We start from the raw sequence: 72,089 nt of genomic DNA on the forward strand, positions 1-72,089 counted from the left end.
TGGGCAAATAAGAAGCGACTTTGGGGCTCCAGGGTGTCAGGTGAAGAAGCGCAGCTGCCATTCTCCTCAATCCATCGCATCTAGGCTTAATCAGGGACATCTTCAGGTGGTGCCATTGCAAAGAGTTCTGCTTCAATGGGTCATGATTGAGGAAAAAAGTGTTGTGCTTAGATTCGGGTACAATGTGCAATGGTTCTAAAGGATATTTTTAATATCATCTTGGCAAGATAGGAAAAAACACATATAACATCTGCAAAAAATATGAAGTATGAATTACATATGCTAACTTGATTGCGTTGCGTTGGAACCATTGACGTCGTCAAAGGTTCAGAATATGAATTTGTTAACTTTGTAATGCTTTCCCACAAAAGTTGTTTTCTGGCTCATAATGTAAAATGATGCTTTACAAAATTCTTCACTCATGGTCTGCATTCAACAGTCCAAAGTCACATGTTCCTGGACTGCAGGGGGTTGGACTAGATTACCCTTGGGGTTCCTTCCAACTCTCCAATTCTTTTGCTCTGAAAGAAACTGTATTTGACTACTGTACCTGACCAGATCATCCTAACAGACAGTTTTATTTAGTGATCTTTTTCTCTATTTGTTGATTACCTTGATTTCCCCCCCCCCATGTATACTGTATATGACTGCTTTCCCCTTTGTTACCATGCTTGCTTGGAACATGTGTGACTAGTACATGTTTGAACCAACTTCCATGATGTCAGTCCAGAGCATTGTTTGTGAACTATAGGACCTGAAAAAAGGGAATGGTTTAGGTTTCATTATGAACAAATACTGTCACCCAACATTTCAGATAAATGTCTTCTTATGGGCAGTTAAATTACTTAATTCTCCCTTCTACACACTATAAGATAAGGCACCTTGGAGAGGTAGGGAGAGGATGTAGAAAAAAGAAACAGCTTACTAACATATATAACATAGCCCTGTTATATCTATAATTGTAGAATGGGCATGAAATGGTGGAGAAAAGGTCAGGTACTGGCAAATTAGTAGTGGAGGTACATCAGTAGCAGTACATCGCAATATTTCAGGCTTTGTTTTTTAAACAGTTGTCTTCATGTGTTCATTGAATATAGTGCAACCCTATACATGTCTACTCAAGAGCAGGTGTGGAGGAAAATTTCAGTTCAGTTTCACATTTAAAGGCAAGCTTACTTAATTTCACTTTCCTAAATAATATGCAAACTGACACAGCCATCCTCAGAAATCATAAATCTTTGAATTTTGCAATGCAGTTTTTCAGCTACAGAATGTGTGCAAAAATGCATATACCAGGGTAAAATATCATATAAATGCATATATTAGAGCACTCACATAAAAATGCATTATAGCAGGGGAAAATACCTTGTAAAAATGTGCCTATTGGGCAAAATAACATGCAAAAATGTGGATCTTGGGAGACATTAGCACTAAAAGGCTGATGAATTTTCATGAAAGCTTTTATTAAAATGCAAACTGATGTGGAAATATGGAGAACTGGAAAAAAAGAAACTGAGAGAAACTGAAATTGTCAGATTTTTCCCATCCCTACTCAGAAGTAAGTTCCATTGAGTTCAATGGAGATTACACCTTGGTGTGTCTGTATAGGATTGCAGTCTGTCTTGCAGTATTGCACTCTAGCACAAAGAGCTTTCCTGAGAACACCCTCTGGTATTATAAATTAAAGCTTTAATTGCAGTGTCATCATCTTCCCTTATTGTGTGTTGATGGATTTATAGTTCCCCCCATGAATTTGAAGCAAACCATGCAGAGCTAATACTACCAGGTGGAATAACATTCTGGTGCAGGACAAATGAAAGACACCTAAGTTAAGCAGTTTCCCTATGCTTCTTATCAACTAAGCAAGATGTACTTTAGAAATGAGAGTACAACATAAGGCGCTGAACAGATAAACCAGATAAAATCATACCTTTATATAAAAAGATGGGGGGGGAACCCTGCATACTCTGAAACAGTGTATATAAATATCACAAAGCTAAAAATGAAAATATGTGAATTGACTTCAGGTAAGTAATTAGATTTATATTTGTTCATCTCAGTTACTTTCAAAGCGTGTATTAGTCTAAGGTAGCAATCACACCACCTTAGTTTTCAAAATGATGATACACATTTATACCAAACCTTTCTGTACAATAGACTACAAGTTGCTTTCCAGCCTAATTTACAAATTCCATGGAAATTACCACTGCAATGCTGCATCAAAACCTTTTTAACTACAGTTTTAAACTACAGAAATCTTAAGCAAGGGGAGGGATAATAATTTATTTTCTGCTGCTACCTGCTTGTTTAGATTGAGATAGAAGGGCTATTGATAGACAACTGAAAATGTTGATAGAAAAGGAGAAATCACATCAACCACTGAAGTCTACGAAATGTATGAGAGTACAAATATAAAACAGGATTCCTAAGAATGCAGCCCTGTGCCAAAGATTGTGCTGCAACTGAGACACCTGTTAGCCAGGGCCAGACTAGATGAGGAACCAGTTGGCCTTAGCAGTTGCATGGATGACTTTTTCAAAGTAAATTGTTGGCACTGGGAATCCAATCTGGATCAGGTATGCAATGGGGGCAAGGGCTTAAAGGCTCCCTACACGCACACCAGAGACCTAATCCAAAGCACACGGTCCATGCCTGCAACTGCGAATGTATGAGTGACATTGTGTGGTTCAAATTCTACCTAAGCTATGTCCAGATTGCAGGGACACCCAGGTTATGGGTGCCCAGTATGCACACCATGACATCATGATGCCACGTGCCATGTGCTCTTGGAACCTGACTTCTGGTGGTACCAAAAGTCAGGTTCTGAGGTTTTGAAAGGCTTCGGACAGCATCTCTGAGGTCTCACAAGGCTCCGGACGTGACTTTCCAGTGCTTTGCGTCTCTATAGTTGGCGCCCCTGTCAGATTGCATTGTGACGGATAGGAAGGTTGTGCATGCTATAAAAGCATTTATATACTGCTATATCTTAAAGTAGAAGGATGGTATAAACAATATAACACAAAACACTACTAAATACAGTACAAAATAATCATTAATCAAGGAAGTTCTATAAAGATGCATAGGCCTGTTGACATAAAAAGACACCTGAAAACAAATAGTGAAGATGCCTGGTGAATCTTTGCTGGGAAAGTGTTTCCTAGCATGGGGCCAGTGATATGAAAGGCCCAGCTTCTAGCTGACACCAGTATGAGGGCGAGGGCAACTGACAGCCTTCCTCCAGATGATGTCAGTGATTGGGCTAGGATATAAGGGCTCGGGCAGTCTTTAAGATATCTGAAGGCAGCCCTGTTTGGGGAAGTTTTTAATGTTTGATATTTTATTGCTTTTTTGTTTTGTCGGGAGCCACGCAGAGTGTCTGGGGAAACCCAGCCAGATGAGTGGGGTATAAATATAATAATAATAATAATAATAATAATAATAATAATAATAATAATAATACAGTCATACCTTGGGTTGAATACGCTTCAGATTGAGCGCTTTCAGGTTGTGCTCCGCGGTGACCCGGGTTTTGCCGCTCGTGCATGCGCAGATGGTCAAAATGACGTCACGCATGCGCAGAAGCGGCGAATTGTGACCCGCACACACGCAGGCATGCAGTCGCGGGTTGCGTTCGCTTCAGGATGCAAACCACTGTAATATATCCTGGATCAAAATTGTGCACCAATGGGCACTATTTTAACATTATTATTGTTGTTGTTTATTAAATTTATATACTACCCATCATCAGAGGATCACAGAGTTGTTTACAATATAAAACACAAAATCTCATACCATAGTAACAAACAAAAACAATACTCCCCTACAAACACATACACAGAGGCTATAGATTGTTTAATTAGCCAATGGACTGGGAGAAGAGGAATGCTTTTGCCTGCCTCCTAAAGATATGCAATGAAGGCACCAGGCAAGACTCCAGAGCATTCCACAAGCAGGAAGCCACCACAGAAAAGGCCCATTCTCATGTTGTTGTCCTCTGGATCTCTCATAGATGAGGCACATAAAAAGGGGCTTCAGATGATTATTGCATGGTCTGGGTAATCATAGAATCCTAAAATTTGAAGGGCCCATGATGATCATTCTAATCCAACCCCCTGCAATGCAGGAATCTTTTGCCCCAAGTGGGGCTTGAATCCATGACCCTGAAATTAAGAGACTCATATGGGAAGAGGTGGTCCTTGAGGTTTTGCAGATGAAGTTACCAACATCCAGGACATTCATATGTAAAGCAGCTCTTTCCATCTAGAAATACCATTCTGAATAATTTCAAGAACTATTTTTGTATACACCTGGAAGAAGACTGGAAAGAGGTAACTTTTCATTTAAAGTTATATTTTGCAGCAGCCAGATATCCTGTCTGTAAAAGTGCAGGTGGAATCTGTGTAAGCAAAGTGAGGCAAACCCTTATTGTCATCTTTGGCAAACCACAATAGCTAAATTTCACTGCACTAGAGGGATGGGAGACATTTCCCCTCCCCAGACTGGAGGTGGTGCACCACACCTCTGCTGTCCAAAATTCAACAGATACAGCAGACACAGACTATGCCCAAAGAGCACCAACCCAAAGACCTGCTAAGTTGGTCATAAATGGAAAGTGGCTGGAGCTGTGCCTTCACCCAAGAATGGGTGGAAGTTACCATAGGTTTTCCTCAAAATCCATTAAATTGGCCTGCACCAAATGCCAATCAAAGCAGCCCCAACCACAAAAGGCCAATCACAATTTAGGACAGTATGGAACAGGTGAAAAATGTGTCCAAAGGCTAACTGAGGAGACTGCATGCACCAAAAAAAATCCTACTCAGCAGCACAACCAGCAACATCCACACACTAGATACAAATTGTGAACAATTAAGTGGCAGGGGAGGTTCTAGCTTCATAAGGCCAAGCACCAGTCCTGTCCCGATTGGCCTAATCAGGCTAATAAAAGATTGCTCTTCACCCAACCCTGTTTTCTCTGCGGGGTTGGGTGGAAATTCTCCCCTCATACATTCTTTCAAACCCCATTAGATGGGTGGTGTGTGTGTGTGTGTGTTTGCGTGTGTGTATTCCCATGTTGTTTCTATTTCATCCACGTAACTCACATGATGTGAGGAATTACTTATCACTTTGATGTGAGCTCCTGTAAAGTAAATTGAGACTAATAAGTTGCTCTGACTGAACTCACATTTGCAACACAGCTTGTGGGAGGAAGCATGAATAAGTTTTCTGGCAAACTGGTTACAGTTCCTGTCTGATATTCTATGGCTGATAGAGTTCTTCCTGTACCTGACTGATCGTTTCTCCTCTCTTAATTTCCTGAATATTATTCCTTTTTGTTTCTCATCTCTTAATTTCCTGACTATTATTCATCCCTCTACTCCTGGAATCATTTCCTGAAAGTTTTTAGATTGCTAGATATGCAAATTGTTTATAACCATTGCACCATGTTATAAAGAGCAACATAATGAGGAAAATGAGTGTTCTAAATAAGTATGACAAATTAAATTAAAGCCACCTTAGACAGTACAGGAGACTGAAGCTGATCAGTTGGTCCATCCTCACCTTTCTATCCCCATCATCTATAAATTGCATGGCCCAGACATGAGCAAATTAAACCTGCAAAGTATTTTAAAGTCAGTAACAGAAGACAGATCTTGATTATTCCCTCTGTTAAGCCATATAATTGAACCATACAGACTAAAAAAAATTTTTTTATTTAAAAAAACACAGAACAGTGATGTATTGAAAATGTTTTAATGTAACTCCAACCACTGACCTTGCAACTATTTTGCTGCTGTTGCATTGAGTGCCTGGCTATGCTTTCCACTAAATAATCAATTGCTGCTGCTGGAAAATTAAAATATTTGGCTTAAATCATGGTGTCCTTTTGGGAAATGGTGCAGTGGTAATTGTAAGAAAAAGTTTGAGGGAGGTATCACAGTGGGTGATATCCAAATAAGGCTGCAATTCTAGTTATATATACTTGGAATGAAGTCCTTTTCAGTACAATAGGGCTTGGTACCACATAAGTGGGGATAGGTTTGAAACATAGGTCATACTCAGAGTAGACTTACTGAAATCAATGGGTTCTATCCAATCAAATCATTGTACATGCAGTATGACAAGGGCAATTAAATTTCCCCTGGGCACCCCAAATATCACTTTGGAGAGTTGGGAGAATCTTCAGAGCACATCTGCAGTCTGTGTGAGGGGAAGAGCAGGAGGGAATGTTCAATTGCACTTATGGAAGTAATTCTGTGAATGCAATGATTTTGCATATAACCAAGAGAGTCCAGTGGAGGCATACTCAGCACTCTGTGTTTCAGCTGTAGTAAGGGTAAAGGTGCCCCTGACCAGTAGGTTCAGTCATGGACGACTCTGGGGTTGCGCGCTCATCTCACTCTATAGGCCAAGGGAGCTGGTGTTTGTCTGCAGACAGCTTCCAGGTCATGTGGCCAGCATGACTAAGCCACTTCTGGTGAACCAGAGCAGCGCATGGAAACGCCGTTTATCTTCCCGCCAGAGCAGTACCTATTTGTCTACTTGCACTTTGACGTGCTTTCGAATTGCTAGGTTGGCAGGAGCTGGGACCGAACAATGGGAGCTCACCCTGTTGCGGGGATTCAAACCGCCAACCTTCTGATCGGCAAGCCCTAGGCTCTGTGATTTAGACCACAGCTCCACCTGCTGTACTGGACCAGTATTGACTATTACAGTCTGAGGATATGTACAAGTTGTTTGAAGTGCAGCTACCTACCTGCCCCCTTGATATTTACACATTCTGGTTTCTAAGAGCTAGCCATAGTGGGTTGGCTGGATGGGTCCAGGGAGTGATCAATGCTTCACTGAGGGAGAGGGAAGTACCAGTTCACTGGCTAGGGTCTCATTTACATCACATATAAGCCCAGTTTTAAAACAGCTGCATTGGGAGCCAGTTGGTTTCCAGCCTCAAGATGTTCATGTTAGTGTTTAGAACTGTAAACAACTTTGGTCCCAAATATTTGAAAGCCTGCCTCCTTCCCTACAGACCATCTTGGGTGCTGAAATGGGCAAAGGTGGCCCCCATAGTGGGTTCCACTGCCCCCAGAAGCTCATGGTGGAGATTTCCTGGGAAAGAAGATTCTCCATGATAGCCCCTAAATTATAGAACTTCTTCCCCACAGAGGTGCATCTATACATGATACAGTTTTCAACTAATACATTTTCAGGACACGCCCTATTTTTTGTGATTGTCAGAGAAGATAAGGAGCTGTCTGTCTCTTGCTGAACCCAATAAATCAAACACTGGCATGCAATTATTTCTGTCCATGTGAGATATCAAGCTTCTGAAATCCAGTAATGGGAACTGGACTATAGGATAATGCAGTTCTAATATTTTCTCTGCTGCACATCACAGAAGACTGAGCCATCTTTATAACACAAACAAATTGGAGCACATTTTACAGTATATTGCATAGGGAATCAACACCATTTTTTGCACATAAATAACTGGAGTAGTTTACCTTGCTCCCTATGCACAATGCACTAAAGCATAAATCTTTAATTTGCTTTCTTGTCTCCATCAATGGGAATAATGTGGCACACACAAAAAATGGTGCTTCTCCTATGCGAGAGAAAACGAAGATATGCTCGTGCTTTCAGAGAGAGTTTCTAATGGATCCCTTGTTTGATAGAGAAAGCAAGAATAAGGATAAGGGGCCTGCTGCTAATGAAAAAGAATTTGCATTCAGTATATATTTTATTAGCACTCTGTGAAGGAAAATTCACTCTTTGTGTGGCTTCATAATCATTCTCTGTTCCAGTGGCTCTGCTCAGACTTCAGGCTGACACTGTGAAGCAGGGCAAGAAATCCTCTAATGAAATGAATCCCTTCATGAGGGAGAAAGCCATAAAGAAAGGGGGAAATAACAGTAGGAGTTTTCATTTTCTTGTGGGCTCAAGAGAAAAAGCTCCAGAAATTGCTGTTCACTGTGCACATGTTGTATAGAAACACAAGCAAGACTACATTCATGGATTCTGCATATGCATGAACACATTTAAAATTATGATCACATACAATTCTGTAGACTTTGGCATCCTTTGATTAAACAAATGATTGCCTATTCTTTTTATTTTATTTTATTTATTAGTTCTACATTTGTAACCCACTATATCCCCTTTGGCGCAGAGTGGTACGTATTTCTGAAGAACTTTTACACACACACACACACACACACACACACACACACCACAGACTCTTCTTTCTCCATTTATGTTTTATAATGTTTGTATTGTGCAGCTTATAGCTGCTATGAAAACCATTTGGTGGAAATAAAGAATACAAATTTAAGAAATGAAAAAAAAATATGGACACCCATGCTTGCCTTTCACATCTGCTCCTAACATTTAAACCACTGATATATCACTTTAACAGTCACAGCTACCCTCAAAGAATCATGGGAACTGTAGTTTGTTAAGGATGATGAGAGTTGTTAGGAGACCCCTATTCCCCCCACAGAGTTACAGAGGTTTAACAGTAATTCCATCTTCTCAGGGAACGCTGGGAGTCATAGGTTTGTGAGGAATTGATTTGTGTTAACAGGCTTTATGGCCAGTAATAATAATAAACTTTTGTGTGCCTACTTGAATGTAAACTATTAGGTTGAATAAGCAGAAAAAATGAATATATAATAAACCAGAAAGGGAAGTTGGGGGAAGTTGTTGGGGAGGGGAGGAATTGAAGATGTAATATGTAATTTGTGTTTTTTATTTAGAAGGAGGATGTTAACATTTTGTTGGGAAATCTTAATAAAAATATTTTTTAAAAAAAGAAAGAATGTAAACAATTAGGTTGTATCCAATGTTATACCAACAGGGTTCTACTGGCACAATGGGACTTGTATTCTCTCTTCTCACCATCCCCCCATCTCCTCTGGAGGGTTCCCCAACCTTCCAAAGGTTTCAGGAAGCACACAGGGGGCTAAAGGAGCCAGAAGAAGAAGACATTATGTTGCATGCATGGAAGGCCCTTGTACCAATGGAACTGCAGTATTTGATGTGGCTCACTGAGTTCTATTGGATTTATTTGCACGTAAGCAGAGATGGGGAACCTATGACTCTGGAAAGTTGCTGGGCTACCTAAAATGCCCATGATTCCTGATCGTTGGCTTATCATTTATTATCACACCCAGTGCTTTTTTTCTTAAAAAATGTTTAGGGGTACTCTTATTTTGGCTCACGAAAACCACTATTTTATATTTCAAATCGGAGGAAAATAAATGCAGTAAATACAATAAAACTGACCAATCACCGTGCTAGATTCCAATTCCTACTTCACATCTTAAATGCTTGCTTCCATCTGAGACTCAGGAAACACCATGAGAGGAAATGAGGCCGCCATCAGGGGTAGCAATGGAACTGGCGATTTACTGTGCTAGAGAATAAACTAAAAATTATTTTTAAAAAAAAATTCTTTTGCATGTTCAGACCCAGAAACCTCCCCCCTAAATAAATTCACACTTGACTCAAATTTTAGTTTTGGTTTTTGGCAGAATTTAGGCCACAACTTTATTGATTACAGAAAGTGAATGGTTGCATAGGCTCTGCTTTGACTAGCTCCCTGCCATGCAGGTAGCGCTGACCCAGGGTTCCAGCATAGGTCAGCCAGGGTGAACACCTGGATAAGTGGGAAGCAGGGAACGAGCTATCTCCACCACCCAAATGCCCCCTGGATTCAGGCACGGGCACAACCCCCTCAGGGGTTGACCAAACCATCGAGTCTCTGGATTCCTTTAATGGAATACCCTTCACATAGGGATGGCAAGAGTGTTCTCTCATCCCTATCACCTGAATCAGAGCCTATCCGCAACCTTACAAGTCGTGACAATTTGCTATGCGGCAGGTGGAACCCAAATGGCACCAGCCAATCAGCCAAGTGGGGAAATTCCTGCCGTGCCCCTGTCCCAATGACAGACAGACGACAGCATAGCAAGGTCAAGCACAAAGCCCTAAAAGTAGGGAGAAGTGGGCGGGTGTTAAAAATGCATGCGCCGAAAGATGAAGCTCTGGATCAAGTGCATGGGTATAAATAGGTTCCTCGAACCATTCGGACTGTGTCCCATTGGCCAGATTGCACCCAGCTACGAGGGACCTACCAATCAGGTGTTGTGGCTGACCAATCGTACCCACCCACAACACAGGGTGTTTCCAGGTCTCACCACAATACGTTCCCTTTTTAAGGGAGGACCCAATCTCCTGTTAGATTCACAAAATGTTTAGGGGTATGCGTACCCCTGCATATCCTCAGAAAAAAAGCACTGATCGTACCTGATCATTTGCTGTGCTACCTGGGATTGAAGGGAGCTGAATTCTAACAACATCCATGGGGCCATAGGATTCCCACACTTAGTGTACAGGATCACAGTCTAAATCTATCAAGCTTCATAAATAACCAGGATATGAGCCCAGGCTTTTCTGATCCCAGAAAATCTGTAAGCACCATTCCACATTGGCCCTCAGACTGTTTCTCATGGGGAAGAGTAGTCTGACTGGCTTCTATGAGTCTGATAGAGGGAACTCTACATTTTGCATCTCTATCTTTCTTTTTAATACAATCAACTGTTCTCCTCCAGACTATATCGCTTAACTTGAAATTTTTAAAAAGTCATGCCTCTTCAAAATACCTGAAAGCCGTAAGCAAAAGGACTTATAGGAACAGGCCAACTCTCAGCATACCAATGTGTTTTGTGGCAGCATCCTCATAACAGATGCATGACTGGCAGCTCTGTGCAGCAGAAGGAAAACAAAATCTACCCTGTTCATGAGAGCATCATTCCCGTAGCAGGCTTCTCAAGATGTGCAGAAGTGCACCCTGCACACGTACACCGCAACCTACTCTGGAGGCTAGAATAGTCCTACCGTCTGTTTATACCTTAAATGTAACACTCACATATGGAGAGAATTTCAGAGTTGTCTATTTCACCTGTTCCATTATAACAAATAAGGAAAAAAAGAGAAAGCAGCAGCTTGTCAGCACTTGACGTACAGAGTGTCTTCGTGTTCACATTCTTGCAAAACCAGGCGTGAATTTGATGCATACATTAAGTATAGCTTGTGCACCAACTGTTTCCCTGCACTCTACACCTTGAAAGTATGGCACAGAATAACTGTACAGATAGTATCAAAGGTGATAGACTGAGGCAGTGTTCTTTCATGTGCTTACGACTTCTGGAGGTAGTAGCTGACAGAATGAATCATTCCTGTCTGGATGAGTTAATGCTGTAAGTTGGTTTCTTTTTTGTAGCGACAGTGAGTTTGCCTGTTACTCTTAATAGTGATGAGCCAGAGTTATAGTTCCTGTTGAGCGGTTCACTTGCAAGCATTGCACTACAGCGGCCTAAGTGCTCTGTGAATTGCTCTGTATTTTTCAAGGTGTTATGAGGCAGGGGTACCTAAATATTGAACAGTGGGCACAAACTGCCACTGAAATTTTGCTTTTCTTCAAGAGAGCTCTTAGTTCAATCTATAGGGCATACATTTATTACATCAATCCTACCAATATCTAGGAGATCCGCTGAAAAGATTATGCCTCATTTGGGGATCAACAACTCTTTGGCAGCTAATCATTTAGGATGGGAGTCTCTCTGTCTCTCTCGTGTGTGTCTATGTGTGTGCCATAATGGTTGGTTTGTGCCTGTTTTATTATTGTGCAATAATTTAATTGATTAGTAATTTATTAGAAGACTCAAAAACATAGAATGTAATCTTATAGCATTCATGCAGAACAAAGTGTTTTGGTTTTTACACATTGCAATATTGAGCAGGGAAAAGCAGTATCAGTTCATCCCATTACATTTGCTTTAATTTTTCCCCCCTCAAAAAACACAACCTCAGACTTCTTAATGATGTATTTGTGATTGAGTTTAAAATGAGGATATAATCAATAACACAGGTAGGGATAATTTATGACATTGATGTGATTATCTGCTATAATCAAATTATTTGTCTCACAACGTGAGCTAGCTTTTCAACTGTCATCTTTTGTATAACTGTTCTGTATGGGTCTGAATTTATAGGTGAATGCCCATATTCCAAAACTCAGTGGTTCTGTATACCCCATCACACCCCATTGTACCCCACTCTTGCCCCAGCACAACTACATATACCTCTCCCCTCCAAAATAAGAACAATCTGTGCCTCTCAAAACTGATTTCATGTCCCTTCTCAGCAAAGTCTAGCATGGCATTTAGAAAGGAGAACGGGATCAACAGCCTGATAAACCCCAATGGGAAATTGTACACATATATTTGCTCACTTGGGATCCTAATGTCTAGTGACCAATGCAATTAATTTTACAGCTCACTCACTTCTGTGAGTGACTTCCAAGTTTAGGGAAATCATTGCCATGCAATGCATCTGCAATGACACACAAACCAAAGACAGTGGATTAGTTTCTCTCTTTCATTTCTGCCTCTCACCGTAAACATCATTAATAAACATATTTCCTTATTGTCAGTGCCAGAAGTTATGCATGCCCTGTACAGCACCGTTTTTTTTGGTTTTTTACCTTAGATGAAAAAGAACATGTTTATAGGTGATAGACAAATATGCATTCCTCTGAGGAATCAGAACTCCTTGAATATTCAGTAGTTTATCATGCAACTCAGATAGCAACTTATGAGGATAGGGAACTTGTAGCTTTCCAAACATTCCTGGACTACAAGTCCAACCATCCCTGATTATTGACCAGGCTTGCTCAGACTAATGTGAGTTCTAGGCTAATAACATCTAGAGAGCCACAGCTTTCCTGCCCCTGGGCTATCCCAGGCTCCAGCCACCCATATTTATTTTAGGAAATATTCCCTTTCCTTGCAGCAGGGCCAAGGGGGCAGTCAACACCTGGCCACCTCCTTAAAAAGGCTAAGGCTGGGCTGGTTGCAGCCCTCAAGCCCCTTCCTCCAATTGGCTAAGGGGAAACTGCCTGCCCTTACCTGAGGGCCCAATGTGGTTGGAGGTGGGCAGTGCCAGCCAACACCTCCTCCAGCCATGCATGGAAGATGGAGGCCTCCCTTGCCTCACCACAGCTGTGCCATGCAGCAACAGCCACTCACCTGGAGTCCCAGGTGAGTGGATATTTTCCAGATGTTGCTAGACATCTACCACCCTCATAACCCTTGGCCATTGGCCATACTGGCTGGGGCTGAAGAGACCTGGAGTCTAACACCATATGGAGGGCTATACAGGTTTCCCACCCCTGTCCTACAGAAGCCTTCCATGTGGAATACTCTGGTCACACCAGAAGTTATTAGCATTAGGAGAGCATTCTTGCCTCTGATCAAAGGACCTTACCCACTGCCCCTACCCCCATTCTTTAGGGTGGAGGCATTAGAAACTTCTACAGCTAGAAACAAGATATTGGGTACTTCTGAGTTGCACCCAATAGAACTTCCTTTGAATATTTTGACTGAAGAGTTCTGCTTGTGCACAGAACCATAGTGGTTTATTGCAAAGTTTTGGTACATGGGTATTGTATTCTCCTAAAGTGTGTGGCATGCCTTCCTTATATGAAGAACCAAGCTTTGTAAACACAATATTGAAAATACCAACTAGAAGTAATTAGTAAATCTTCTCCACGGCATTTTAAGGATTTTCTTATGCAATCTGTTTTTCCTTCCTTTCTACCTTTCCATAGGATTATATGAAAAAGGATGCATCCTTTTCTTTGAAATGGTCTGGATGCAATTCCCTCTGAGGCAGCGCTCTGCAAATGCTATTCTGTCAAGTCAAACAAAGGGAGTCACCTAGAGTTTGAGAAGAAACCTGTGTCCCAGGAGAAGAGCCACACAATATACGTAGTTCTGCTGCCTGGGGAGCACAGTGCATTTAGAGGAAGGTGTAAGATATTTTTATCACCAGTTCCAGTCACCTTAAAATGCAAATTACAGCTTGCATATTGAGCATTCCTCTGTGCAAGAAATTGCTTTGGCATATACTGGGAAAGGGTTCTTCATTGTTGTTGCATGTGTGTGTGTGTGTGTGTGTGTGTGTGTGTGTTTACTCTTATGCAAAGCTTCACAAGAATATATTTCCCCGGGAGTGAGGGGGACCTGTCACAGACCAAACACAGTATAGAAGGATGCCTGGATCAAAGAAAAACATTTGACAGATGGTTGCTTTTTAAAAATAAAATAAAAATAAAACCATATAGATTGTGCATTTCATTTCTGTAGCTCACACTGGCGCCTATAGATAAAGGCATACTATACAAAAGCTATGACAATGGCTTCTTTCCAATGGTGTCTGCATGCAGTTGGATGGAAGGGGGGTAAATCCACAAGAAAACTCAGAAAGCATGAAGGAACAGGCAAACCTAGGAGGCACCTGATTCATGAAGCAACTCTTTGCTTCTCTTCCACCACTGGAATGATGGCACAATGCAGTAAGGACAAAGGTGCTCTTTAAATTGTTTGCAGCAAGGCAATAGCAAACGAGGATAAAGTGTAGCCACTTTATCCTGGGTACTGGAGTACTGGAGACTTTGAAAAGTGTTTCTTTTTGTTTCCATTTGGGTCACACCACCTTGGCTCAAGGCAGAGCTAGTCAGCACCTATCAGAGGCAGCTTTAGGTTGGTGTGATCGGTATGGCTGCACTGGGTACCATGCTGCAGGGTGTGCCACAACAGTGATGTAGGATGACGCACTAGAGATGGGAAGGTGCCAAATTTTAGCGTTGCACAGGGCGTCACTGAAATTTGAGAGCCCCAAATCCACCACTGGCACCTATCATAGTCATCTTACCTAAATTTAGGGAGAGGGCCTGTGATTACCTCCTTTATCATCTCTGGTCAGCATCTGGAGGCCCAACCAGACCACAGAGCCTCAAGACAAAGGTAGATTGGGTTAGCATTGTTTCATTTCCTAGGTGCTTTAAGATCTCCACCAAATTATCCACATCTACTTATCAGCTACCCCCCTGCCTTAAAGTGGTCAGTAAAGGCAGGCAGTCAAAAGCAGCATCCCCTCTTCAAAGGAAGCAGCAACAGTGAAGAGTAGATGACAATGATGGGCCCAGCTTCTAATTCAGGATGCACCAAAAAGATCCAGCTTGACCTCAATGGACAGCAAGCATTAACTCAGTATTGACCATGGAAGGCTGAATGGGCAGCTTTCCCAAGGGAACGAATACAGGGAAAGGACAGGGAAACCTTGGCAGAAGAAGACCCCATCCCTGATCCAGCACCAGCACCTTACACATGTCTCCAAACAGAAGACATGCGGAGGGGCAAATTCACCCCCAGTAAATGCCTGGGGAATAGCATTTTTGCAACTCTATAAAGCTAAAATACTGTGTTTGCAAGATGTTACCAAACATGGATGCGCTCTCTCTCTCTCTCTCTCTCTCTCTCTCTTTAGGATCAACCCAGCTGAACAGCCACACCTTAGAGATGAAAGCCCTGTCTCTAACCCTCGACATGTGTGTAGGAGAGGGGGTAAAGCAAGTAGCTGTATTATTCAGAGTGGTGAGAAAGGTACCCTGCACATACTCTGGAACTTCCTTCCATTTTGTGTCTTCATAGTGTTCTGGTTTGCTATTTGATTACTGTGAATATGCCTGTCACTATGGATTTGTCCTTAAGCAAATTCCTTGATCGGCGCCTGGGATTTGACAAAATAATTCTGCCTTTAAAAAAAGCATGACCAGAAAGGGCTATATCTTTATGGGAGCTAGTCATTAGAAGATAGTTTCTTGATACAGAAAAAAGCCATCAGAGCTTGAGAAGGGCTCACAGCTACCTAAGGGGGAGGAATCTAATATAAGGTGTGCTGGGCATGCTGAGAGCTTGGACAAGGTGCATTTAAAGGAACAAAAGAAGCAACAGCAGAGAGATGGAGTGATTAATTGGTCAACAAACTGTGAATGGAGGAAGGGGAAAGCATAAAGGTTCCACTCCAAATGACAGAGGGTTTCTACTCAAATTTGTGAGAATGCATTAATAATCTCTCTCTCTTGCTCTCTCTTGCAATACAGTTACATATTGCAAAAAAGAAAGCCATTACACAATCAGAAGATAATAATACAGATAAATAAGCTACAAAAAACTCCACCACATTCCTTACACAGATAAGCAGGTTCCCCACACTACAATTCAAGGTGCCATATCAATTATGACAATGCAATTGATATAAACTTAATAGGCTATCAACAGCAGTATTTGAATATTATTGGGGTTGTATTCCCCTTACATTGCCTTTTTACAAAGTTGAGAATTTCCGACTGGTTAAACATGGGAAAACACATTAAAATTAAAGATTTCTCCATAGAATTCAGGAAATCCACATCTATTTATGCAATGTTGGGACCATCCTAGCATGCTCATGTTTATTCCATAAAGGAAAACAAAATGGCCACAAATTGTAGTCTTTTCCAATGTCACCACCTGTAGTTTGAGGGAAATACCTCATGTAATTGGAAGCTCTCCTTTAACAGAATCTCCAGTTATGCAGGGTGTCCCACTAATGTTCAATAGACTGCAAGTAGAAGCCATACTCAGTCCTTCCCTCTGCAACACACAGAAGGTTAGGAGCTGAGCTGTGGCGGAACATGAACATTCAAATGAATGTTCTAAAAAAGAATTGCTGCAGAAAGCTGGAAGCAGAGAGCTTGGTAGCCAATACCTGATATCTCCCTTTGGTGTGATCTGATGTGAGGTAGCACATGCTGCTTGCTTATGCTCTATTTGCACATTAGTATATAATACTAAAAACACCATAAGCCCCAACTCCTCTCGCTTCCAAAAGATGCCCAAACTGGGTAGCTCTACCACAGATCCACTTAGGAAAGCATCAGGTATTTCATTTACTGACTTGGAAATAAGCCCTGCTGAACACGTGTACGGTTGCTACTGCTGTAGGTTTTTGTTATGTAAATTGCTAAAGCACCTATTCCAATTAAACAAAAAAATCCATTCATATAATATCTTTGCACTGAACATTTGTAGTGACTATTTCAGGCTTTATCATGCAGATTAATCCAGAATGTCTCCTGTGATGCCAAAGGTCTTTTTTTTTTTTACCCCTTTGCTTTATTGCTTATCACAGAAAATGAGTTTAAAACTTCCTTTACCCAAAAGTAGGGAGAGAAGCCAGAGCACAATTTACTGTTCCTGATTTAAGAGCAGATCTGTATTCCAGTCAACTCCATTTGCCTAGAAGGGATATATAGCTGATATAAAAACAGTCAGTAGAGTTCTCTGTGGATTAGCTGTGTATTGTGATGAAGAGATTAGTATGTGCTTTGCATGCCTAATGTGAAAAGGTAAGAGAGACAATCATGACTTGAAAAGCAATGGGTTTTATAGAATGCCTGAAGCATCTGTCCTGGGAAGTGTACTAGATAAGGTCAGCTAATGATAAAGGGTCCAGGAATCCTATGATATAGGACTTTTCAGTCTTATGCAACCCAATTAGATTCCCCCCATCGGTCCATTGGGTGTTTAAGCAATCATGCTTCTCTTCCTTCCTTTCTTGGGGGAGGATAGGGCTGTTATTTTAAAACTTGTCAAAAATCCTGTCTGTTTTAAATGACTACTTTGGCACCAGCTAAAGGCATTTCTCTTCCACCTGGCATTTCAATGATAATTTTTATTGGGCCAATGCTGAGACAGATGGTTAGACATACTGTACTGTATTATAGCTTTATTATTTTAATTTGATGTTTTCTTCCCTTGCTTTCATTGTATTCTGACTTGTTGCTCCCTGCCCTAAGATCATTTATGGTGAAGGGTGAGATAGAAAGTTTGAGTGATATCAAACATTAGTCGCATTCACAGTAGGCCCATGGAAATCCTAATCCTTACATTCATTAATTTCAGTAGGTCTACCCTGAATATGACTTAGATAAATTCAATAAATAAAATTTGATATTGAATTATAAATCCAAAGCAACACACCATTCCCTGCCTTTATCCCATAAGTTTTTGTGCGTCTTGCAAATGAGACACCTGACATTAAGGGAAAGGGGCAAACAGCTTTATTTAACAGACCTAAAAACAATTGTTTTAGAATGAACAATTGGGGGAAATATAGAAGTTGAGGAGCAGCCAGCACACCAGCTACCTAGAAGACTACTGTGTGACTTGGGGAAGGAGGAACATACTGTGAGCATCTCACTGATGCAGCCATGGGGATGAGATATTTCTGAGTAGGAGTGAAGAGGATGGAGGAAGATGGCTATAGGAAGAAGATGCAGATTAAGGCAGGGCATAGATGAAGGGAAAGGTCCAAAGATGCCAAATGGAAAGAAAAAGGGATCAAGTGAAATGAAAGTGAGGCTGTGTCTTCTGAGAAGCAAAGACACAGCTGGCACTACCTTCCTACAGTCTTCATTTTTATCCTATGGTGGACACCTCACTAAAAATGATGACAATAAGCCACAGTCTTCAGTTGCGACTGGTTTAACACTCCATCTTGTAGTATCCCAATTTCCCAAGACTGTGATTCTTCGGGAGATATTTCCCATAATGAAAGTTTGTGAACATTCCCCACCACTTTACAAGAATATCTGACTCATGAAATAAAATAAAAACTCAAGTATTAAAATGCTATATATGTTAGTACTACCTGGATGGTGCACAGAGTAAGCAATGCATCATTATAACTCTATTTCTGTGTGATACATTACCTTTTGCCATTACTGTGACAGAAATACATTAAAGATGCTTCATCTTAAACTGGAAAAAATGAGAATCTCCATTATACTTTAAAAACCAGAATGAACTGATCTGAATAGACCTGGGAGGCAGGAAGTTAAAATGGGTTTCATACAAGTATCTTCAAGCTATGTGGGGTGATCAATGTTATTGAAATTCATGGTGATCTGAATCTGTGAAACATCACGTAGCCCGCAGGAAAGGGGAAATGCAGTATTTGTTATGTATCATTGGCTAGTATAAACAGTACTCAGAAGCACTTATTTGTGTGCTGTCCCTTATAACACAATTTATTTCATTGTTTTTGTTACTAGCAATTTTATTTATTTATTTAGATTTCTAACCCATAGGTTTGTGCTTCTCCCCTAGTTGCTGCCCTGGATTCAGAAGGACACCCGCCATCATGTTCTTTGTATCTCTGCAGCCATCATGTTCTCTGTCTCTCTCCAACATCTACATTCAATCACTCCTAACTCTGCACTAGGCAGCTGCCTATATTGCTTCTCGATTGCATTGCTGCTTACAGACTCAAACAGCCCTCTGCATCTGGCAAAAAAATCTGGCTTTCTTTGTTTGTTTGCTTAACAATTCAGCCAATATCAGGCAGGCATGGACTTGGGAAGCTCAGTCCAGTTATTAATAGTGTGCCTCCCAATTTAACTCTCTAAATTTTAGATTACATTCTAAAACTTACTAAATATAGAAATTATGGGTTTCTGGCACCCACAAACTCTGGCATTTCAAACTTATAATAATATTATTGATGGATGTTCTATGTTATTTTATTAATACTACTGCCTCACACAAGTTTGTCATGACCTGTGGCTAAAACAATAAACGTATGAACTGAAACTGAAATGAAGCATCTCATATAATTGCTACATTATTTAATCTTTTTATTACTCACCTTGTACGTGTGTGTCAATCTCTACTGCAGAATACAGTGAATTGTTGGGTATATAAGGCATTAAGCAATCTCTATACCTACCTTGACTTGACCTGTAAAGGGCCTTACATGTTAGGACCAAAACCTTGAACTTGGTCTGGTCACAGATTGGCACCTAGTGGAAATCACACAAAAAAGTGTTATATGCTGGTGGTAGTTTCCTTCCCACAAGCAATCTAACCACAACATTTTGCCCTAACTGTAGCAACTGGCTCAATTTCAAGGGTAGCCCCACATAGGACACATTGCAGTAATTCAAATTCACAAAGAAGAAAAGTTTTCTGATGTATTTTTTAAGAAGCTTCTTTATAATTTTCAGAAAAAAGTTATACCACAGCAGCAGAGAAGGAAAGTAGCTATTTATAGCATATTTCCTCATTTCTTTCAGACTTTGTTTTCCTTATTCTTCAAATATAACAACTGTAGAGCTATTTGGGAAATTGAGATTTCAGGCATAAATCGATTCCACCCAAACTTATTTCCTATCCATCAACATGTGACTACAACCCACATAACAATTTATTAGAAAGAGAAACTCAGTGCCTTCTGCAATAAAATGTCAGCTCCATATTCCTTAAAATAAAGAAGGTAAAAGAAAACAAAGAACTCCTATTGCTCACTTACTTCTAAGGAGTTCTTGTTTCTTTTCCTCAGAGTTTTCAAGTGTAGTAAAATCTCAGTGTCAAAGGGTGTTCAATAACATACATAAACATATCTTCAATTCAAAAGAGGGGGAAAGTAGAATCCAATTACTGCAGTGGACAAATGCATCAACAATTCCTTTTGATTTTATTGGAACAGCAAGTGCACCATATCTCAACATATTATTCATTTTGAATCCTTTCAAATACTTTCTGTGTTTCCATAGTTGAGATATAGAAGCATTAACTATATGTCACAAGAAGGAGTTTTTTTCAAGGAGTTCTTAGAGTTTTTATTAAGGAATGTGCTTTTTAACAGTATCTTTCTTAAATTAAAAGTATCTATAAGCAACAAAATATTTTTAAAAATCACTATGCAATGTATGAAATGAAAATTATATCATTAAAATAAAAAATACAACATAAAACCAGCAAAACAGTAGCATAGAAACAAAGAAAAACAGGAATTTGGGGTATTCAAACAATTAAAAAGAGGATTGGATCTTATGGGTCAGGGAAAGCCTGGGCAAAAAAATAGTTATGTACAAGTTGTCTGAGTCAATGGGTATTTGCTGCTTTGCATCTTTTCACATCTTCAACTCTGCTGTTAATCCTAAATTTAACAATTTATAGGAAAACAAGATGGTTAAATATGGTTTATGAAGTGAAATGCCGAACTGGTAGTCTAGGTAAAACATTTATGTCAGCTCTTCAGAAAAATGAAAGGTGCAACTGTATGGTCCCATGAATGGCATCCCAAGGCCCATAGGATAATATGGGTCTGCATGTCTGCTGACCAAGCAGGAGGTTCACTATGGAGATTCTTCATTGATCAGTGGAAAGAAAGCTGGCTATATAATCTATGTGAATCTTAAAGCATATAGTTATTTCCTCTAGTGGGTGGATGGGGAGAGCAGGGAGGTATGGTTAAAAAAGCTATGTCTGCCTTTGATCCTGGCTGATGTTACCCCAGCAAGGCTTAGAAAGTGGCAGGTTCTCTAGAACTGAGTTCTTTCAGATTGCCCTGTAAGGCTTCAACAGTATGCCAGATTACGTAGGAATGAATTGCATTAAAATCAACGGGCTTCCTTCTGCCGAGACATAAATAGAATTACCGGTACGCTGCAAATAGGCATGCTTGAATAATTTGTTCTTTGAAGCTTCTGATAGGAACTGACCTGATCTGTACCGCCCAGGCTTATGTGCATAATGTAGTTAACCATTATGTTATTCTGCCGTTTGCCATCTAGATGATGATGTACTATCCCAGGTAATCTTCGGGGTGCTTTGTGTTGCATAGATGCCACATTAGCAGTGCGCACACTAGGTTTGCTTGCCTCACTTCAGTACGTTTAATTACTGACATGCCAGATTTTCAGTGTTACTGCTAAGCCTGGTTTTCCAGCATGAACATTTTATCCTAATAAAAGAAACGGTGCTGAAGATAGATGTTGCAATCTATCTCATATTGACACATTAAAGCTATCCCAATTAGCCATCAAATTTATCCTACCAGAAATTAAATGTTCCACCAACTCTACAGAAAAGTAGCTACAAGGTTATTTATGGCCCAAATAGGATGTAAGTTTCCCTCAATATTTTCAAATGATACAAGCAATTCATCACTGATATTAAACAAGACAGGTTACATTCCAAATACTTATAAAGGCTGGTACAATGCCCACATTGTTAAACTGTTCACAACTGACTGCATAGTATGGCTTGGGTCTTAACTGTACTATCTCTTTATATGCAGTGGGTTGATTTACTAGGGAATCTAAATGAAAACTCTGTCTTTTACTATACATGCACACCTTCAATGGAGATGTGCCAGAGGTGGCCAGATGTTAAACACTCTCCTTCACTGGAAAAGCCAGGGTGAAGTACAGATAATTGGGAGGCCTGTAGTTTCATATATAATCCTGAGGCAGATATCCCATGATTGCTATCAACCCAGAGTTGTCCAACATTTATCATGGAGGAAACATTACAAAACAACTTTTTAGAGGGTATGTTTCCCTCACCAGCAAATTGAATTTTAGCTTTTTCCATTCAAAATAATGTATTGATTGTGGTACTGTGAAGTTTGTATGTGATATAGCTGGGTAAATACACGTGACCTGACAATGGAATACAGTGGTACCTCTAGTTGTGGACATGATCCGTTCCGGGGTGCCGTTCGCACCCTAAAAAGTCCGCAACTAGAATGACGCTTCTGCGCAAGTGTGGAGCATGATAGAGCGCTTCTGCGCTTGTGTGAAGCACGTAGAACACTTCTGCATGTGTGTACGTGGCGAAACCCAAAAGTATACACTTCCGGGTTTGCCGCGTTCGCAAGCCGAAAAGGCGCAACATGAACCTAACGCAACACTAGGTATGACTGTATTGTAAATCATATTATTGTTGGCCACCTGGCTCCTCAACTACAATTGGTATTTTAAAATGTGGTAACTGATCCAATAGTACTTTGATGTAAACATTTTTTTTAATCATGATCCAACTGCATGTTACTTTAATGTTACGATTAACAATCAAATTGTGGGGTTTTAAAATTTAAATCCCAGGAATGAGGGCTCAATGGTCCTCAGGAAACCTGCATGCAGAAAATGTCCCCCATCAGCCATAATATTGCTGAAAATCCACCGCCCCCACCCCCCAAAATGTGGCAATTAGGGGGAATTGCCTCTTATTGGCACCATTGGACTTTTTGCTAATGCTAATTCTTGCACAGCAGTAGGCTGATTTTTACTGATATTGCAACTGGGGAGGTACGTATGAAACAATCCCTTCCTCTGCATTTCATTCCTGAGGACAGCCATCCATCTTCCCATGCCCAGGGTGGTTTTACTCCGCTGAATTTGGCCCCTGTCAGGATAGCAAACCTTTGCTCAGAGATTTACAGTTGATGGTTACGCAATTAGAGTCATGCAATTAGATCCTTAGGCATTTTTTTTCATAGCTTTTTATGAAACACACCCAGCACAGGCATCCTTGAATCAGTGTGGATAGTTTGTCCAGTTGGTCCCTGCGGTGATGCTGAGAGATATTTAGTACAGAGTTCTCCAGCAACCAAATCCTCCGCATGGTACTTCAGAAGAAGTTCCCACTATATTTGATTAGCTTTGCAATCTAGTAAATGTGCATAGGATTGCAGCCTAAACATTTTACCGAGCTCTTACTTTTGTTTTTCCACCCCCACTCCATGTAAGCAGTATTGCAAAGCAAAATCTCAGTTTGTCAATTGACCTTCAGTTGTCTCCCCACAATTTTACACCTGATCACAATTCAGAAGAAATTCCGAGCTCTCTGGATGAGGTAGAACTGCTGGGAGATCATCTCTCAGGCTATTGAATTATCAGTGATTTGAGAGCAAATAAACAGTTCCCTTCATCAGATTTTATTAGCTTGCAAACTTTTCTTGGCTAAAACCAGTAACTATATTGCTGCTGTTGAGATAAAAATACATATGGATAACACTAGTCAATATTAAATTGTTCTTCACCTGTACATATTATTTAATAATACCCTGTTTTATTTATATGTTGTGCATATTTCCCCTCTCTTTTATTACTCTATAGATTTCCTTGCTTGAGGCTAACCATTGGAAAGTTCCGGGATATAAAATGTGCAGTTTCTTAATACAATACAATACAATACAATACAATACAATACAATACAATACAATACAATACAATACAATACAATACATAATGTTGAGTGGGATCAACATTATGCTGAGTGGGAAAAACATAGTTTTCTGATAATTCTATCCCTTTCTTATACCTTTATTTCCATATAAATCCAAACATTGTTTTTTCTTTTCACAAATATAAGTGTTGTTGTTGTTGTTGTTGTTGTTGTTGTTGTTGTTGTTGTGCCACCCAACTGACTTAGTTTCCCCCAGCCACTCTGGGCAGCTTCCAACAAATTAAAACAAAATACTGTAATACTGTACAACATCCAACATTAAAAACTTTCTTTAACACCCAAAAGGTGAATCCATAGCATAGTTTCTGTAAAGATAAATATATTCTGAACTGGCTATATCTGTAAACTGAGCACAGAATTAATTTAATGACAGAAAATTACTGTTTTTAACAAGTTATACAAGGCATGGAAGCATATAATTGGTCTGTACTTGAAATATGCTCTCTTTCAAATAAAAGTAATGAAGTTGGGTGAAGATGCTATACATGACAAAGAAGAAAATTGCTCATGTCTTATCTGTTCAATGACTTGTTCTTTACAGGTGGCTGGCTGGGAAACTAGCAGCTATTATTTTCAATGGTAATAAATCCTAATATTTGAAGAATGCAAGAACAGATGGATTGCCAGATCATTGCTATTTGCCACAGTACAATTAATATTAATATTAATGATGAGCAATTCAGTCTTTATGCAACTACTCCTATGGCAATTTAATGTTGTTTCATCATTTTATTTTTTAAGTGGATTGTATGTAGGTTTGAAGCAAAATGCAAACACAATTCACAGATAGCTCTCCATTAACATTTCATTTAAAAAAAAATAAAGTTGGCATCATAAGTATTAATTTCATTAAGTTTGCATAGTTCATTAAGTAAATTAGTTATATCTTTTCAAGTTCAAGGATCCAGTTTCTTAAAATTTGGTTATGTAATCAATAATATCCAGTGTCTGTGGTTTACTACAATACCTTGTTAATTAATTACAAATATTGAATGTCAAATCAATAAAAATTGTCAGCAATCACATCAGTTGATGCATTTATGTATTTACTTTAAATATATGTGTGCTGTTTTCTTCAATATGTGTTCAAAGTGGCTTACAATAACAAAGAGAAACAGATGAAAATAAAATAACAAGATGGAGGAGAATTAAAATGTGAAACTATGATTGCTTATTCATTACATTTGACCCCTTTTTTGTTACTTCTGGGTTTTATGAAAACAGATTTACAGATTTACAGCCATTTCAGTATGGAATTTGTTAATACTCGCAGAAATGTCATTAGCTGCAAAATGGTGTGCATCTGCAATTTCTAGAGTACAAGAATAACTCAGTAAATAATGGAGTGTTACAATAATAAATAACATAAATTGTATAAGGGGAGGGGGAGGGGGAAAAGGATCAGTGAAAAATCCTGGTCCCTTTTTACAAATTTAGGAAACAAAAAAATTAAATTACACAATTTGCTTCTTTCTTACTGTTGAAGTGATGAGGGAAGTTACAATGTTTTAGGAGGTGGTACAGGGAAATAGCAGTAAATAATGAAATCAAATATTAAAAATTATTATGGAATCTTACATTGTGTAAGGCGGTGAAGGTCCTGTGTGAGTGTCTGGAGGTGGTTGGAGGATGGATAGCGGCTAACAGATTGAGGTTGAATCCTGGCAAGACAGAAGTACTGTTTTGGGGGGACAGAACTCCCTGGTCCTGAATTGGGTAACTCTGCCTTTGAAGGACCAGGTGTGCAGCCTGAGAGTCATTTTGGACTCACAGCTGTCCATGGAGGTGCAGGTCAATTCTGTGTCCAGGGCAGCTGTTTACCAGCTCCATCTGGTACGCAGGCTGAGACCCTATCTGCCAGCAGACTGTCTCACCAGAGTGGTGCATGCTCTGGTGATCTCTCGCTTGGACTACTGCAATGCACTCTGTGGGGCTACCTTTGAAGGTGACCCAGAAACTACAACTTATTCAGAATGCGGCAGCTAGACTGGTGACTGGGAGCAGCTGCCGAGACCACATAACACCGGTCTTGAAAGACCTACATTGTCTTCCAGTACGTTTCTGGGCACAATTCAAAGTGTTGCTGCTGACCTTTAAACGGCCTCGGGCCAGTATACCTGAAGGAGCATCTCCACTCCCCATCTTTCTGCCTGGAAACTGAGGTCCAGCACCGAGGGCCTTCTGGCGGTTCCCTCACTGTGAGAATCCAAGTTATAGGGAACCAGGCAGAGGACCTTCTCAGTAGTGGCACCCACCCTGTGGAACACCCTCACATCAGATGTCAAAGAGAACAACAACTACCAGACTTTTAGAAGACATCTGAAGGCAGCCCTGTTTAGGGAAGCTTTTAATGTTTGACAGACTACTGTATTTTAATATCTTGTTGGAAGCTGCTCAGAGTGGCTGGGGAAACCCAGCCAGATGGGCGGAGTATAAATAATAAATTATTATTATTATTATTATTATTATTATTATTATTATTATTAGTAGTAGTAGTAGTAGTAGTAGTAGGATGTGTCCAGTGCTAATCCTCATTGGAGAAGACCTGTTACAATTAATTGACCTAAATTAGTCATTTTCATTCATTTCAGTAGGTTTCCTTTGAGAAGGATTAGCACTGGACACAATACATTAGTCCTGTATACATTTGTATTATAAGGTGTTTTGCATGTCTGATAAATTAATTTTTTAATTAATGTTCTATCAGAGGTGTTTGCAAGTCCCCTGTCATGAAACAATATCATTCAGATGTGATATCAACCAGTAGCTATCAACCTAACCCAATCTACACTACAGCATTGTCAATCAGATATCAGACAACTACTGTTCTTCAAATCTTTGAACACACTCCCTGCCAACTGGGGAAATTTGCTTTGGATCTGCTGGTATGGGAATCCATACCTCTCTTGTATCTATCCTATAGTTTATTATGGGATTCTGCATTTTGATGCATCCCCCCCCCAAAAAAAAAACCTCAGCTAAGATTTGAATTGAGAAAAAGAATGACCTAGCTATATTTCGAGCTGGTAATGTGTACACAGCCTGAGAGAGCCTGGTCTTGTGAAACAAGCTGGAAAGCAATAGGGAATGAAAGCTCCTAAAGGCTTCAGTGAGATCAGCGTCTGCAATGACTCATCTTTTGTTTTTATTTCCCATCACTGGCGTCCTTCTAGTGGAAATTTCTTGACATTCAGGGTGTGATATTAAAAAATGGTTTGAAGTTCTCTTGGGTCCACTCTACCAGCTTTCTAATTTCAGTATGCATGAGAATACAAGCAGTTCCTAGGACAAGGCAGATGAAAGAAAGTGGAAAACAAAAAGATTAAAAATCAGATTAATCTGGAAAAGTCAGATCAAAGCAGTGTTAACAAAATACTTCGACGAAAGAAACTCATCAATTTTAAGCACCTCAAGCAAACTAATTTTAACACGGAGAGGGTGGGATGCAAGCTTTTCTTTTATTTGAAAACTGGGATCCTTAGTATAGAAGAAAGCATTTACTGAATTGAGTGAAAACAATAAGGGGAGGGGGAGGACAACAAAACCAACAACATTAATGGAATTAATGGAGCTACTGTTTGAATATAAAACATTTTTAAAATTACATTCTGAGGAATTCTCAATGCATGCAATCTTACTGCACTGCTACCCTGATCCAAATATTTGTTCTAGGCTTGCAGAGAAATCCCCTCCTGTACTAGAGATAGGCTAGCATGCATACATTCCATTACACAGAGAGAAAACCTGAAATTCTGTTAAAGAGAAGAGGTTTGCTGTAGTCACGTGCCTCTGTTTATCTAATCCAAGATGCTTCTGCAGGCTGTGATGATAGGAATGTTAGTTTCAGGCCATTTTATGCATAAACCTGAGATTGCCACTCAAGTCCAAGCAACAAGAGGAGTGTGCTTGTACGATAAGCATGTTTCAGAACTAGCTTACATTTTTATAAATCAGATTATTTTAAAAAAAGTGTATAGCTAAAGAGAAATAGCCTGGTTCACATGACACGGTAAGCCAAACTATGAGAATCTGGGAACACACAAACATGTGGTTTTCTGGAAAGGAGCTTACAGATGCTTTGCTCCTCCACAGTCTGGTGTTGTTATTTTTTTACTTCTGTGCCATGCTGAGCTAAGACAAGGTTTGGCTTAATCAGTGGTCAGTTGTCCAAAAGCAGCTAGAGACCCAAGTTTGGTAAACAGTGCACTACGTCATAGCTGTGATGCCCTTCAGTGCTCCTTAATCATGGCGCCCAGTGTAGCAGAACTGGTTGCACTACCATAAATTCCCCTCTGTCCTATGCTTACATGTTATACTATCTACATAGTTATTATTATTATTATTATTATTATTATTATTATTATTATTATTACCCCACCCATCTAAGCAGCGTCCAACAAAATGTTAAAAATACAATAAAATATCAGACATTACAAACTTCCCTAAACAGGGCTGCCTTCAGATGTCTTCTAAAAGTCAGATAGTTGTTTAACTATAGAACTTGCTCTCACCGTGATGGCCACCAACTTGGATGGCTGTAAAGCAGGATATCACAAAGTCATGAAGAATAAGGCTATCAGTGGCTACTGAGTTCTGCCTCCATGGCTGGAGACAGGAATGCTTCTGTGCTCTTGTGCTTGTGCCTGCTAGCAGGCTTCCCAAAGGCATTTCATTGACCACTGTGAGACCAGGATCCTGGACTGAATGGGTCATTGTCCTGATCCAGCAGGCTCATCTTATGTTCTTATGTTCATACCATAGAAATTCAGCCATATCCTCTAATTCAGTGGTTCATGGGCAAAAGCAGCTTTTTCCTCCCATAATTCCCATTTCTGGAGAAATACTCTTCTTCCCCAGCCAACTAAGAGTAGTGTGGGATAGAAGGGCTTTGCATTAGCTTTTAGAAGGAAGTGAGGCATGAAGTGATGTGTGGATATGTCGCCAGAAAGGGTTAGGATGGTGTCACTTCAATGAGCAACATTTCACCCCACTCCTTGAATGGGGACCCCCTTGAGGGGCACCCCATCTGATGTAAGTAATAGGGCACTCCCCCCCGTTGGGTTTACACTCAGACCCACCTCCAGCAGATGGGCCAGAGTGGATTAGAGGTGGCTTCACTCAGTGGCAATTGCCAAACCTTCACATCTATAACCATTAAAATTGTGGCCTTAATTTATCCCATAAAAGAATATACTGTTATTTGTCTAGGCTAGGGAACAGGGTGGTCATAAGGAAGACTTGAGATGGTGAAGAGGCACTGGCCTCTTCAATGAGCAACATTTCACCCACCATCCAATTCTCCAAATGTCAGCACAGGTAATCTTGCTTCTACGCTAAGTATTCCCCCCCCCCTTTTGCTTTTTTTCCAGGATGCCCATGGAAAGTGATCCATTTTTTGGCTATACTGCACCTGGAGAATTATTGGCTGAGGTGGTATCATATAGAAAGAATTGGCCATGTCTGTAGGACACAGCATGCTGAAAATTCACAGTAGTGGATCTTTATGGGGAAATGGTTTCCTATACTGGCTCTGTAGATCTGTCAGCCCCAGGGACAAAGAAGAAACCGTCTCTGAAGCTTAATCAGCTCAAACCCTCATGACTGTGGGACTGGGTGAGTAGGTAGTAAACAGAAAGGACCTTCCTCCATACCTAAATTTCATAGGATGATTGCAGGTAAATTCCTGTCCACAATCCAAATCAGTTGACCCACCAATTGAAATTGACACAGGAAAGTCAACAGCTCTCGCCACAGGATTGCTAGACCTTCCAGTGTTGACCAATGGAAGGAGGACAGAAGTTTGCAGCAGGCACTGAACCATATGTTGCACGCTAACATCTCTGGAATAGGATCTCATAGAAATAAAAAAGGAAGCATAATGGCCTTTGGGTTTGTGCTGTCGGCTGGCATGGCAGGAACTGAAACACTTAAAATTCAGTCTTATTATAATGGTGAATATGCATACTCTCTGACATAAAGGAGTGAAGTTTTGCAAACACCAGCAACATCACAGGAAAGATTTAGAAAGGCTGCTCAGTAATGTGAATTTTCAGCAGCACTATGCAGCCTTCTTTCTCATCTGAAAGTCATTTCATATCATAGAATCTACACACACACATGAGAGAATGAAATTCCAATGCTTCTCTGCAGCATGCCAGGCAACGCTTATCAACAATTGTAAATCTAGCATAAAATATATAGTTCAAAAATGTAGGATTAGAAAAAAAGGCTCAACATGTGAAACTTCAAATTGTGTAGTTAAAATTTGACAGCATTTGACAGCATTTGAGGAACACTAGCGTGGAGACAGAAAGAAAAAAAAATTCTATTAACTCAATATACTTTCACTGAGCTGTTTTGAAAGTCCAAGTCTCAACATAAAAATATGTATAATTCCTAGTGGAATATTATATATAGCCTAAAGCTTTATTTACTTACTTTATTTATTTATTTATTTATTTATTTATTTATTTATTTATTTATCCAAGTGCCATTGGATTCAATGGGACCTGCACCCAGGTAAGCAACCCCCTATCCCCCACAGAGCTACAATTTTCAGAGTGGTTTAAAAGCCAATCACCCTTCACAGGGAATTCTGTGAACTGTGGCTCTTTGAGGGGAACTGGGGTATCCTCGCAAAGCTCAGCACCATTAACAAACTACAGCTCCCAGAATTATTTGGGGGAAACCATTACCATTTAAAGCGCTATCATAAATGTTTGGTGTGAATGGGACCCTAGATAGCAACAGCAATACAGGGTCTAACTAACTCTGTGATGAGCCTACCACGTTAGCAAATTATCACTTAGGATTTTACACACTGACCTTCATGCCAGAATAACAATGCTAGGCTGGCAGTGTAAATCAGGCCTTGATGCCTCTAGGACAATGTGAGCTACGGCTACTACGCTGCTACAAAAAGCAACAATAGACAGAAATGTCACTGCCTGTTGCTCAGAGCTGTTATGAAGCCCATAAATAATAGTCAAGAATGAGGTATGGTGAATGCAAGATTAGTGCAGGATAGTGGACAAATCACCTACATACCATCCTAAGGGCATTAGAGTCATGAGGGAGCCATCTATGTCAGCACAACCCTATTTGTGTGATATATGATAGTAAGCCATTTCAATGTAGTACCAATATATTTCCGAGTGTATTCTGTGAAGCAACATTTTGTCACCTGTGATATGCATGACCTATTATTTGGTTTTGTAGAAGATTATGGAAGAAGACGTACATTTTAATTTACTCACAGGTCTGACTAAATGTTACATGGGCCAGATTACAGATTTTTGCATGACCTTGCAAAGGTTCATTTGTTATTTTAAACTTTTAAACTTTCCTTGTTGTGGTGTTTTGGCACGTAGGCGGATCATTCCTTCTCTTTCCTAACTCTTTCTTGGGAAAGAGTTTAAGCAGAAATAAAGTTTTAATCTATACTCTATAACAGCAGGTGCAAAGAAATACACTTTACATACAGCAATTTTTATTATCATTTTTCCTCCTCTGGAATGATGCAGCTAGGAATCTGGGTATGGCCCCTGGATATGGTCTGAACGTACACAAGGGGAAGGATGCATTTAGCAGCTAATTCCATCCCATTTCATTTCCACTGTCTCCCTATCATTGGTCTGGGGTATTTTGGGGGAGGTTTTGTTGGGAGCTTTTGCTATTGTTACTGATATTAACTGATATTAACTTTTTGTATCTTTATTTTTAGGTGGAAATTGTTCGGTTTGGTTATGTAGTTTTTAATGTGTTTTATTTATTTTTATGACCACTTTGCTATGTTTGTAATTATGTAAATCTTTTCATATTGTAAGCTGCCTTCAGCATTGTTTTAACTGATGATAATGATGATGCTGATGGTCTGCTCCATTCCATTCTTGTTCCGTTCCAATCTATATCACTCTATCCCATTGTGTAAACTTATAATGTGAATTACAGGTTTGCTTTTTTCAATGTATTCATCCATAAAATATATACTTCTATGCAGAATATGTATTTTTGTGTATACTTTTTGGGCAGCAAATATAAAATCAGAGAAGCTGAGAGTTGTGTTCCACTCTGCAATCAAGTTTGGGAGCATCAGAGTGGGCTGATCCAGTGGGGGGGGGGAGAGTGGGGTGAACAAATTATCTTCCCCTTCCACCCATACATGAGATCGTCACCTTGTTGAAGTGAAGAAGGTGTATAAGTGCCTGAACAGGTGACTTCCTGTGAAGCGCATGTGTGCTATTTTGGGTTCTGTAAATGGAATAAATGCAGGATATAAATTTAAATAAATAAATAGCTAATTCATTTAGATGGTTAGAAATGTTATGCTGCAAATTTTAAATAATGAAACATTGATGCCAGCTCTTATTATTTGAAACAACTTTAGGATCTGTAGATGCAAGATGAAATTTAAATCTCGGTGCATAACTGTGAAAGATCAGCGCATTCAGTGAACAGTCATCCTTTCGAAGGATGTAAGAGGCAGGGATCCTGATAATTTAATAGTTCTGTAGGAGAAGACATTGCAGTTTCTGCAGTTTTTCATACCTCTCCACCTTTTATACCTGCTGCTAAAGGTGTAGAAACCCATTCGCCTCAGGGATTCATCCGCACCTTGTCACAGTGTGCTGCTGATACCTGTTTCCTGACACAGCAGATTAGACACAATATCACACCAGGTACTGTACTGCTCACAGAATTATCACTACTGTGTTGTACCAGGAACTTGACTTGTGCCATGTTCATTTCTCATGCCTTTAAGGAACTGTTTCTACATGCCCTTGTAAGGCTGCAATGAGGCTCAGCTAATTAACACCATAGAAGAACGTTGGGAGAGTGCTTGGTGATTCACTTTAGATTATTGCTATTATTTTTGACAAATAACTCCAGCTGAGAAAGGACCATAGCTAGCTGATGAAATAATGACCTTTCCACAGACTCCAGTGCGATCTTAACCAGCCGAATTTCAGCTTCCGAGGCACATCACAGACTCAAATGTCAGCTTAAAATTGTAATGAGAACCTGCCATTACAACATTCGTATTCAGGCTCATCACTCAGGGATCAAAGCATATACACTTTGCTTCTGCCTTGACACATCAATATAACAATACATCAGCATTAGTTGTTTTTGTTTTGTTTTGCTTTTTAAATAAGGTTTCCGTTTGTTTTGACCAACTCTATTATGAGTGCCTTTCCCAAACCTAACATGCATTTATGCACATATGCAATTTCCACAAACAAAAGCCACTCAAGCTATGCAGGATACTTTCCAGGGACCCTGAGATACTAGGAGAAAGCTCCCCCCAGTGTCTGATGGCTCCATTCCCTCATTGGGAATTTTGGCTCAAGCAGAGGTTTAGTAGGCATTGTGTAACCTTAGTCTTGGTTGCGGGGGTGTATCCTTGCTTCCCCCTCCTGAAATAGGGTATCCTATTAAAGGGATCTACGATGGAGTTGCTTGTGTTCATTTGCCCAGATGGGGGCTTGGGTCTCAGTCCTTGAACCCTGTGGAGATCCCCCTGTTTGATGTAAGTCATAGGAATCCCCACTGCTGGGTTGACCCTGATGTCATTTCCAGCAGACGGCCCAGAAATAAATGCTTACCGAATGCCTATGCCAAACCACTTCATCTGTTGTCAATAAAGTTGTGGCCTGTTTCAATCCCATTCAACTATGTGGTCTTGTTTATTTGGTAGCTCATCTGAACGAAGAAGGGCAGAGGGTGCAACGTGGGGCTGCAATACATTCAGTTGCCCACATTTCTGCAGCAAATTGTGATTTATTTATTTTATTTTTTTAAATCCTAATGATTTTTTCCCCATTTTTGTATGCAGTTTTGAACAGTGTATATATTTTTTGCCCGCAATTTCCCTTAATATATGACACATTCTGTATGTTATTTTCACCAGTTTATTCATTTCTTTGCACATTTCTTTGTAATATGTGCATTCAAAATCCAAATTTCAGATTTCACTGAATGGTTGTGTTTTCATTCTCAAATTGTCTTTGTGCGAATTTGACAGATTCAGCTTTAAAATATGCACTGCCTCAAATTCTTCCCACACCCCTAACACATACCTACCTCCACTTCTCTCCAGCTTCCACTCAGGCAAGCAAGAGGCACCACAGTTCTAAGATACATTCCAGCCAGGCATGACCATGAGGACAGTAAGAAGCAGGGTTGGTTAAGGAGAGTTGGCTGGGGAGAGTCCCAAGACTCATATACAGAGACCAAGAGGTCTGTATTGGAGCCCCAGGCTTGAAGTTCCCTATCACAAGTCGAGAATCCTTATAACTTTTTTATTAAAAAAAACCCCCAAGCCCAATCTTAAGGTTCCCTTGAAACAGGAAAATGTATTGGGTTTCACAAAAGGAAGACTTCATTCAAAATGAGCTGTACTTAAACATGTGTTCTAAGTTTGGACATTTTCTGCAAATGTGTGTTGAGTTAATTAACTTGGTGTTCCCGAGAGCAGTAAAATAGATGCTTCACCTGTTTGGTAAGTGATGTCCATGAAATGTCCAGAAAATTATTCCTATGCATTTGGTTCTATTTTCCAAATCCAGAAATGTCATTACCCTTAGTGTTTATTGCACAGTTGTCTGTAGAGAAGAGATCGCCACACAAGTCTAGCAAAATCACAGCAGCATTCTGGCCAGCAGGGAAACTGGCAGATGATGGGAAAACGTAGATGTAGAAATAAATATTTTCCTTTCTTTCTTTTTATTTATTTTGCTGTGGAAATAACAGTGGCTTGTAGAAGGAGACATCTGTTAAACTTGAAAACATCTACCTTCACAGGCACTGAAGTTGTTACCACACAAAGGAAATGCAGCAGATACAAGCCACTTCTAGTCACCTGTCATTCGCTCTCTTGAACCAGCTAAAAAAAAAGTAAATCAAGAGCCAAACTAGCAGTTGTCAAGCATGGCTCCTCTTTTTGCTAGACTTGGTTTGTTTATCTCTCATAATAAGCTAAAACTTGACATTGCACTTCTTTTTGTCTGGTCGGCTTCAGCAACAGCTGACTTGATGCAGCTGACTTTCACAGCAATTGTCATAGAATGGAAATGAGTCAATGATATAATGGCTAAACTGAGCAACAAGTCTAAGAGCCAGGGGCTTAGAAGTACCACCCATACTGATACAGAACAAGCAAACTTGTTTGGGGGTGATATTGCTTCACCAGTCCTAGAGAATGTGAGAGACTAATGTCATTTATGTTGATTAGCTTTCTTCCTGGATTTCTTTGAGGTGCATTATATTGCTTTTAGGATACAGTCAACGCCCAACCATTGTCTTCAATGCATATATTGGTTTTTCTTTGTCCAACACTTGATCAAGATTCCTTTTTTTAAGTGGATCATGTGCCCACTGCAGGTATATTCTGTTGGGAATGACACCACACTGGGCTCTGCCATTCAAGCTGCAGTTTCTGAGGGAAACACAAGCTTTCCATATCTTTCTGTGATGTTTCCATGTGGCCACTAAGTTCTTAACTGGACACATGCTTTTTGTAATGTTTCTTTAGAACAGTAAATAAATTTGGCCCCAGGGGTGTAGAAAGGGGTGTGCAGTGGATGTGGTCCACCCCGGGTGTCATCACTGAGGGAGTGACAAAATGGCACACAGCGGGGGGCGGCACTTACCACGGGGCCTGGCCTGCAGCGCACCCAAGCCACGCGTCTCCCCTGGGAGTGATGCAGTGGCTTGGGCGCTGCCTGATATGGCAGTGTGGGGCTTGCGTCTGCCAGACAGACTCTGTGGGCAGCTCGCCCCGCCCCCGCCGCTCCGGGCGCTGGAGCAGCTAGCTATGCAGCTGCTTGGCCCTATCCTCTTTTACATTTCCATAGCTTCAGGACTTTTTGAAATATATGCTACTGACATTAGTGAAGACAGAATCCTAATCTAAGAATGCCCATCACCTTCCTATGTTCTCAGTTCATCACTTTAGCATGCGGCCAGTGTTCCAAGAAAAGTCAGGTATCTATTCTACTGGAATATTCACTCATACTAGCAATGGAAAATAGTGCTGTGCTGAAATCTGTATATATGTGTGAGTATTTCTGTATAGTAAGCACTTCTCCAGCAAAATCCAGTCTGCCTGATCCAAAAAAAGCCCTATGGGAAGAGTTATAGCATAATGCTTACATCTTGTCTTTAACTGAAGTGCAGGCACCACTTCTGAGTTCAAACTGTGATTTGTAGAATGAAAGAAAGGACTATTTGGCCATCACAAAGGAAAAAAAGGACTATTTGGCCATCGCAAAGGGAAAAAAGGCCATCCCAGGAAAAAAACACTATGCTTTAATCATGAGAATTTCACTGGAATTTTATGGAGAATAGTGGGAGAAATTCTGGTATAGCACTAACAGAAAGTATGCCATGTACTGTTTAACGCTATACTGTTTTTAACACTTGATTGGGAGCCGCCCAGAGTGGCTGGGGAAACTCAGCCAGATGGGCAGGGTATAAATAAATTATTATTATTATTATTATTATTATTATTATTATTATTATTATTATTATTATTATTTAATTTACAGCTACTGCAGGTTTAAAGCTCAGACATCAGAGTTGCTCAATCAAAAACACTGCAAGGGTACACCTTATTTAGAGATGAGGCCAAATGGGGATTTTAAATGAAAAATATAGGCAGTGTGAATGAGTCCACTTACACCCAGTTCAATTATTTTCCAGACATTGCCTCAAAAGGGTGCAAAGTTATTTACCATTGAGAGTAAATAGATTTCTAATATTGTATTTTTATAATTGTAGTCTGCCCTGGACCAGGAGGTAGAGGCAGAGGAGAAGGAGAATACAGTTTCTTCAGCACATAGCCAAATTTGTACTTTTGTGATGACACCCCGATCACTAGACCCCGCCCCCAAAAAACTGACTGAGATGTTCATGTAACCATTTACAGGAAGAGAAAATAGTAAACATAAAAGCATGGTGACAAAGCTGCAGCAGATTTGGGGAAATGACGGCATCAAAAAGGGTGTGAAAGCTGGACATTCTCATCATGTAATCACTATTTTTGCCCTGAATTTTAAACAGTTAAGCATTTGCTTCAGCCCTAATCCAGCTCCTCAAATTACCCACAATGCAGATGCGCCATTCAGGGTGAAAGAAGAAGAGAGGAAAATCTCAAAAATTAGCTTTGCAGTGATGCAGCTGAAGATTTACTTTGAATTGCACAACATTTATATTCAGCATTTTCTCTCCCCTATTGTGTGCTTTATTTCCTCCTTCTAATTAAAACTGAAGAGTGCTATTTTTTACTGATGCATCATGTAGCAAACTTCCAAGACTTTCCCAAGGCAGCTGAAAGAATATTTTTTGACTAGAGGGAGCACTAAGAGAACTAATTAAGGAAATGGAGCAATACAAATGTTCCCAGGCTACTTCCATCGGCCATGTTACAGGGACTAGGCACATTCCCCAGGTCCAGTTTTGTCATGAGTTCTGAGCACGATTGACTGTTTAAATTCACTGTAGACTTCTGTGCTTAACCCTAGAGTTCCCACTTGAACAAATGTGTTGCACTCTTAGAGCAAATAAGGAAGAGTAAGTAAATTAATGAACTGCTTCACCCCTCCCTATAACACCTGGATCCAAGATTCAATAAATATCAATTCTATTGTGACTACAATAAAGTCTAGTGTTGTTTACCCTAAATTAGTGCCCTTCATATATTTTGGATTACAACTCCCATCATGGCTATGTGTGTTGCAGTACAAAACTCCTTGAGGGCACAAAGTTGGGGAGCGATGGTCCAGTGAAACCAGTCATCAAACTGATAGCTTTTTGCCACCTTCCATTTAATCTCCTGATTTATTGTTTATATATAAAAAGTGTAAAATATGCAAAATATTTGGAAACAGAATAATGGCAACTATGTCTAACTTTACTTTTCATTAGTTGCTTCTGCTAAATATTCCATATCTGTACCACACTATTTGGAATCACCTCAGTTTTTTAGCACTTCCAAATGTTGATCCTCTGAGACTCCTTTCTAAAAGAAATATGTATAGATGCATAATTTACCCAATTTAGTCGGATCTTAGAATCAAGGCTTTCTTGATGCAGAATCAGAGACTTGTCTAAAACCCAGAACGAATACATTTTCAATAAGCTTAGCTATCCAGTTTTTCTTAACTGGGGGAAACTTTGCTGCTGTTCACAACATATGACTGCACCGGGTACTAAAAATTATTTTGCTTTTGAATGAACCCATTCTCTTTAGGCAAATCACAGTGGTACAAGTTCTGCTCTTGTTTAGTGTCAGATGGTCTATTGGGTACATCACACAGAGAATTCCATTTGCAATGTAAATGCATCTGGTGCTACCAATAAGCCAAAAGGGGGTTATTTCAGTCTAACAGAATGTGTAGGCTACTGTATGTAGGTGGATCATATTCATTCTATGAAAAATCATATTTATCTTTCTCTTTCTGTTTGTGCATTGGTGGAGAGAGATTTCCTGCAAAGTTTAAATAGTTATTTCTGAATGTATTATAGATTGAATTTCAAGAAAAATGTGAGCATTGACAGCATTTTTTTATTATTTTAAAAACATCATAGCATAACTATCAATTAAGTCAACTAATCGCCTGTTCTTAAGTAAAGGGATTTGTTCTTTTGACAGGCATGTAATACTTACCTACACTTGTTTAAGTGTTCTTAAGCTATGGAATGAAGGAAACAAATTAATGGATTTGAAAGGAGGGCCTCAACTTCAAGGTTCTGAACAAAAGAGGAAAATGACACTCCCTCCCATAATATAAGTTGACTAGTTCTAAAGTAATTTCTAGGAGTGCATAAATCAAACTTCCTACCTTATATCTTGGGACTGAACTATGTTCCTTCTGACCCACATACCTGAAAGATGTGCCAAAGAGTCTCTGTCACTATGATAAGCATATATGGCCTGTGAAACTTGAGTTTACTGAGGTCACTGTGGCCTAAGGAGGATTCCTTTCTCAGATTAGGGAAGCTATGAGTGGTTGCCAAACTTACCTTCACCATTATGATACAGAAGTGTGCTTGCCAATGCACCAGATACATTCCTTCCAATCTGTACTACACCTTCCAGTTGTGGTCACTGAAAACAAACAGACTAAATTGGTCCAAGGGGAGGCACTTAAAATGCATTCTGGCATACACCTCTTCCGCCAGCTATCTACACCTCATGTTCCATCCTAATACACGATGCAATTAAGTTGTTTGAAAATTCAGGACAGATTAAAAAAAGTACATTTTCACAGAGCACATAGTTAAACTATGGAACTTTTTTCTACAGGAGGCAATGAAGGCCACCAGCATGGATTGCTTTAAAACAGCGTTGGAAGAATTCAAGGAGGAAAAGGCTAACAATGCCTACTAGTGATGGCCATGCACTGCTTCGTGGTTTCTCACAGGCATCTGTGGCCACTATGAGAACAGGATGGTGGAGTAGATGGGCCATTGTTGATGCTGATTTCTTTTTCAGTTGACATATCTCATAAATTAGCCACATTCCACAGAGAGTATCCATGCCAGCACTGCGTGTTCTTCCTAGCCAGAGGAATTGGTATGAAGGCTCCCCATGTGTTTGGCCTGATCCATGAAGTGCGCAACTTGCAAAACTTCAAGGACGCAACTTCAGGGCCCATGTTATTATTCCTCAGGTGCTCTGCTATCTGTTTCTATGCAAAACACAATATTGTCAACAATATTACTCCTCCCCCCCCCCACAGCATGATTGATAGGTGTCAAGCCTGGCCTGATGGGCATGGGAAAGGTAAGGATCTGACACACTGACCAGATGCAGGCCCCTTCTCCTGTTTGAAGCAATCCAAAGCTGGGGGGGGGGGGGAAGCAGTCCATAGGCATGATACAATAAGAAAAGCACCAATGATCTTGATGAATTTCCCACTCTTATAATCCTTTCTGTGTTATGATGACAATTTTCCCACTTCCCACTTATATCCCCCGCCCCAATACAGACTTTATCATCTGTGTCCTAATTTCCATGGGGACCATCAAAAATTTCTTTTAGGCCAAAACAGTCAATATATTCTCACTTTGTTGTTGAAGAAGAAATAACACAATGTTTCAGCTTAATAAAAACTATCTTCTAAAATATTTATTGCATAACATGCCCATGATCTTTATTTGCAGAATTAGTCACAAGGATAACACACAAGGGTAATCTTGATATATTAATGAACTGTTTTAGTACTACTGGTATTTTGACTTTGGGAAAAGATTCCACAGCTCTATAAACCATGAATCTTTCATGTTACAGCCCAGTTTTAATGACTGAACAGAATATTAAAATAATTTATTGTAGAATAGCAGCACAGAGAATTAATTGTAGGAGCAAATTGCTTCCAGCCATTGTCAATTGGCCATTGGCCACTATAAATTTGGTTGCTGGCTTTGTTTGTTGCTGGTCATTCAGAACTTTAACAGAAATGATGCAGACAAAACACCTTTTTGTCCAAACACTGCAGAGGACACAGTCCCACATCAGCAGGTGCCCCCAAATGCATTAGTATAGCATTGATCTATAAGGATTCCTGAGCTTAGAAATGTTTTATAAATATAGTTTTTTATTATTTATTGTATCCACAAACAGCACCCCTCGATCCATTCAAGCACACTTGGTATGTGGAAATAGTTTTCTTTGCACTTAGCTGCAGCTGTTTGGAGAACTGTAATGGTGGGCTTGCTCTTGCTATTCCCACAGGGTAAAACAAGTTGAAAAGAACCTTTTAGGTTATTTAGTTATGCCTCAGAAGTAGCTGCCACCACGTCTGTGCTCTTCTTATCCCTTAAACTGCAGGGACTTCATAGATGGATAAATGAATTTAAGGTTAGATAAATAGTGCTTGAAAGCCACGGTACTCTGCCAGGCATGGGCCCCATGTCCATATCATTTCTATAACTCCTCAAAAGCTTGTAGAATGGATGAATGTTTAAGGACAAGGTTGAGAAAAATTGTGGGAGTCAGCCAACAGTTAGTCAACTTTAATATTCTAATTCAAGTTCTTGATCCAAAGACTCAAGACAAAGGAATAAGAAGGAATCCCAAACCAACCTTCACGAATCTAGTTTTTAGATAAGTTAAGTCTTTAAGAAAAGCATCATTTATGTGTATAGTGCTCTGGAAGACCAACCAAGCAGCAGTCTCAGGCCAAAGCAAAGACAAAGTCATACTCAATCCACCCAATTTTATGGTGTGTTCCAGACAGGCTGTGATCAACATAGATAGGGAGAGGCACCCAATCAGATAGTGCGCTAGAGTGTGCCAGCATCAGCACATATGTAGGATTGAAATACTTATCATTTAACTTAGGTAGGGAAGGAAATGCAAACCTGAGGACATACCTCTTTTACCTCCCTGCTAGTCTGCATCCAGGCATAGTTCATCCTACAAGACATGCTGCCTTTTCTTTAATGGAGAATATATTTTGATGGAGAAAATGTGGAGTTTATTTCTTTAATTTTATTTTTAAAATATAGATCCAATCTTTGTTCATTAACCTCAGGTTGCAATGGAGAGAACAAACAGAGCAATCAATATTAAAACCAGTTAAAACCATCAGTTGGCTTACATTTGTCAGGAAAGTCCTACTCATATATGAATCCTGCATTGCACAACTGGTGCATGCTCAGCAGCCACAGCTACATACAAAGAAGCTGTTTGAAAAATAAAAATAAAAAATGCTTATCAGATGTTTATCAGCAAATGTATGTGAAGAATGATGGATTCCCCATTATACAGACCTTCCAACCAGGTCTCTTTAAAACTTTTTACATGTGCAGTCAATGAGTAACATGGGCAGTACTTTGGAACAGGATAACTGAGCTTAGAAATATAGTAAACTCAGATTACTGCGAGATGTATTTATTATAAATTTTATTTTTAGAGCTATATTAAAAATAGTAATATTAATAAGCAACATATGCAAATATATTCAAAAAATCTTCAGATTGATCTCAGAAGATAATACAGTATCTGGTTTAATATGGTGTATGACATCCCCTTTCCTTCTTCCTCTTATTAAGCAGCAGAGGTCCCACTAGCAGAAAGGTAGTATGGCAGCCTTGACCAACCAGGAGAGCTACCCCTGATTTACTATAAAGAACAGGGAGTATGCTAGCACAAATTTGGCTGTGAAGTAAACTTCCAAGTGGATTTATGTTGCCCCGTCAAAAGGCACTTAAAGATAAAAAGAGATGTGGGTTCCTTTTTAAAAAAGTATATGTGAGATATGAAAGTCTGGATAAAACTGTATGCCTGAGAGGATCTGGAAGATTGACTGTGTTGCCCTCTGGGCAGCCTAAGGACAACAAAACAGTGCCAACATTATTTTTGTGCAGCTTCTTGAAGGTCAACACGCATCCATCAGCCTTACAAATAGTTTTAATATCAAATCAAACTGGTGTTTACACAGAGTATCTGACCTTCAAAGCAACTTCAAAATTGCGGTCACTGGGAGAGTTTGAAGAAGAGTTCCACACCACAGAAATTATCTGAAAACAAATTACACCCAGAAGTATTCTGTTAAGAAGAGAAACAAGGAAAAGTTTTCTTATAAAAAGAAGAAATCTGAGAGATCCACATTAAACTTAGCCACAGATGGCAGATAAAAATTGTGTTAATCTTCTCCTAGGTCAAGGCTGTGCTGCCAAGGCAAAGTATCTGTTGCTGTTACTGCATGTGAACATCATCAGCAAAAGTTGTGACAATGCCAATTATTAGATGAGAAATGGAAATGAGAGGGTTTTTTTCCTTTCAAAAAAGTATTTTTGGTACTGTAGAGCCTTCTGAATATGACACACAGATCTGAAGAGTCATTTGAACATGGAAAATGGCTCAGTTCAAAGGAAATGCAGGGAGGATAATGAAAAATATATTTCTTTCTGAAATGTTTCAGTATAATATTTCAGCTCCTAAATATCCATGGCTCCACATGCCTACAGGATCAACTCCAAATGAACTTTCCATATTTTTTTTTGACATTGGTAGGAAGGGCCATTTTTCTTCTCTGCATGAAGAGGCACCAAAGGCCCATAATTAGCTTTCCATGTTTGCCACATCTACCCACCTCACAACTGGAATTCAAATTTCCACTAAATGCCCTCTTAGTTTCTTGTGCTTTTCAAATTATGACTTAATGTACCTGTTTGTTTTCTGGCCCACCCTTGGTGGGGTCTTTAGCTACCTGTGTTCTGAACTAGGGAAAACTAATGTTTCTCACTTTCACACATTTCTTTCTCCCACTGTCTGTTTAGGAAGGGAAAAGATTATTGTCATACTCTGAATCTTCCACTTCCTTCCAAGGTTTGATGTCCTTGTTGTTTAGTCGTTTAGTCGTGTCCAACTCTTCATGACCCCATGGACCAGAGCACGCCAGGCACTCCTGTCTTCCACTGCCTCCTGCAGTTTGGTCAGACTCATGTTTGTAGCTTCGAGAACTCTGTCCAACCATCTCATCCTCTGTCATCCCCTTCTCCTTGTGCCCTCAATCTTTCCCAACATCAGGGTCTTTTCCAGGGAGTCTTCTCTTCTCGTGAGGTGGCTAAAGTATTGGAGCCTCAGCTTCACGATCTGTCCTTCCAGTGAGCACTCAGAGCTAATTTCCTTAAGAATGGATGTGTTTGATCTTCTTGCAGTCCATGGGACTCTCCAGAGTCTCCTCCAGCACCATAATTCAAAAGCATCAATTCTTCAGCGATCAGCCTTCTTGATGGTCCAGCTCTCACTTCCATACATCACTACCGCGAAAACCATAGCTTTAACTATACAGACCTTTGTTGGCAAGGTGATGTCTCTGCTTTTTAAGATGCTGGTTTGAGGTCCTAGTTTGTCTTAATCCCTTTGTCTGCTTTGCCATAGCAGATGACATGGTGGGGCTACCCCACTCAGCTGATCGCTCATTGTCTGCATCATTGCTGCATACTGAGACAAAGTGGAAAGAGCTAAGCAGCTTTATTTGTTTGATTTGTTTCTCTTCTTATTTTTATTATGTATTTTTGTGGGGGGGTTATATTGTAATTTTATGCTGTGAACTGCCCTAAGTGCTATGGATATAGGGCGGTATACAAATTTAATAAATAAAATAATAATAAAATAATTATCTGTCCATGTGTGCTAATTTTACAAACCAAGAATTCTGCGGCAGAGCCAGCCTCCTGACCTTGGGAATGCTTTGCTTTACCTGGACAGGGCTGGCAGTGAGGTAAGGTCTATATGGATATACTGATGGAGCCACTGTCAGCAAACCAGTGGTCCTTCCCCCTCAATACACCCACATGGCTCTAACTTTGTCCTTGCTCTAGCGCTGAGCAGGTATGCATCAGAGTTGCCAGTATCAAGAAGGCAGCTTCATGGCTTTGCCCCACTCTATGCACCACCACTGCAAGAGTCCATCCTCAGGATCTCATAATAGTTATATATATTTATATCCCACCTTTCCTTCACGGAGCTCAAGGTAACATAATGGATCTCCTCTCTGCATTTTAGCTTCAAAATTATGCTGTGAAGGTAGATTGGGCTGGGAGATAGTGACTAGCCCAAGGTTACCTTGTGAGCTTCATGGCCAAGTAAGAACTTAAACCTGGGACTTTCCAGTCCAACCATGGCACATTAATAACTACACTAACCTGGCCTGAAGGGACGCGGGTGGCACTGTAGTCTAAACCACTGAGCCTAGGGCTTGCCAGTCAGAAGGTCGGTGGTTCAAATCCCCGCGACAGGGTGAGCTCCCGTTGCTCGGTCCCAGCTCCTGCCAACCTAGCAATTCAAAAGCACATCAAAGTGCAAGTAGATAAATAGGTACCGCTCTGGCGGGAAGGTAAACGGCATTTCCGTGCACTGCTCTGGTTTTCTAGAAGCAACTTAGTCATGCTGGCCACATGACCCGGAAGCTGTATGCCATCTCCCTCGGCCAAGAAAGCGAGATGAGTGCCACAACCCCAGTGTCGGTCACAATGGGACCTAATGGTCAGGGGTCCCTTTATCTTTACACTGGCCTGAAGTTAACTGAGTTATGTTAAGCAATCCTGAATGTCTGCATTCTTGAACATTATAATAGATCAGTTAAAGCTATATTTATGCTAGCAATTTCCACCCCCAGAATCCTAACACCCAGCGGGAACAATCCGATATAGTACAGTCTGCTTACTATAGTCCAGGCTCTGGACTGAGGAGAAGCAACTCAGTATTGTCTATAAAAGCTATGGGTAACTAATGTCCCTTCATACGTTGTGGGATTATGGCTCCAAACATTCCTAAACATTGGTCATTTTAGCTGGAGATGTTGGGAGCTAGAATGCAATGACACCAGGAAGATCACAGATTCCCCATTCCTAATTTATACTATCCAGGATTTCATATGGAGTGTCTCCCAGTCATGCTTAGGGATACCATGGATTAAACAAGGGACGTTCTGCACAGAATGCATGTCCTTTACCACTGAAATACATTGCTTCCCCACTGCCTACTTTTTCTGCCTTGCTATACTATATAGGTTTTTGATTGTACAGTGCTTTGGGTGCCTTCAATGGCAGAAAGGTACCTATAAATAAATCTGAACACATAGTGAAACACACAGCTCAGAACAACACTAGTCCATGACATGTATTTTCTGCATTTCTCATATTCTAAATTTGCTAAAAGCTATGAAATCTGTTACTGAACATGCTATGCCACCTATTGCACCCTGTGCAAAATGTGTCCATTTCTTTACAAAAATGGATATTCAAGTTGCACTTCAGACAACAAATCGAAGGAGACAGTTGCAAACACAGAATGGGAGGAAAGATGATGATATTTTGCAAAGAAGAGGAAGGAGAAATAATGCTGCTACTTCATGAAAGGCTCAACATGTCTCAATTTGATTTATGCTATTCTGCCAGTAATTCTCCAGGTGATGTACCATCTACCTGACATGACTATGACTATTCATGAATGCTAGTTTTGCCAAGCAAGATGTTTAAATGAAAGCTGATGAGGCAATGACCCACTAAGAAACTTGAGATGGAAAAGAATCGGGAGGACATCTCCAGTTCATTCTTATGCTAATTACTGAAGTGAAAGCTTGCACTTCTGAGGATCAGAGGCTGTGCAGGTAATATAAATTTATCATAATGGGTGTGTATAATATAATGCATTTTTTTTTGATTGAGTGAAACAAGTCACCATCTTCCGGTTTCTGAAGGGAGGACATACACAATAAATAAAATATAAGCTATTTTGTGAAGTTTACATGCTGCAAAAAGCCAAAAACATCTTAATAGCAAAAGCTGCTTTGAAGATCTATCATATACACACTACCGCAGATGCATTTAAGCTGATTTTATCATTCATAAATTTTATCATTTCACACTGGCGTATGTATGCCTGGAAGAAGTCACCAACAGCTTCTTTACCGCATGCCCATTCAATCTAAAATTGATCGTGTGCATATTGTTATGTTGTTAATATTAGGTCATAACCATAGCCAAGAATTCTGTCAGTGTAACCAAAGCTGTATAACTATAATTCAGACTCTTATTTTCAGTGGCTCAGAGTGAGCTACACATTTCTATATACTCTTGAAAATTTGGCATTCTATTTTACCTGGATGAAATTCCCTGTGTGTGATAATTTTTAAGTACTATTATTCTATCAAGTTGTGTTGAATTTTTTTTAAAAAAATAATACATACATACAATAGCAGATATAACTGCTCTTTAGCTATACTTTATTCTCTGAATAAAATTATTTCTCTGACTAAAATAGGTATTTTTCATTTGATTTAATATCGTTTACACTTGCCTACCCTCAGGAAAATAATAGGCCAATCAGTTTTGCTTTGGAAAGGGCAAATATTGATTAATGAAAATATGCAAAATCTGAGTGCTTTCCATTTAAGAAGCACTTTGTATAGAATAAAAAGAACATTAAGTTAGTGCAAGTTTTATTTTACTGTTTTTAATAGTCTCATATCAGAACATTGCTGCAGATGGAATATTTGAATTATTTGGTTGATTTTCATAACTCTGAAATACTTTGATCTACACTTGTATTATGAATTCATTTTCCCCACAAAGACAGCAATGTAGAAAACCAAGTGCACTAAAAGAATTTGGAATGCCATAATAAATATCAGATGCATGTAATTCTAAAGCATTTCAAGTTAATTTTACCCTATTTCTAAAGATTTGTCTTTTCCTTCAATATTCCTAGGCTTACATTTTGATTCTAAAACCAAAACCTGTTTCATCCTATTAAATATTATGGTTGGAGCAAATCACTGGATTAAGGTAACTGAATACAGTCCAAGTTCTGGAATTAAGTTCAGAAAGTTCAACTAACTGAACTACAACTGACTGATTTCAATTGCCGGATCCCCTAAAGAATGCCATGGGAGGAGCTTCCTGCAGCCAATCAGAAGCCGTACTTTGGTTTCTGAACATTTTGGAAGTCGGACTTCCAGAATGGATTCTGTTTGACTTCCAAGGTACTACTGTATAGGGCCCCCACAATAAATAGTGTTTAACTTTGACATCATGTGGCTTTTATTTCCTCAAAGCCCTGCAAAACTACTCAAAAACTCTGTGTGGCTTCTGCCCACTTTCTCCTGAGTCACCAAGAAGTTAGAGAAAGCTGGTCTTGAAGAATATGAGGCAGGGATATTTAGATATCAAGAAGTTTTATTACAGCTATCTGTAATGTTGATGTTTGAGGCTTCTTGGGTTGGTTCCCCCTGCGCACATCTTTTCTAGGCTCTAGATCTAAAGCTAGAAGGCAGAAGATTGGCCCCAGGAACCAAATGCAGCTCCCTGGAACTTTTTATTTGGCCTGTGGGAATCTCAGGCCACATCCACCATGGAAACTGCTTGTTTGGGTGGTTCCAAAACTTCTTTGACCCACGGACCACTTGAAATTTTTGGAGGGACTTGGCAGACTGACTATTGCAACAATTGCAGTGTGCTGTGCTGGATGTCATATGATTTCCAATTATATTTTTACTGCTTCTTCCTTTTCTTATATTATATTTCAGTGTATTGCACTTTTGAATTCCATAAAATTCAAATGATAATGCAACAAAATGCAATATGAAAAATAAAAGAAGCAATAAAAATGCAATTAAAAATAAATATGCATATTTTATGACAGCATGTGGGACACTTGAATGAAGTACATGGACCAGCCACAGTTTGGGAACCTTTGATCAAGCGCAGACATTGGCTATCAGGTAGCAGTCCAGAAACAATAATGAGCATATTATTTGGTCTTCTCTAAGCATGATTTCCAGAAATGGTGTGTTTGTGTGTCTGGGGATTATTAGGTCTGTTGGAACAGAAAATCAATAACATCATCTCTTCACCACCATTACTCTTCTATTTCAATATGCAAGCTTAGAAGACTCTGAAGGTGTACTGTTGGAAAGTCATGCTCCTCTGATGCTGCTTGCCAGGTGGAGCAGAGCTGCTACACCAGCTTCCCAGCATGTGTATCACTGTTGTTTACTGAGGAGGAGAGATACCAAGTGGTGAAGAGGTCAATGAAGTATAAACACACTGACAGGAGAGCCATATTTGTTCCACCAATGCATTTACACCACAATGACTTCCTTTTGCCTCAAGCCATCCCATCTTCCTCATTGTAGGCAATAATGAATATAATGTACCAGCCTCATCTCACCTGGAGCACCATTTCTGTTACATGAGGAACAGTGGGCAGGCCTGGTCAACCTCCCATGTGAACTGAAGGTGCACCTTGAAATTTAATCCCAGAATTCTACGCAGTTGGCACATCTTAAGGAACATGCAGGGTAGACAAGTAAATGCAGAAAGAATTTCTGAAGGTAGAAAGTTTGAAAACTAATGACTTCATGTCTTAAACATTTTGAAGTAGCAAAAGTCAACACAGAAACATGAAATGTTAATAAATGTGCAGAACAAGACAGACCTCTAATACATTTATTTAAGCAATGGATGTTGGACATTAGCAGTCATTTTCTATAATTTATTCAAGGGCATTCCTGCTGTGGCTAATTTTTTGCCAAATCCATTCCCTCCCCCCCCCCCTGAATAAAGTACACTTTCAAAAAATACTTTCCATCTCCTACATTTTCCCCTCACTTGATTACTGTCATTTTGAAAATTTTACAGCGTACAAGCTAATCAAAATTCACAGAACAGATGTCCTTTCTTTCAGCATTTGGAAACTGATGATGCCGCAGAAGAAAACATTTTGATGCACTGAAAATGTTTTAAGTGGACTTGAAGGCGAAAGAAACTTAAAACTTCAACTCTGAAATATTAAGTACTTGAGCTCTTAAAGCAGGGGAACCTCGGGTTCAAGGGGTGAACATAGCCATCTATGCATCTCTATCCCTTGGGATTCTCCTTGCCATTCCCTTCCACAGAGCACCCATTCACCAGCCCTGCTCCACACCCTTCTTGAGTAATTTTGCCTGACTGGAATATGCCCTTGAACTGTGATGATGCCTTTTCTAGGTGGAAAATAAATAAAGAGAAGTGTGTGTGGGTCTCTATAGAAATCTCTGCCTTGTGTGTCCTGAATGTAGTCTTCTGAACGAATGTAATACTATTGCTATGCCCACTTTTCTTCTGGCCCAACACAGAACGTTGGCTCTGAGGAAATGCTGGAAAATGGCTGGAAAATGGTTCCCTATGCCTGAAGTAGAATAAACATTATGAATTGTGTGTGCTTTTAATATATGTATTCTTTGTTGGTGTAATTTGGGAATATGTGCAAAATTGCACTAACTGCTTGGTTTGTCTCCAGTTGCCCTTCTCCCGTGTGTGATTTCTGTTCAGGGCTAGGACAACAGCTGTGGTGAGTCTTTTGAAGCAGCTAAAGGCTAAAGGCCTCTAGCAGTGTGGTGTAGTGGTTAAGAGCAATAGACTCATAATCTGGGGAACCGGGTTCGCGTCTCCGCTCCTCCACATGCAGCTGCTGGGTGATTTTGGGCTAGTCACACTTCTTCTTTCAGCCTCACTCACCTCACACAGTGTTTGTTGTGGGGAGGAAGGGAAAGGAGAATATTAGCCGCTTTGAGACTCCTTTGGGTAGTGATAAAGTGGGATATCAAATCCAAACTCCTCCTCCTCCTCCTCCTCCTCCTCCTCCTCCTCCTCCTCCTCCTCTTCTTCTTCTTCTTCTTCTTCTTCTTCTTCTTCTTCTTCTTCTTCTTCATGACTCACCCATCCTCCTTTTCTCCAAAGAATGTATGTACATGCTTGGGTGGGTATAAAGCCAAGGCTGCATTCAGTAGCAAAGCGGCAGCGAACAATGTGAGTGGTAGTGAATTGTGGTGGTGCCAACACCTGTGCCATATTTGTTTTCCTGCCTAAGAATGTGCAAAACTATACCTACAGCAGATGCAAGCTGATTGCCTTGCTGGAAGAGAACGCATTGCAACTTGAGACCTGCTTATCCAATTTTGAGCTATCAGAAAAGATGAGGAATTTCTCAGCAGAGCAGAGTGGACTGTCTTGGAGCAGCGACACAGCTGGGGTCCACCTAGGGAGGAGGAAGATCACTCACTGAAGGAGATGAACTCCTGGAGGAACATGACACACAGAAGCAGAACTGTCAGGAGCCATGCTGTGTCACTGGAGCTGTAAAATTGATTCCATGCCCTCACCTCAGACTCCTCTGGGCTAGAGGAGCAAGGACAGTAATTGCAGACCTTGGAACACAAGGAGGTAGCTGTGGAAGATACAGTGTACAGAATGATTCCTGCCACTCCTAGAAGAGGAAGAGAGGTGTGGTGGTGGTAGGTGATTCCCTACTGATGGGGACAGAGGCAGCAGTGTGCAGCGGTAACAGGATGTCCTTGGAGGGTCTACAGCTCTTCCTTCAAGAACCAGTTGCTACTGTGACCCAAGCAATGCTAATACTATATGTTAAGAAGCAAACAAAGTTAGCATTCTTTTATATATAAAAAATCTGTGACATCTTTTCTCTGTACCTATTTTTCTTCAGAAATGCAATATTAACAGTGTTCACTGGATTTGTTTTCTCCCCACCCCTTCAATTTAGCTATATTTGAATATATATATATATTTAAAAATGTGTTTCTCCCTTTTTAAAGGCAGAAAACAAATTTATTTACTTCTCTAGATACGAAGGATGTCATAAATGTCTGTTTCCATTGGAGAAAAGAAGTGACTAGATGAACAAGCTTATGCGGCACGTAAAATTACAGAGAACATTGCCCTGCTGAGTCCCTCTGATTCTCAGTTTCTGATCAGATCACATTTGCCTCCCAGTGGGCAACACAATGTAGCTTTAAGCCTGCAGTTTCAGATCATAGCAGGCAGGCATATCCCAAATGTGGCTTATATGGCTTAGTGATGTACTTCCCAATGGGGAACACGATGCCTCTTTTAGCCAGCTTCATACCCTTTCATGTTCCCTGGTGAGGTTTCTACTGAGAGATGGTACTCCCAGTGTATGGTATTGGTATAAAGTCAATGGAATGCCCACAGGAAGGGAGAAATATCCATAACATGAAAGCCAGCATTAGTCATGCTCTGTGTAGACCCATTGCCATTGATGCACTTCCACAACTTGCCCATTGATTTCAATGGGTTTGTGTGGAATAGGTCTCAGTTGGATGTCACCCATAAAAATAAAGGGAGAGATCTCTGAAGATTTTGCTCACAAAAAGGCAGCGGTGAGTTGTGGTTGGAACAAAAGACAGAACCAGAAAGGTGGTGGTGGCTTTGGTGTAAAGACATAACTTTTATGTTCTGATTGCTGTAATGCTCTAGTAAGAACAAAAGGTATTTGAATTAAAGGACCTTGACACATGCTTTCTCCACAAGAAACACATTTTAATTATATGCTCCATTTTCTTCCCCTTTATTTGTGTCATCTGCGCTGTGAATTCATTGAGAGATAAAAGATTTTCCCCTGACATGTTTGTATAACAACAAAGTAAGTCTGCGGCACTGCCATTTTCTAGAGTTACATATTTACTGGTTTGCATTCTTTCTCTCTCACCCTTGATTACATCAGAAATCACACTGTTTCAGCATTTCCCATCTTTCAAGCCAGCACAGGAAGAATGGATAACTACAGTGTTTATTTGTGATTGTTTCCAAACATGAGATCTGCCATAACATGCAGAAGAGGAAAGGAGAGTGTATTAGAATGAAATGAAGACTTTTAAAAGTCTTTTGAAATTAGTAACACAAAAACAAAAATATTGTCTAAGAATAACATATTGATTCTTTGAACTGCATCCTGCACTGAATAGTTCCAAAGAACATGGCTGAACTGGTTTTTATAGGTTTTTATTATATTAGAATCTCACAGTTAAAAATCAGGGGTGTCTAAAAAACTTTAAGCATAAATATTTGGTGAGATATGCCATGCTAATGCTTACTTGAGCAGGAATATGACATTGTACAGTTCATAATGATGGGTTGAATCAGGTAGGGTTTCCCTCAAATGTTCTTCTCTACTTTGGAAATTAAATCAGGTAGTTCCTTTGTTGTGTGGTTTTCTGAAAACCATAACAGCAACATTTAAAACATCAGGGAGCTTGAGAACTTTTGAGGGGCCAGGATACCAGGATAACTGATTCTTTATTCTGGATATCAGTTGCTCTGCAAAGTATACATCCCAGTACTCATTGCACATGGGATGTTGTTAATCATGCTGACAAGAAGGCAATCCATGGCATGTGCATTTTCCAGGGATCTTAATGTTCCTACTAAAGCACATTCCCCAGGACTTTTGGTGCCTAGGATGCTGTTGCAGTCTTCAGGGTGCCACAGTAGGAGAGATAGCTCTTTGAGAAGCTCCAGTGAGAGCTTCCACTGCCAGTATTGGCATAAGGTAGGAAGGGGTGGTGGGGTAGAGCACACACAAGGGCAGGAGATTGGAGGCATGCAAGGGGGTTGCTCAGTTCCCATCACACACACTGTGATTTCAACAGGAGCACAGCAGAGCCCACCATTTGAATTTCAGCTTGGAGAAGCTAAACTGGTTTGGGGGCATGGGGGAGTTAATTCATATATTATTATTATTTTTTTGGGGGGAATAGCATAATATGCCAAACCCAATACCAAAGCCCCCAGCAGAGGCCATTTTGCCCATCACGAATGGAAAACTTGATTCCTTCCCTTGACTATACTCACTATTAGTTTATACATACACAGACAAGTCACAAACCAGACTTTTAACTTTGTAGCCCCAGGACTTTGCTGAGCAGCTGGTCACTTTCCATAGTACTTTTTTTACTCTGGAAATCTTTAACTCTACAACAGTGCACTTAAGGCATTAATCACTTTCAAACAAACAGAAAATTCAAAGAAACAGGGAATTCATAGAAGACATCCATGACAGCTCACAGAGGCTGCTAGTAACACCAAACGAGAGAGCCCAGAGGCCATATTGTGAAGCCAGATTTGGGTGGGGGAGAGATATTATACCAGTTCAAAATACTATCAGATATACTAGAAAAGTGTGTAGTCAAAGCAAAAAAAAGAAGAAGTGTGGAATAACTTGAAGATTATATTCATTTTATATTTTTAAAAAAAGATTTGGGCAGGGTAGGGGGGAGCCAGATACTGTATACAAATATCAATACATTTCCATTAGCTTAATTGGCACTGCTGTGTATTCTATAATAATACTGAAATGTCTCACAAATTAATGATTGAAGCTGAGCTTCGTACAAAGGCAGTTGTCCTTCACCATGCATCCCAAATGTCTGCCCAGGGCCAGCTCAAGACATACTGCTGCCTGAGGCAAAGGACAAAATGGGGCCCTCCCACAAACCTCATACAGAAGCCAATTTAACTTGTAGTTAAATCTTACTCCATTACTGGAGCACTTGAGGGCAGCAGGCTAGGGTGGGTCTGTCAGGGCAGGCCACATGACACTCTCAGGTCTGTCTTATCTCCACACCTCAGCATTTGTCACCTGAGGCATCTTCACCACTTCAGTGCTGGTCCACCCAAGGACACTTTTCTCTCTTTTCCTTGCCATTGCATACAGTGATGATATTCTGCCCATCAGACTGTAGGGTGCTGATGCTGAGCTTAGATAGTTTCACACTGACTACCATATTCAACCATCACAAAACTCTCTGTTGTTGTTGTTTAGTCGTTTAGTCGTGTCCAACTCTTCATGACCCCATGGACCAGAGCACGCCAGGCACTCCTGTCTTCCACTGCCTCCCGCAGTTTGGTCAAACTCATGCTGGTAGCTTCGAGAACACTATCCAACCATCTCGTCCTCTGTCGGCCCCTTCTCCTTGTGCCCTCAATCTTTACCAGCATCAGGGTCTTTTCCAGGGAGTCTTCTCTTCTCTTGAGGTGGCCAAAGTATTGGAGCCTCAGCTTCAGGATCTGTCCTTCCAGTGAGCACTCAGGGCTGATTTCCTTAAGAATGGATAGGTTTGATCTTCTTGCAGTCCATGGGACTCTCAAGAGTCTCCTCCAGCACCATAATTCAAAAGCATTAATTCTTCAGCGATCAGCTTTCTTTATGGTCCAGCTCTCACTTCTATACATCACTACTGGGAAAACCATAGCTTTAACTATATGGACCTTTGTCGGCAAGGTGATGTCTCTGCTTTTTAATATGCCATCCAGGTTTGACATTGCTTTTCTCCCAAGAAGCAGGCATCTTTTAATTTCATGACTGCTGCCACCATCTGCAGTGATCACGAAGCCCAAGAAAGTAAAAAAGCTCTCTATGCAAATACAAATAAGGTGGTTTTATTATGCAAATATGTGTGTGCTTTAAAGAGACTGCCTTAATCTTGCATTGTGGGGGAACTGTCTTTATATCTACTGCTGCTGCTATCAATAACACCTACCGTATCATTAAGCATGGATGCACCTGACATTGTCCTAGTCATATATGTCTCTGGGATTTACATCATGAAGATCTTCTAGAAGGCTCTTGTGCAGTATTAGGTTAAATCCACAATGGAAAACTTCCCCTAGCATCTTTTGTGTGAGTTAAAGTATGCAAAGTTAAGGGCACTGGTGTGTCTATGGGCTGCCGCCTGCTTATATTCTAGCAGCCTCTTACACAGTTTCCAGTCTAAGGTTCCTTATTAAACATTCCTGATACAAAATCATTCCAGTTTGACAAGCAGTTTCCATGGTGACAGCATCGTCAAAAAAACCTGAAATGCTTTTGAATCTACATTGTCTGTTCTTCTGTGCATGTCATACTTGATCAGTAAATTCACTATATAAACAATTGGATTCTGAACTATTTTCCACATTTGGTAAAACCACACTACTCCTTGTTTTACTTTTTTATGTCCCAGGAGAGAATATAGACATTCAAATCAATGTAGCTTATATTTTTAAATATTTCAAAAGTCTTTCTTCAAAGGATAGGCTCTTCATTAGATTCTTCATTGGATTCCCTTTCTTACTATTGACAATTTGCTATCCATTTCCTTCATGCTTTCCCGAAGCTGCAGTTTGAATAAATTGTTAATACCGGTACTCTTTCTTAAACCATCTCCTTTAGCAGTCTTTCTGCAGAGATGTACAGGCTAATCTTGTCACCAGCAGTGGAGGAAGCAGCTCAGGCACCTGGGGCAGTGTGCCCAGGGGCGGGGTGAGCACCCATAGGGGCAGGGCGAGAGCAGGGCGCACTGCGGGGCCTCCAGAGTCTGCCTGCCTCCTCCCACTCAGCTGCCCTACAGCTGGGGAGGCAGCAGGCAGACCGTTTGGGCAGCGAAGAGTCTGTACATGCCCAAGCCACCACGTCTCTCCAACAATTCCTTGAGGACTGCAGGTTCTCCATCTCTAGCAAAACAAATGTGGAAAGTTAGAGCAGAATATTCAGTGGAATAAAGCAGGAGTGGGGAACCTTAGGCCGGGAGCCAAACTGGACCCTACAATCCTCTATATCTGGCCCTCAGGACTTTTTCCACACCACCACCCTCCCTAGACTCTCACTGGCCCTGCTCCACACCCTTAAAGCAGGCACTCGCCTGGCTGCAATGTGTCCATGGACTCTGATGAAGCTTCTTGCTTTTCTTGAGTGTGTTAGTGTGCATAGAAACTAACCTATTGCACAAAAGTAAAATCTGTATTTGTTATTCCAGCTCACTTTTCTTCTACCTATCAATGACTTGTAGCCTTGGAAGGCTGTCCAGAAGGAAATGCGTCCCCCCCCCCACACATTTGGCATGAAGGAGACAGGGAACATGGAAACTTAATACTTTAGAAACTGCACCTGAATCTTAACAAAGCTTGAGAATTCCCTGTTCACCTTCAGACTGATGAACTGCTTTATTTAAGCCAAGTCTCAAACAGCAGCAGACATAGTTTTTGCACATTGCCATTCCCACTTATATGGTCACTCTGTTCACCCCAGGGGATGACTCAAATGATTTCTCCCTAGAGTATTGGGGTGGCATAAGTGGACAGCTGACCACTACAAACAGGAAGGGAGCAGGGATATATATTCCCACTCCTCTCCCTACTCCTCACCCCATTTTTGTTGTGGCACCCACCCTCCTTCCATTTTGCAGTGTGGGCTTTGCCATTCAACTGTTGAAGAAGCAGAGTAGGATTTTTTTTTTTGGGGGGGGGGCACAATTGGTCCAGTGCTCATCTCCTCTCCTCTCCTCTCCTCTCTTCTCCTCTCTTCTCTTCTCTTCTTTTCTTCTTCTTCTTCTTTTTTTTTTTTTTTTTTTGTCTACTCCACACTGTTGGGAGTAATTTTGAAGTGGTGTAATTTGGCCTTTAGTCTGGGCAAGAAAGACAGTTTAAGATATGGAAAACTTTAATCCTTAAACGTTATGGAGCACAGGCACTCTGGAGCTGCCCTAGATTGTTCCTGCTTAGTGGGTGACAGGGGCACCCTGTGGCCTGGGCACAAGCATTGTGGTGAACACCAAACTGGTAGGGCATGGTGCGCCTAACCCAAGGCTCATATAGCAAGGAGGAAAAATTCCTTCCAATCCTTGCTCCCCACCTCAGAAGTTGTGAGAGAGATTATCCTCCCCACATAGGGAACTTTCCAGCTTGGACTATACTTTGTTTAGTTGAACTGCATCAAGTTAGGTTAATTGTTTTTTTTTAATTTTTCTGCAGATCCTCAAGTTTTCCTTAATGTTGTATTTAACAAATATAACCTTGTACCCAACTTAAATCAGTGTCTCAAGTCTTCTTTGGTGTAGGTGTGATGGCAATGAGTGTAAAGAAGCTGCTTTTCTCTAAGACTACAAGTGAAACTGAGAAACACAAACTAATTTCTTCCACATGATCTGCCTCAACATTTAATGACACAAAGTAGTTGCTGCAAGCAGCAGATTACAGATGAGGTGCCATCCTCCTAGCTTCAGCCTCCATCTCTGTGTGTTATTTGAAAATGAACTCCAGCTCAGAGAAGGGGGCATCATTTTTAACTTTTCACTTCAACTGCAATATCTAAGGCTGGCAGTGCTTTCCCAGCAGGAATTCTGCCCTCTCCGCCTTGCAGGTTGCAAACAGAGGCTTGATTCCCTGTTTCGAAGGGATTCACATTCTTTCTTGACAGCAGCCAGATGTGAGGCAAGTTTGCAAACTGAAAATAAAACATTTTAGAGCAGAGGTCCTGGCTCCCATCTCTGCAGAGATCACCTGGGAATATTGCTTTATTGCAAAGCAATTCCAATCAAATAAATGCATAGGTGTAGCAGTAGCATCATCATAATCACTAGCTGTAAAGGGTTGGGAGCCCTTATCAGACAAAGCAATTTTGTATTATTTACTCAGCATTGTCTTTTAAAATCATTTTAGTATGTTTGCTGTATTTTGTTTGGCTGGTAGTTTAGGCAATCAGCAAGGTGAAAAGGAAAAAAAAGGAAAGAAATGTTATAAAGGGAAGACTGTAGGCCAAATATCCTCTTTCCATAAATAAATCTTCTGTCTTGCATGGTTTGTGAGATTTTTTCCATGTGCTTGAATAAAAACTGCACTGAAAGGGATAAAGTGAAACTTACTTAATCCAGCCTTTTAAAACTAATTAATCAACACAGTTTGAACATATAACAAATGCATGTGCAAAAAATATTACTTCAAAAATCTGTAAACTTTTGACACAAATCTAATTATGTGTTAACAGAGAGCAAGTATTGACAAGACATTAATAATAATAATAATAATAATAATAATAATAATAATAATAATTTATTATTTATACCCCGCCCATCTGGCTGGGCTTCCCCAGCCACTCTGGGCGGCTTCCAAAAGAATATTAAAATACTATAATACATCAAACATTAAAAGCTTCCCGAAACAGGGCTGCCTTCAGATGTCTTCTAAAAGCCTGGTAGCTGTTGTTCTCTTTGACATCTGGTGGGAGGGTGTTCCACAGGGAAGGCGCCACTACCGAGAAGGCCCTTTGCCTGGTTCCCTGTACATCCATTATTTACAATTTAGCAAGTCTTAATAATATTCACCTCTCCTTTTCATTTTTTCTTGTATTGATACTATAAGAGATGAATGATATAGACATATGTGTATGTTACTCCAGTAACTGAAATTTGACTTCTAATGCATACATGAATTATACTCCTTTTCTAATGTAACATTTTAAGGTAGAAACAGTTATTAAGCTATTCTGTTATTAATAATTATGCAATTCAGAAGAATATAATTCAAAACAAGGTATAGCTCTGCTCTGAATGTATTCATTTTTACAGTTTTACAATATTACAAGTGTAGCTCTCAGAGTTGCAATTCCCAGAATAGTTTAACAATCAATGCCTCTTCCCAGGGAACATTAGAAATTGTAGCTCTGTGAAGGCAATAGGGGTTGCCTAACAATTCTCATGGGATGCGGGTGGCACTGTGGATTAAACTACAGAGCCTAGGCCTTGCTGATCAGAAGGTCAGCGGTTCGAATCCCCGCGACGGGGTGAGCTCCCGTTGCTCGGTCCCTGCTCCTGCCAACCTAGCAGTTCAAAAGCACGTCAAAGTGCAAGTAGATAAATAGGTACCGCTCCGGCGGGAAGGTAAACAGCATTTCTGTGCGCTGCTCTGGTTTGCCAGAAGCTGCTTAGTCATGCTGGCCACATGACCTGGAAGCTGTACGCCGGCTCAGCCAAGAAAGTGAGATGAGCGCCGCAACCCCAGAGTTGGCCACGACTGGACCTAATGCTCAGGGGCCCCTTTACCTTTACCTTTAACAATTCTCAGCACCCTTAAGAAATAAACTACAACTCCCAGTATACTTTGCAGGAAGCCATGGCAGCTTAAAATGGTTTGATAATATTTTAAATGTACGGTGCAGATGAGGCACAAGTCTCAGATGGTCTTCCTCATCGACTGCTACCTATCCTGATTTTTAAAGTGGAGATGTCTATGGCTTTCTGCATGCCTGCGGCTTTCTTCTACCGAGTAAAAATTATTATTATTTTTAATTATTTTTATTAACTGGCCAATCACATCAAACCAAATCATATCACATAAATTGCGAATTACAAAGCCGAACTTTAAATTTTGTTGGGGGGACCCATACTTCAAGATCCGAAGGGGGATTCTGATCATCTTCTTGCTGCTGTGTTAATGTCCCAATCAGTCCAAATCAGTCCAAACAAAGTTCATAGTTCTATCCCATCTTATCTTGCTGTTTCCACATCACATCTTGTTCATATATTTTCTCTTTTTTCTTTAGGATCTCTTCTGATAGTCTCCTTAAGCCGATAAACACCAATAGTGAGTAAAAATTAATGTAAGTAGTTACCAGGCATATTTTTGGATCTTCTGAAAGTTAACAACATTCAAAATAGTTCTGTTTTTTATTATCACATTGGACTACTTTTCCAAGAGCACAGTATAGTATATATGCACCCCACACTTCTTCCACAGGAAAACTGAGAGTGGATTGTCTTATGTTATCCTCACAACTTTATTATATAATGCAGACACCAATGAATGTATAAGTATTTGAACAAGGCCCTTCACATCCTGCTGAAATGTTCTTCAAACTGTCTTAATATTTGAGGGCTGTGTAGTTTCCATTATAATGACATGACCATCATAGGCTTTGTTATGAATTGACCCCTGTTTCAATACACTCTCAATACCTAGTAAAATTTTAGAGACTTGAAAGGATTACAAATGCTTTGTCAGTTGCTGAGTTATTCTAATATTATAAATATAACAAGATTGTGCTTTAATCAATACTTTTAGAACAGAAGATGTTCCATGCAAAAACTACCTCCTCACAACAAAAGTTGAATACACTAACAGAAAAGTGCTATAAATGTATACTCATAAGTAAATTTCATTAGTTTTCCTTGGGACTTACTCCCAATTAAGTTGGTATACCATTGCTGTCTTACTGGAGAGGTTTGCATTCTTGTTGCAGATGACCTTTCCATCTTTCTGCTCATTCCTAGGAAGTGCCTGAAGTAGCCTACCTATTTCCATAACAATAATTTGTGATTGTGCAAACAGAGGATTACAGCAACGAATCTTCTTAGTACAAACCCACAGGAAGAGAAGATAGCTGTTGGGGAGAATGTTTAATGAACATTTATCTGCAGTAATTAGCCACTCTGGGAGAAAGATAGCCATGAACACACAATAGGCAAATTGGCATGTATTTTAATAACATTAATCTACTAAAGGGTTTAGCTTGAAAAGTCCTTTGAAAATAAATCTGAAGCACAAACTCCTCAGTGGAAGAATATTTAAAAGAAGTGTAACACGTAGGCACAGTGCAGCCATCTGGATTTAAAATGAATGATGAAATTAGACATTAGAAAGGAAATACTGATATAAAAGGACCGGAACTTCCTCCATTGCTCTGGTATTATGATAAGACCCAACACAAATCTTTTGCCTTTCTATTGGGCGATATGGTACGGCAACATTTGAGAGATTTTCTAAGGATTTGTAGAAGTGAGGTAACAAGATGGAAAAGAAACAGAAAATGGTAAGACAGAAACATTGTGTCCAGTTATAAGTTTTAGAACTTTACAACATCTGTAGGAATGGCTAGTGTGGATCACAGGATCATTACAGCTCTATGTTGCAGAACCTCCTTACTCCTGATCCTACAACCCATTACACTGATGTAAAACCTCTTATAAATCTCAGATCAAGGCTACACAAACTAAGAATTACATGGCAAAACACTCCCTATACTGCACAGGTAGGAGATCCTATGACTGAATGTTCCCCCATATAGCCTTAGTCTGTGCTCGTAGAAGATTATATGTTCTGAGTATGACTAATGTTGGATAGGACCCATTATCTTCTATTTTACCCACAAGCTACAGGCTTGTTTGCACAGTGAGAACTTACAGCCAGAGTTGCTGAAATCTTGCTCTCCAGGTATTTTTGAACTCCTAACTTTCATCAGCTCCAGACAGCAGGACCAGTAGTCTGTAATGATGGAAATGTAGTCCAGCCCAGGACTGCAGGATTAGCTGCCATGTACTCGGAAGCTGTACGCCGGCTCCCTCGGCCAATAAAGCAGATGAGCACCGCAACCCTAGAGTCGGTCACGACTGGACCTAATGGTCAGGTGTCCCTTTACCCTTTACCTTTACCAAGGATCACAAAAAAACATGCCCTAGAAATCACCTTTAAACAACTGGTTATTGGTGGTTATTAAGCAGAATAAAAAGCATGGTTTTTTTGTATTAAAATAAAATACATTTGCCTATATTTTAAAGCGTTGGGCACATTATCTGAATTAAAAACTTTTATTAATTTTACAAAACATTAACTATCATCCAAAGAACCGAAAGGTGTATTTGTGTGAGATCATGCTGAGAAATTCCTACTAGGGATTCCTTTACATTCCAGGATTCGTTGAAATAACATGACTAATAAACTAGTTTAGGTATGTAGAAATCCACCATTAATATAATGAACTTTTTTCTACCACAGCACCAGCTGTGCTCCACCATCACCACTGAAAAAGGAATATGCAGGAACTTCCATGATCTGATCTCATTCCATCTCTGTAACTTATTAATAAATCTACTGAAAATTCTCTTCAAAAAGGCAGAGTTTCATACATATAATATCCAATAATCTTTTCTTTGAGATTTAGATTTTACCCATAATATATGGCACAAACACATATATAATTAATAGCAGGTACTTTTTATTATGTGTCTGTATATATAATAACTATGTAATCAATTATAATACAGAATTGGTTACAGACTTGTCCATTGCAGTTAGATTTCTTAAATTATTGTATCATCCTTCCACAACCTGGTGTATTCCAGAACTTTTGGACTACAACATTGCTCATTGGTAACACTGGCTGGGGCTTATGGGTATTGTAGTCCAAAACATGTAGAAGGCAGAAAGTTGGAGAAGGCTAGCCTGTATTATCCTATGTAGTGTACAGCTGGTTCAAAAACCTTTGAAGGAAGTTGGTTAGCCCAAACATCTTCAGTAAAATAAAAAAAATAAAGAAATTAAAATGCACACTGAGTGAAACTCATATTTTTGGAATGCCTGCAAATAAATATAATGCTTCTGGTGGCAACAGTAGCAAAAATCCATCCTGATCTTCAAGCCTTTGGGGGTCTTTGACACCACTGATCTTAATAAATCTAGATTTTCAACTAGTAAATTTTCTATTGCTCTTCACATTTCAAGTAGCCGGTAGCTATTTAACCTTCACACAGCAGAACATACACATATTTCTGAAATCAAATTACAGCCCATAGGGCAGGTTGAAGCAGTTAATAAGAACATAAAAATTGCCTTGCTGGATCAAACTAAAGGTTCTTCTAGTCTAGCATTTTGTCATTCCTATTGCCTCTGGGAAGCTCAGAAGCAGTGCATTATGGCAATAGCCATGCTCTGTTATTTGTGCCCAGCATCTGGCATTCTGAACTTCTCAATCTGCTATGTACTTCTGGGTACTCATAGGGAAGCTGTGGACCTTCAAGTGTTGTTGGACTACAATTCCCTTCATCATTGGCCAATGATCATACTGCCTAGGTTTATGGAGTCCAATTATCTCTAGGGGGTCACAAGTTCCCCATCTGTGATCTAGATGGTCACAATTACATCTGGGTAAATCCCACCAATATCATAGTGCCTAAAATGCAAGGGATCTTAAAGAAGTGGAATGGCTTCAAAGCAGGAGAAAAACAGTAATACAATGGTTAGTCTAGAATCAATTATGTCCACATGAAAAGAATGGGGATCATGTCCCAGTGAATCCCACTGTGCTGGTCCTGGGGGGGTTACCGTGCGGCATGGTCTGAGTCCGGTCCTGGGTTGAGGGTCTGGAGGCTGACCGTCAAGGGCGAAGCAGGGTCCAAGGCAAGGAGCTGGGCGTGGTCAGGAACTCCAGAAGAACAGGTCAGGGTGCTGGCAGGAACAGGTTTCCAACGATGCTGCTCCCGCAGCCTGAGACTGGGCTGACTAGTCTTTATCTCCTCTGAGGCCTGGGGCAGTCCCGGCCCCCAGGTGACTCGCCTCCCCTGGCCTTAAGGCGGGCACCTCTCCTGAGAGAACTTAGTTCCCTCCACTTCTCTGCCCTGAGCCTCTGCAGCTCAGGAGAGGCTGGAGGGTTACTGGACCCAGAGGCAACCTCACCTTTCCCTTACAGGGCTGGGAGAGGAGCACCTGCAGGCAATGGGTCCTTGATCACCTCCGGAGCCAGAGCAGATTCAGCTGGTGTCTGCTCCTGAGGATCCAGCACAGGTGGGGGCCCTTCAGATTCAAGCCCCTGCCCCGGCTCAGCCGGCCCTGGAGGCGGGGACTCCTATGCAGGCTGGGATTCCTCCTGTTCAGCCTCTGAATCAGATTCCCAGGCCACCACACCCACCCCACTTTGAGCACTGGATACACCAATACAGAACTGCACATAGGATTCCATCCTATATAAAGTAGAACTGATATAACCAGAATGATCATCAAATTTCTCCCTAAATAATAATAATAAAGAGATCTAAGTCCATTCATGGATTCTTCTCAGACAAAGCATTCAAGAAATGCCACGGAAATCCAAAGGATGAGCAAAATTTTCTTGGGTTGATGGCGTCTCACACTACTAAGCTGTCACAGGGTACTACCAGAAAAGAAATTTGAATTAGATGTGGAGGTTCCTCCTGATGTAATCCTGAAATGAAGAAACTTTCTTTCTGTCAGGTTACTGAGAAAAACTTGGAGTTCCTTCCTATGTGAAGCATTCAATAATTTCTAGTGAAGGCAAACGATTTGCAATTAGAGTAGCAGTGTTTCTTAGGGAAATCTGCACAACCCTAGATACAACTCACACAGTCTCTTACTGGTCATAAAACATTTCTAGCGGATTGCTTGTTTCCTGTGCCATCACTTGCAAATTATTTCACTAGTTCTGGGGTCTTTGACAGTTTATCATATGAACTGCAGACAAAATCTCTTCACCATAAACAGCACTAGATCATCTATTTCACATCTGAGGATTCATAATCCAACAGAATGATCACACATTTGATGACACAAAGATGTGTTTCATTAATAAAGCAGAAGCAAAAATGGAAATCAAAGTTGCAAATCATTACATTTATGCTGTGGCTGAGTTTGATAGCTGTCTTAACACATTATGAGGAGAATATGAATAACTAGCTGAATTACATTTAGGCAATGGGGACTATACAGTGTGGTGGAATGTTAACATTTAAAAACTGTCCTTCTAGTTATTAGAATGGTTTCCACATGCAGGGTGGGGGGTGGGACTGTGAGTAATCCAAAAACTGAGGATGGCGGTGAAGACAGGTGGAAGCATATGAAGATTTTAAATAATGTATGATTGGTAATTGCACTGATGCGATATCATGTGTGATTATGACCTGATTTCATCATTAACTGTTCAGGGTTAATTTCAACAAATGAATTAAAGTTTAAAGCTCATTGTACTGTGCAACACTGAGGAATGCATCAGTGCTGAATATTTGATGAGAGGGAAAGAGGATCTGCCTTTAGCTGACATTTTATTGCTCAAGGTGATAACAGTTAAACAAATGGGAATTGTAGATATTTGATATTCTACTTCCCCTTCCACTGAAATGCTATCGATGCCCATTTTTATTAGCTATGGAACTGCAATATCAGAAATATAGATCCAACTGGTTCATCATTACCAGTCCTGAGGGATTCATTTCCATAAACAGTTTATGAATGCAAAGAAAATATTTAGAAGGGAAAGCTTTGGTTTATTAAATGCACCATTCCTTAATTGCTGCCAGGCTCATACTTATTTACTCTGTCTCCTATTAAATCAATGGAATTGGTGGCCCCACAATTAAATATTTTAATCAGAAAATTAACAGCACTGCACATTTTTACTCCAGTACCTTTAGTGATAACAGTGTAAATATGCTATAAAACCAAGAGCTACTTTAGAGTGCTAAACCTGTGAAATAATAACACACTGTTCTACAGTTCATTTTAATGAGGAATATTTCATTATGGATCAGACAGCCACAACACACAGAACTGCATACAAAAGCTACATTTAGAAAGAAAGCGCTAACAAATTCTGCAGAGCCAAGCAGGAAAGGTTAAGATATGCCAGCCTTAAGGCTCTTTATGCATGCTTGGTATTAAGACTGATTTTTTTCCATCTTAGATTGCAACCTACACTTCTTTTTTCATTTTTAAAAAACCATATTTGTTGGTTTCATTTTCTCATTTAGCCACAGAAACACATTGTGTAACACTGGCAAATTTGGAAGTGTTGGAAAGTATCTTGGAGGTCATTTAGTCCAACCTTATTCACAATTCTGGATATGTACTTCTGGATGCAACTACAGCAGGGGTGTATTAAAGCATGGGTTAGCAAACTAAGGCCCGTGGGCAGGATCAGGCCCAATTGCCTTCTGGATCTGGCTCACAGATGGTCCGGGAATCAACGCGTGGATTGCCAGCATGCACATTCTTTCCCTCTCCCTCACACGGTGGTGGCAGCACCTCCTCCCTCCCTCCACCTGGCTTCTCCATGCCCTGCCTAGAGGAGGAAGGGGGCTGGGCTTTGTTGGTGCCAGCAGCAGCAGCATTTGAGCGGCCACCATTTTAAGCAACCCCTCTCCAGAGCCCTTTCGAGCGCCACTCATCATCCCTCTGCCGCCGCTGCCGCCAGCCCCTGCCACTCACAAGACACAGGTAAGCAGCCACCGGGGCTCGTGGTGCTCTTCCATCATTTATCTATATCTATATCTATATCTATATCTATATCTATATCTATATCTATATCTATATCTATATCTATATCTATCTATATCATCTATATCTATCTATCAATCATCTATTTATCTATCTATCTAATCTATCATCCATCCATCCATCCATCCATCCATCTATCTTACCATCAATATTATTGAAGGAATGGTGGCACAAAAAGTCTGGCCAAAACTCAGATAAGCAGATGGGTTTTCACCAGGAGTAGGCTGCTTGATAATTTCTACTTTTGAACAGAATATGAATCAAAACCTACCAAAATTAATAATTTTGAATTACATTTTGTTCTGTACTTGAAGTTTCAGAAAACTTTTAGTAGCAAGGTATTGGAAAAGAAGACAAATAATTTTTATGCTGATTCATTCCACTACGATGACACCGTATTATTGGAGTAGTGGGGGTGTTCACCAGGAAACACACATCTTCCCATTTTAAATTTGCTAGAGATGTGTAGCAGCAGAGAAACTTACTGTTTCTAGCCGAATGTGATAGATCTACACACAATTCTATTAAGGATTTGGAAGAGATAGGATTGCTTAGAAAGTCAAATATTTATTATTAAATATGCGCAGATTCTCACACCTAAAGAAGTGAGGCAGATGGTTGCTAGGGAGAGGGCCTTTTCAGTGGTGACATCCCTGTTATGAAATGATCTCACTCATGAGGCTTTCCAGTCACCTACATTAACATTTTCTCACTGCCAGGAGAATAACTTTTTTCCCCTCGTAGAATATTAGAAGCATATTTTAGTATTTGGAACAAATTGTTCTTATCTGGATTTTAGAATGATTTTATGTTGCTTGTGTTGTCTTTTTGTCTTGATTTTAGTAAATTCATTTTTTGGCTGTTGTGTGTTTTATTCTTTTATTTTGTGTGAGTGTGATCCTTTAAAGGGATGGTGTTAATTAATAAATCTATAAACATAGTCTTTAATGTAGTCTTGATAGAAATGTACGCAAATGTCATGCAAACAATTCAGTTGGCAATAGTAAATATTTACTCCTACTGCCTTGACAGCTGACCATACTACAGTATTCTTCCAAATTCTCTCCACCCCCTGCAAACTCCTCTACCATCCAAAATGTCATCCTCATAAAAATAGCAATAGTTTTGTGACCTAATTAAAAATAAATCCCATAGCTTCTCTGTGTGTTTTTTGCAGGCCCCAGTTTCCAGAGGCATAGCTATGCTAGGCAGTTGCAGCAAAAACAGTAAAGAGTATTTTGGAACTTTAATGACCAACACTCACATTATGTCATAGGACTTTGTGGGCCACAGTCTTCTGAAATTCCCAAACTTTCATTTATATTAGTAAACAAACTTCTTGAATCTGTTTCAGGGGCTCAGGGACCAAATTAGCATGACACCACACAGCGACTCACATTTCAGAAATCGCATTTGGAAACCAATTCCTCAAGATGAGTAATGAGGAACAGCCACTTAGATCTGTGTTTCTGGTATCCCACTGAAAGGCTCAGAGTTTTACAGCTATGAAACAAAAGTAAAATGGCTCGAGAGTGGGATGCTAATGCAAAACATAGAGATGTTTCCTTAAGGGTCAATTCTAATATATGAAATCAATCTCCTCCTGCTGCTCCCTCACTGCCTGCAGGATTAAAATCACAAGAGTTGTGGAAATGTGAAGAACTGAATTTAAGACTGGAAAAATGAGAAATGTAAAGAAACCAAAACCTACAGATTTGCCCATCCCTATTCACACTCCTCAGCAACATGGCTGGGCTATACCATCCCCTTGTCCCTCCCATCCATTTGCTAGATCTTATTATTTCTTCTACTGCATTTGCAACCCATTTTCCTTTCATTGGTAACTTTGTTCTCCCTCACTCCTATATGAATGTAATTGGTGCTTAGTGCTTCAGAATCTTTATAGTTAATAAAATCTGTCATACTTTACAACTATGCTGCCAGACAATAGTCTACAAACTGACATAGTACTATTAGGACTTCCTTTTTTACTTTTCTTATTTCTGTGCATGTCCTTCATACAGATAGTAAAGTTTCTCTCTCTCTCTCTCTCTCTCTCTCTCTCTCTCTCTCTCTCTCTCTGTGTGTGTGTGTGTGTGTGTGTGTGACATTTAATATAAGGACTGTTTCAAAAAGTTTAGATCATGACTCTTGTCAGAAACTTTTTTTTAAAAAAATGTGATTGTTATTTTTTTTAATGCAAATTGAAAACACTTAGTCTTGAGGAAGCGGATTTTTAAAAAAATACAGTTTCCTTTATAGTCAGCTTCACACCACATCATCTCCCTCATAAACACAATGTTAGAGTATGCCATTAGTGAACCTTTTGATGTAATGGTGGGCAATTTTGAAAGGTGCAGATGATGTTAAGCATTTTAAAGGATTGGAAAGGATGGGTAGAAGAGAGAGGGAGACTTTTCTCTATATATAAGTGGCAGATTCCTGCCTTCTTTAAATTTATATAGCTTAATGAAAGCAAACACAATGCCTACGTCAGCCATAGTGCTATCAATCAGAACACTAGCCAGGAAAGCATAACATCTGAAGCTCCTTTATTCAAAATTCCTCTCATGTGCATTTTCCACAGTGTTCAATGCATGCTGATGCCTGGATGGATGAGGAAGAATAACATGATAAACTGATGATTTATTTCCTTTGAGAGCAACAGAATGTAGAATACTGTGACAAATAGAGGATCTAGTGGGACCGGGAAACATTATATTAAAAAGTAGGAGACCTGATTACTGTATTGTCAGTAATTTATCACTCTTTCCCTCAGTGACTTACCCCTGAAAGACTATTTATGTGTGAAAATCCCTGCAATTGCTCCTTGCAATATTGAAGTAGTTTACATCACATATAAGGCCATTCTGAAATTTTAGAAAAGATAGTAGAAATGTAGAAACCTACCATGACAACATTTCCACTTAAGGTGCCTTTCCAATCTCCAGATGTATAAAAGCCTAGTCATATGTGTACAAAGCAGTCAAGCCTTTGGGAACAGAGCCTGAGGCCACCTTACTTTTTTTCACCACATCGCTCCCCTCATCCAAAGTACATAAGAACAACCCTGCTGAATCAGGTCAAAGGCCCATGTAGTCCAGCATCCTGTTCTCAGTGGTCAACCAGATGCCTATGGGAAGCCCTCAGACAAGACCTCAAGGTACCAGTGCTTCCCTTCTCACTTGTGTTTCCCAACAGTAGGTATATAAAGGAATATTGCCTCAGAAATGGAGGTACCATACAGTCATTGTACATTTAGCCATTGTACGTTTAGCCATTGATAGCTTTATCATCCATGAATTCGTCAATCCTTTTTGAAAAGAAGTATCCCAGGAATATGACCTTTTACTTTTACTACTACTACTACTACTACTACTACTACTGCTACTACTACTAATACTATTAGTATTATTTACCAACCCTTCAAGCTAAGGTCCCAGGGTGGCTTATAGCAATTTTAAATACAAAATTTAAAATCATTGAAAAACTTACAATTGCAAAAAATACAATCACAAAAAATAACATTTATCACTTACTGGTTTCTAACATTTGTCTACCATTACTGTTCCCTTTGTGGGAAAATAAATTCAAGCAGAGGAAATGCAGTTTGAGGGGAATAGGAAGAAAAAAGACACATCTAACTTCAGATGACAGTCTGACTTCAACATAGGGCACCAAGAGGGGTTTGTATAGCCCCAAAATAGGGCTCTTTCTTTCTTTCTTTTTACTCAGCAGCTTTGAAATTGGGGTAGATTCCTAATTGACTGGATAGCAGCAGAATTATTGTGCTGTGAATTAAAAAGCATAAAGTCATAGAACAGGAATAGGGCACTGACTGCCTGAAGCCCTGATTCAGTTCACCATTTGGACTAGCCTACCATCCTCTTCAACAGTGATCCAAATGGAAACACAAAAGCACCATCTTCAGCTTCTGCCACTTTAAATGGCAAATGAAGTGCAAGATAGGCAGAGCATGGCAACCATCAGAAATGGGAAACCAGGCTTTTTCTGATGCTTACAATGTTCCATCCATATTCCCTTGATGGAAGTGGTAGTTCTAGAAGACTTCCTTCACCTTGCTCAGTGGGGCTCATTGAACATCTTGAAGCATCAGTTCTCCGTGGCTTTCCTTAAGGTGATGAAAACCAACAATGTTAGGAGCTGCTGCCTCAGGGCATTCAGCACACCTTGAAACTGTGTCTCTCAAGGCAGTGATCCTATCATCACCCCTGCTCATCTAGGCAGCAAAGCGGAGTGCTTAGCTTGTGTGTGGAGATGGCTACACCCCCTATTTCTAAAATGTAAATACAGTTGTTGTTTGTTGTTAAATAAATGGGATTGGCCTAATCATCTCCATAATCAGAAACCCTGCAAAAGGACTTCTTATTCTGCAATGGGTCTTCCCTTCTCTCCTGCTCTTGTCCCCCCTGAAATTATCTCTGAGGGGGTCTGGAGAACCACCAAAGAAGTGTATGGAAGAAGTAGATGGGGAATCATTCCACCTGGCAAACTGCATGCTTTCACAGAAAGAACAATTGTGTGAGTGTGATGTTGAATTCCATCCGATAAAAATAATGGCTTTTGCTGGTTAAACCCTAGGCAATATGTTGGTCAGTTTTAAACAAAAGTACCGAAAAACCATTCCACTGCCCCACCAAGCTCAATATATTTCTCTATATGAGATGTGAATTCAATTTCCATACAGTTACAACTCTAAAAAAGTATGCAGAGTCTCTTCTTTGGTGCATATAACTGCTCAGTGAGCAATGCAGTGGTACATTGTGCTGCAACACAGCTCAGTTGGTAGAACTTAAGACTCTTAAATCTCAGGGACATGGATTTGAGCCCCATGTTGGGCAAAAGATTCCTGCATTGCAGGGGTTGAACTAGACCACCCTCGTGGTCCTTTCCACTTCTAAAATTCTATGATTCTATGATATCAGAGGTATATTCCTATTAAAATGTATGGTATGATGTCCATTTAATTATAAAATATGGGACTGATCTGGAGTTCAGTCCTAAGGATTGGAATTCTGGAGTAAATGCTAATTTACACCATCATTCCCCACACCACCGTAAATATGTTTTGGTTGGATTTGCATCCTGAATCCTGAGGGTTATTTGTGCTGAGCAACTGCACACCAGTACTAATAATATCAAATCAACTGCATCATGTGTTGTCATGATGGCAGTTTTTGATAAGTTGCAGCAAAAGTGCTGCTGGGAGACACTTGATGCAGCTCCTGCCCACCAAGGAAACCACTCCTAGGTAGCATATATAAGTGTTGACAAATGGAGGTGGGTATTTTTCACTGCATGGAGCCCCTTCACACATACATTACGGCCTAGGACCCTCGTACCTAAGGGACTGCCTCTCTTGGTATGCCCCACGGAGGACCTTAAGGTCTGCAAATAATAACACTCTGAAGGTTCTAGGCCCCAGTGAGATTAGACTGGCCTTGACCAGACCAAGGCCTTTTTGGCTGTGGCCCCGGCCTGGTGGAACGCTCACTCACAAAAGACCAGGACCTTGCGGGATTTGACATCTTTCCGTAGGGCCTGCAAGACGGAGCTGTTCTTCCAGGCCTTTGGTCGGGGTTCAGTCTGATTCTTTTCTTTATGTATAAGAAGAAACATTAAAGAGGACTCCTAGCCCACTCACAGGTCCTTTATAAGACCAGTGATAACAGTTGGCCCTGGAGAATATTAACCACTCTCAATTTTACCCGTGGATTGCCATCTGTCCAGATTTTAATTTGCTCTGAACTAATTTTAAGATGTATTTTAATTAATTGATTGCCTGTTTTTACGTTCTTATGTTCTTTGTATACTGTGTTAGTTTTGTGATGTTAACCACCCTGAGCCCGGCTCCGGCCAGGGAGGGCGGGGTACAAATTATTACTATTATTATTATTATTATTATTA

The sequence above is a fragment of the Podarcis liolepis genome, assembly GCF_965112155.1.
Source record: "Podarcis liolepis genome assembly, chromosome: 4".
Taxonomy (NCBI): Eukaryota; Metazoa; Chordata; class Lepidosauria; order Squamata; family Lacertidae; genus Podarcis; species Podarcis liolepis.